Source organism: Triticum aestivum, chromosome 7D (assembly GCF_018294505.1).
Source record: "Triticum aestivum cultivar Chinese Spring chromosome 7D, IWGSC CS RefSeq v2.1, whole genome shotgun sequence".
Lineage (NCBI taxonomy): Eukaryota > Viridiplantae > Streptophyta > Magnoliopsida > Poales > Poaceae > Triticum > Triticum aestivum.
Window position 1 is genome coordinate 35,492,216 of NC_057814.1, and position 72,089 is coordinate 35,564,304.

Here is a 72,089-nt window from a genome sequence, read left to right on the forward strand (position 1 = left end):
CATTTTTCCTAAATGCTAAAAGATGCCTACTGCCCTAAACAAATCTAGGGTTCATATGAACATCAACACAGCATCAACACATATATGAATTGCCCTAGCATAGAGAGAGGAGGGTAGGGGAGAGAGGAGAGGCAGAGCCTTACGGTGACTGCGGCGAGGGAGGGGCAGGCGGCGTCGAGGCGGGGTCGGGGCTCGGGCGCGCGGCGGAGGGCGGCGTCGATGTCGGGGTCGGGGTCGGGGGCGGCGTCGAGGGTGTGCGGCGGGCGGCGGCGGTGGTGAGGTTGAGGGCGGCGGCGGGCGGCGGCGGTGAGCGGCAGGGCGACGGCGGCGATGGAGCAGTTGCGGGAGAGGGGGAAGTGGAGGGGAAGGACTTAGCGAAATTTTGAGCCCGCGCGGTCGGGGGTTAAGTCAAACTAGCAGCAGCGCGTTTTGCCGGAACGCGCTATAGCTAAGTTAGCTATAGCGTGTCAAGCGAAACGCGCTACAACTATTCCTTTCTGTTTTATAATATCAGTAGCGCTTTGCCCTGAAAAAATGCTACTGCTAAGTCTAAGCATGTAAAAACTTCAAATATATACATTGGTCATCATTGATCTTTTTGTGTAGAATCTAAATAGTCAACATAAATCCTCACAGTACATGTATAGGCACTGGTGAAGATTCATATTGCAGCCTCAAATCCTACACATATAGTTCAATGAAGACCAAGTGCTCGAGATAGTTTGAGAAGTAACATATTTAAGGTGGCAAACACCTTGTTCGCTTAGCAGTATGGGACTAAACTTAATTAGGTGCAATAGCAGTAGCGTGTTTGGAAGAAAAACGTTGCTACTAAGTACTTTACCAGTAGCGTGTCCTTGGAAGGGCGCTACTACTATATCTAGCCTGGGGGCAACGTTGTGGCAATTATAGTAGTAGCGCTTGTTTCACCTAGACCGCTACTGCTACCGTGCTATTAGTAGCGCGGTTTTCTAAAGCTCCCTACTGCTAATTAGCAGTAGCGTCCATTTTTAAAATGCACTGCTGCTAAGATTCTGTGTATAAGGTTTTCCCTAGTAGTGATATGTTGCTTTTTGCTCACTACTAAATGCCAAATCATTGTTAATTTAAATTGGCTTTGATATACCTTGGGATCCGGGTGGATCCATTACTTGAGCACTATATGCCTAGCTTAATGGCTTTAAAGAAAGTGCTGCCAGGGAGATAACCCTGAAGTTTTAGAGAGTCATTTATTTCTGTTGAGTGCTTTTATAAAGTTTAGAAACAAAAAAATAAAGAGGGGAACCCAAAACTTTTTAAAAAGGAAAGTGAAAGTGAGAGAGACAAGCATTGTTGAAGTGGGAGAGCTCCTTGAACTTTGTTCTTGCTCACGGAAACTTTGTGAATCTTAATTACGGAAACTTTTCAACAAAAATAATTATCCCCTTGTACAATTCCATTGTATTATAAAAATAATGTGCCAAGATTTGCCTTTAGGATGTTTACATTGCTTGTTGGTTTGTGCGGTGCAAGAGAAAAACTTTGGCTGTAGTGCGCGATTTTACATTTTTTACTGGAACGTCAAACGGATCTGAGACTTTTTGCACTGTATTTCTATACAATTTTTTTATTTTTCCTAATTGTTTCAGAATTTTTGGAGTACCAGAAGTACGGTGAATGTTCAGATTATTACAGACTGTCTTGTTTAAGACAGATTCTGTTTTTGATGCATTGTTTGCTTGTTTTGATGAAACTATCGATTTCTATCAGTGGATTAAGCCATGGAAAAGTTATATTACAGTAGCTAAAGTGCAAAAACAAAATATGAATTGGTTTGCAATAGTACCTAGAGTAGTGATTTGCTTTATTATACTAATGGATCTTACCGAACTTTCTGTTGAGTTTTGTGTGGATGAAGTGTTCGAAGATCGAGGAGGTCTCGATATGAGGAGAAGGAGGAGAGGCAAGAGATCAAGCTTGGGTATGCCCAAGGCACCCCAAGTAAATATTCAAGGAGACTCAAGCGTCTAAGCTTGGGGATGCCCGGAAGGCATCCCATCTTTCTTCAACAAGTATCGGTATCTTTTCGGATTCGTTTCGTTCATGCGATATGTGCAAATCCTGGAGCATCTTTTGCATTTAGTTTTCACTTTTATTTTATGCACCATGCTGGTATGAGATAGTCCATGGTTGATTTATAGAATGCTCATTGCACTTCACTTATATCTTTTGAGTATGGCTTTATAGAATGCTTCATGTTCTTCACTTATATCATTTGAAGTTTGGATTGCCTGTTTCTCCTCACATAGAAAACCGCCATTTGTAGAATGCTCTTTTGCTTCACTTATATTTGTTAGAGCGTGGGAATATCTTTTGTAGAAAGAATTAAACTCTCTTTCTTCACTTATATCTATTTAGAGAGATGACAGGAATTGGTCATTCACATGGTTAGTCATCAAATCCTACATAAAACTTGTAGATCACTGAATATGATATGTTTGATTCCTTGCAATAGTTTTGCGATATAAAGGTGGTGATATTAGAGTCGTGCTAATGAGTAATTGTGGATTAGTAGAAATACTTGTGTTGAGGTTTGTGATTCCCGTAGCATGCATGTATGGTGAACCGTTATGTAACAAAGTTGGAGCATGAGATATTTTTTGATTGCCATCCTTTGTGTGGAGGTCGGGGGCGCGCGATGGTTAACTCCTACCAACCTCCCCCCTAGGAGTATGCGTGTAGTACTTTGTTTCGATGGCTAATAAACTTTTGCAATAAGTATGTGAGTTCTTTATGACTAATGTTGAGTCCATGGATTATACGCACTCTCACCCTTCCATCATTGCTAGCCTCTTCGGTACCGTGCATTGCCCTTTCTCACCTCGAGAGTTGGTGCAAACTTCGCCGGTGCATCCAAACGCGGTGATATGATACACTCTATCACACATAAGCCTCCTTATATCTTCCTCAAAACAGCCACCATACCTACCTATTATGGCATTTCCATAGCCATTCTGAGATATATTGCCATGGACTTCCATCATCATCATATACATGACTTAAGCATTCATTGTCATATTGCTTTGCATGATCGTAAGATAGCTAGCATGATGTTTTCATGGCTTTTCTGTTTTTTGATGTCATTGCTACGCTAGATCATTGCACATCCCGGTACACCGCCGGAGGCATTCATATAGAGTCATATCTTTGTTCTAGTATCGAGTTGTAATATTGAGTTGTAAGTAAATAGAAGTGTGATGATCATCATTATTAGAGCATTGTCCCGAAAAAAAAAGAGGCCAAAGAAGCCTAAATAAAAAAAGGGGGGCCAAAGAAGCCCGCCAAAAAAAGAGAAGAAAAAAAGAATAAAAGGGACAATGTTACTATCCTTTTTCCACACTTGTGCTTCAAAGTAGCACCATGTTATTCATATAGAGAGTCTCTTGAGTTATCACTTTCATATACTAGTGGGAATTTTCATTATAGAACTTGGCTTGTATATTCCGATGATGGGCTTGCTCAAATGCCCGAGGTCTTCATGAGCAAGCAAGTTGGATGCACACCCACTTAGTTTCCTTTTGAGCTTTCATACATTTATAGCTCTAGTGCATCCGTTGCATGGCAATCCCTACTCCTTGCATTGACATCAATTGATGGGCATCTCCCTAGCCCGTTGATTAGCCGCGTCAATGTGAGACTTTCTCCTTTTTTGCCTTCTCCACACAACCTCCACCATCATATTCTATTCCACCTATAGTGCTATATCCATGGCTCACGCTCATGTATTGCGTGAAAGTTGAAAAAGTTTGAGAATACTAAAGTATGAAACAATTGCTTGGCTAAAACCGGGGTTGTGCATGATTTGAATATTTTGTGTGGTGAAGATGGAGCATAGCCAGACCATATGATTCTGTAGGGATAACTTTCTTTGGCCATGTTGTTTTGAAAAGACATGATTGCTTTATTAGTATGCTAGAAGTATTATTTTCTTAATGTCAAATGATAGACTATTGCTTTGAATCACTCGTGTCTTAGTATTCATGCCATGATTAGATGACATGATCAAGATTATGCTAGGTAGCATTCCACATCAAAAAATATCTTTTTTATCATTTACCTACTCGAGGACGAGCAGGAATTAAGCTTGGGGATGCTGATACGTCTCCGTTGTATCTATAATTTTTGATTGTTCCATGCCAATATTCTACAACTTTCATATACTTTTGGCAACTTTTTATACTATTTTTGGGACTAACATATTGATCCAGTGCCCAGTGCCAGTTCCTGTTTGTTGCATGTTTTTTGTTTCGCAGAAAACCCATATCAAACAGAGTCCAAACGGGATAAAAACTGACGGAGATTTTTCTTGGAATATATGTGATTTTTGGGAAGAAGAATCAACGCGAGACGATGCCCGAGGGGGCCACGAGGCAGGGGGTGCGCCCCTGACCCTCGTGGACACCCCGTAAGGCGGTTGGAGCCCTTCTTTCGCCGCAAGAAAGCTAATATCCGGATAGAAATCGTGTCCAAATTTCAGCCCAATCAGAGTTACGGATCTCCGGGAATATAAGAAACGGTGAAATGCCAGAATCTGGAGCACAGAAACAGAGAGATAGATCCAATCTCGGAGGGGCTCTCGCCACTCCCATGCCATGGAGGCCATGGACCAGAGGGGAAACCCTTCTCCCATCTCGGGAGAAGGTCAAGGAAGAAGAACAACAAGAAGAAGAAGGGGGGCTCTCTCCCCCTCTCTCCCGGTGGCGCCGGAACGCCGCCGGGGCCATCATCGTCACCGCAATCTACACCAACACCTCTGTCATCTTCACCAACATCTTCATCACCTTCCCCCATCTATCTATAGCGGTCCACTCTCCCGCCACCGTCTGTACCCTCTACTTGAATATGGTGCTTTATGCTTCATATTATTATCCAATGATGTGTTGCCAGCCTATGATGTCTGAGTAGATTTTCGTTGTCCTATCGGTAATTGGTGAATTGCTATGATTGGTTTAATTCTCTTGTGGTTATGTTGCTGTCCTTTGGTGCCCATCATATGAGCGCGCGCGTGGATCACACCATAGGGTTAGTTGTATGTTGATAGGACTATGTATTGGAGGTCAAGAGTGACAGAAGCTTCAACCTAGCATAGAAATTGATGCATACGGGATTGAAGGGGGACCAATATATCTTAATGCTATGGTTGGGTTTTACCTTCATGAACGTTAGTAGTTGCGGATGCTTGCTAATAGTTCCAATCATAAGTGCATAGAATTCCAAGTCAGGGATGACATGCTAGCAGTGGCCTCTCCCACATAAAACTTGCTATCGGTCTAGTAACGTAGTCAATTGCTTAGGGACAATTTCGCAACTCCTACCACCACTTTTCCACACTCGCTATACTAAATTTAGTGTGTCTTTATCTAAACAGCCCCTAGTTTTTATTTACGTGCTCTTTATATTCTTGCAAACCTATCCAACAACACCTACAAAGTACTTCTAGTTTCATACTTGTTCTAGGTAAAGCGAACGTTAAGCGTGTGTAGAGTTGTATCGGTGGTCGATAGAACTTGAGGGAATATTTTTTCTACCTTTAGCTCCTCGTTGGGTTCGACACTCTTACTTATCGAAAGAGGCTACAATTGATCCCCTATACTTGTGGGTTATCAGGAACTTGCACACGCTCGTGAAGAAGAAGCATGCCATTGGCATTGAGGGAGTCAAATTCCTCAAGGATCACCTATGTGGAGCTTGTGAAGCTGGAAAGATGACCAAGGCCAAGCATCCCTCAAAGACTATCATGACTACCACTCGTCCATTTGAATTTCTTCACATGGATCTCTTTGGCCCTACTCACTATGCCACATTCACCAGTGCTGCATCTTTATATGGCTTTTTTATTGTTGATGACTATTCTCGTTACACATGGGTGCATATCATCACTTACAAAACTGAAGTGCATGAAGTCTTCAAACGATTTTCCTCGAGGGCTTCAACAAACTTTGGAGTGAAGATCAAGCACATCCGTAGTGACAATGGGACTGAGTTCAAGAATACTGGTCTTGATGACTATCTTGATGAACTTGGTATTACTCACGAGTTATCTACTCCTTATACTCCTCAGCAAAATGGCATCGTGGAGTGCAAGAAACTCTTTTTGAGATGGCTCGCACTATGCTTGATGAATACAAGACGCCTCCTCGCTTCTGGCCTGAGGCAATCGATACTGTGTGCCACATCATCAACAGGGTATATCTTCACAAATTCTTCAAAAAGACCTCATATGAACTCCCCACTGACAAGAAACCCAATGTGAGTTATTTCAAAGTCTTCGGTGCTAAATGTTGGATTAGAGATCCTCATCACAATTCTAAATTTGCACTGAAAGCACATGAAGGTTTTATGCTTGGTTATGCAAAGAACTCACACACCTACAGAGTTTTCAACACCGTTCACCACAAGGTTGTTAAAACTATAGATGTGCGGTTCGATGAAACTAACGGCTCGCAAAGAGAGCACCTACCTCCTGTGATAGATGAACTGTCTCCTGAGGAATCCATTAAGTTCAAGGCTATTGAGGATGTCATTCCTACCGAAGAATCTGCTGAAGAAGTCAATCCAGAACGTGAAGAACATCATGCTGGTGCACCTGAGGAAAATGGCTCTCAAGAAAATGCTGAGCCCAATCAACGTCCTCAACCGGCTCATCCTCGCGTCGCAAATGAAGTGCAAATTGAGAAAATCATCGACGACATCAACGCACCAGGTCCTCTCACACGCTCAAGGGCTTCACATTTGTCTAACTTTTGTGGGCACTTTGCTTTTGTCTCTATCACAGAGCCCGCCAAAGTAGATGAGGCATTTTTGGAGCCTGAGTGGATTCAAGCAATGCAAGAGGAATTACATCAGTTCGAACTCAACAATGTCTGGGAACTTGTTAAGCGACCAGACCCACGCAAGCACAATATCATCGGCACCAAATGGATCTACCGCAAAAAGAAAGATGAAAATGGCCTTGTGGTGAGGAATAAAGCACGGCTTGTAGCTCAAGGCTACACACAGGTTGAAGGAATTGATTTCGATGAAACTTTTGCACCTGTTGCTAGACTTGAGGTTATTCACGTATTGCTTGCTTATGCTAACCATCATAATATCATCTTATATCAAATGGATGTGAAAAGTGCATTCCTCAATGGTAAGCTTGAGGAAGAAGTATATGTTGCTCAACCCCCAGGTTTTGAAGATCCAAAGCATCCTGACAAAGTCTTCAGACTCAACAAGGCCCTCTATGGCCTCAAGCAAGCCCCTCGGGCATGGTATGATACTTTGAAGGAATTCCTCATGAAGAAAGGCTTCAAACCCGGTTCACTTGACCCAACTCTTTTCAACAAAACCTATGATGATGAATTATTCGTGTGCCAAATATATGTTGATGATATTATCTTTGGTTGTACCGACCAACGTTACAGTGACGAATTTGGCTATACGATGAGTGAGGAATATCAAATGTCTATGATGGGAGAATTGAAATTCTTCTTAGGTCTTAAAATTCGTCAACAACGCAATGGCATCTTCATTTCTCAAGAGAAATACCTCAAGGATGTATTGAGGAAATTTGGCATGCAAGATTGCAAAGGCGTCAAAATCCCTATGCCCACAAATGGCCATCTATGCACTGATGAAAATGGTATTGACTTCGATCAAAAGGTATACCGCTCCATGATTGGCTCTTTATTGTATCTATGTGCATCTAGGCCAGATATTATGCTTAGTGTTTGCATGTGTGCCCGTTTTTCAAGCTACACCGAAGAAATCACACCATAAGGCTGTGAAGCATATTCTTCGATATCTAGCTCACACTCCAACACTTGGATTATGGTATCCCAAGGGCACGGTTTTTGATCTCATTGGATATTCTGACTCTAACTATACCGGTTATCGTGTGGACCGCAAGTCAACATCAGGCACATGCCATTTCCTCGGACGATCTATGGTATGTTGGTCCTCGAAGAAGCAGAACTGCGTATCACTCTCTACTGCTCAAGCTGAGTACATTGATGCTGGTTCGTGCTGTGCTCAATTGCTATGGATGGAGCAAACACTCAAGGACTACGGCATCAACGTGAAGAATGTGCCACTCTTCTGTGACAATGAGAGTGCCATCAAGATTGCTCATAACCCAGTTCAGCACTCGAAGACAAAGCACATTCAGATTCGTCATCATTTTCTTCGAGATCATGTGTTGAATGGCGACATCTCTATCGAGCACGTGAAGACTGAAGAACAGCTAGCCGATATCTTCAAAATACCTTGGATGAGAAGAGATTTAGCAAGTTGCGGTGTGAGCTAAATATGTTAGAATCTTCGAATGTTCTTTGAAAAGGACACACATCCTAACACTTATGCTAAATTGATGACTTAGATGTGCAACACACGAAGTAACGTTTTTTCTTCAATGAATGAGGACTAACCCTCTAAGTGTGAAGAAATTAACGAATAATTTGATTCTCAGAGCCCTATGACAATTGTACGGGGCATCTGAAATCATCAATCTTATACGGTGGGTCACGCCACCAACAAAAGTTGAAAATCTTCAATTTGAGTTTTTCTTCAGTTTTGAATCTCCTCAGTTGTTCAAATTCTTAATCTTTGCATTGTCTTCACTCTTTCCGACTGTGTTCTTCTTTGACTATATATATATATTTGAGTTTTCTGTCCTCTACAGCATTCACTTAATGTTAATTCTTCAAGTTGACTTCTCTGCTAAGTGAATGTGATCGAACCCTTCCCCTCTATGTTAAACTCAACCCAGTCTGTTCACAAATTCTTCATGTGCGTTCTATTTGAAACCCGTTCAAAATCTTCACTGTGTCCTTGTCAGCTGAAGAATTTGCGAATGAAGCTTTAAAAATATTCTTGTCTAAATTTTCGGCTTTTGTCGCTCAAACCGTTCTGCATCCCACGATAAGAGTATTCTATTCACCCACGATCTAACACGATCTCCACTTCACAGTACATGGGTGACACATGTCGCTAGGATGAGAAGGGTCAGGGGCACGTTCATCCATTTTCCTTGGCGAGCGGTTTTTCACCTCGGCTATAATACCCCTTAACCTCCTCAGACCGCATTTACCCCGCTCGACCTCACTCCCCTCGCTCGAGCTCTCTGACCTAGCATCGGCACTACTTTCCATCATCGCGGGTGAGGAAGAGCTTCACTGCCTCGACCTCGTCGCTGTCGTACTCATGCAGGCCGCGGAAATGTTCACTCCGCCGCCGCCGTAGCTGTTTTCCGCCGCCAAGTTAGGGCGTGGAAGATCTGAACGGTCGAACTTCTCAACTTCCACTCCCAGTTCGTCATGTTCTTTGTCAAGGGTAAATAAAATCTATTTTTACTGCCCTTGTTGATTCTGATGATTTCCACAAAATCTTCAAAAGGTGTTTATTCTTCAACTTCCACACTCTTAAACACCACAGTTGCATCTGCTCTTGATTTGTTTCTCTAAGAAACGTTGTTCTTCAAGATTCCGCAATTGTGTGGATTTTCAATCTATACAACTCTGGAACCTAAGTTAAAGACCGCTTAGTGAAATTCCTCAAGACACTCCTGGTAAAATTCCTCAAACTTGTTTCTTTTGAAAAACCTCTGAGAACGCATATGACCTCTCCAAATTCTTCACACCTATACTCTCTTCACAGGTACACATGTCCGCTGCTGAATCTCTAGGTTCTCATCAACTTAACTCATTTGCAACGTTCCTCGAAGACAAATTGCATACCTCATCAGAAAATTCGATTGTTCAAAATCCTCAGTTGAAGAAAATGACTGAAGGCAAAAGACCTCAGAAGGGAGAAAAGAGACCAGAAGCAAATACTGCGTTTGAAATTCCTGATGACCTTTATGAGGAATATTGCACTCCTGATGAAGCAAAATATGGCAAGGAAAACAAGAATCAGCGCAAGGTGCGCATACAGAGGATAGAGAGGAGATTGGCCAGAGAATGGAGAGAGTACAGATATGTGACTCCCAAGTACATGAAGAAATTCGCAGTACACCCTCCATGCCCAAGGCCTCCATTGGCACCAGGCCAATAAGCTGATCCCTCTAGCATCAGAAGAGGTGATGAATTTCCCAAGGAGTGGGCGAAGCGGCAAGCCAAGTTGGCCAAAATGGCCAAAGAAGCAGTGAAGAAATTCAATGAAGATTCTGCTGTTGCCGCTGCTGAGGCCTCTGCTAGCAAGCCCAAGAAGGCTATGCCCAAGAAGCCTGCTCACAAGCCTAGTTCCTTAGCAATGCCCTCACGGCCAAGTTCTTCAAAGCCCTCACAGCCAGTGCCTCACGCCACCTCCTCCAAAGCAACTCCAGTTCCCATTGCAAAATCCTTAGCTATTGCTGCCAAGTCCTCAGCACCTGTGCATCTCGCCTCTTGCCAAAGGACCATTGTCATATCAATTGATTCAGGAGTTTCTGCAAGTTCTTCAGCTCCTCCACAATCCTCAACGGCTCCGACCTTGCTGAAGAAAATGGCTACTGCTGACCGTGGCTCGAGGCCAAGTCCTCACAAGAAGTAGGTTGCCTTCCAAGTGCCGTCTAGTGAAGACGAAACTGGTGATGAAGAATTGGCTGAAATCATCAGAGACAGACAACAAAGGGCCGCTAGAGCCAAAGGCAGTAATGTGCCTCTTATGCTGGATCCCAAGTTGATCCTAGACTTCATAGATCTCTGGCACAAGAACCCTAACACTCCTATGCCTGATTTCAATCTCACACCTAGCCAAAGTCACATGTTGACTGCCTTCATAGGTGAAGAAAAATGGAAATTTGAAAAGGCCACGCAAGTGAAGAAAGCTCAGTACAGAAAGGAGTGTTTTTTGAAGAAAAATGTTGTGAAAATGTCTCATGAGGAACTTGTGACTATGCAAACTGAGATCAAAGCACTCAGTGATGAATTTAACGCATACCGTGCAGATTGGCTAGGAGCCAAAGTCAGATTCATCAGAATGGCGAAGGGATTTACCTCAAATGTTGCAGCTTCAACGCAACGTGAAATTCCTCAGGCTAAAGCATCTGCTCAGCCTACTGAAGAACATGCAAGCACAGTTGATGAAAATCAGGATGTTGATGATTCTGAAAGCACCAGGGCTGATGAAGAAATAACAGCCACTGAAGAAACTGCCAGGGCAACCTCTATTGTTGCGCCTGAAGAGCAAGCCAGGCCAGTTGAAGCATCTGCTATTGAGCCTGATGAAGCTGAACATGCCAGGGCAACTACATCAGTTGCGCCTGAAGAAATTGAAACAATTTCCTCTGCTCCTCCTGGCCAGACAACAAGTACTGATCTTCCTTCTGCATCAGAAGCGAAGAAGACCAAGGCTGCAGAGAGGGCAGCTGTGAAGAAAAGGAAAGCATCTGCATCCTCAGAGTCTTCGGCTCCGAAGAAAGTGAAGACTTTCACGAGCTCTTATGCAAACACAATAGATGTTGTTCCCCAATCAAGCATGCCATCAAAGGAGATTATTCCCTTTGGTGAGGAATGTGTGATTCCCAATGAATCTAATGAAGACGATCCTTCTGCTGCTACGTCTGAGCAGTTGGATGAAGAAATTGAAGTGGATGATATCCCTTCAACTCCTCTGGTATCATTTCCCATTCCTCAGTTCACAGCTGAAGAGGCAGGCGTTGAAGAAATAGATGAAGAAGATGAGGATGTGGATATTGGGTCTACAACGCCGATTCTGAATGATGACTACTGGGAAAGTCACCATTCCAATTCACCACTGACCACTCCTCTGCAACAAATTCCCCAGTCCCCTGTCCAAACTAAAGAAATTCATATGGGCTCTGAAGAACATCAAGCTTCACTTCTATCTATTCCTAAAGAAGTTCCAGCCACTAGCGCTGATACAAATGTTGCTGAAGAAATGGAGGCCAAGGCTGCTGCTTATAACACTCCTTTTGATATTCCTCAGCCTGTGGCTCCAGAGTCTGTGCTTCAAGAGGCTGTAAAGACATCAACTGCTAATCTTCAGCCCAAGCCACAGAATCCTCACTCCAAGAAGCAGAAGTTCAAAGCTGATGACTTCTTTGCTGAGCATATTTTCTTCACCGACTACAATCCTTATGATGTTGCTCGACTTCGTTGCAAGCGCTTTTGGACTGGTGGCTAGATGAACTTCTATTCCTCGCTATTGTTGATAATTAAGGACAAAGTATTTGACCATGAGCAACTTCCTCATGTGGATATGGAGTCTCTACCGTGCTTCACCCCAGTCCTCAGTGCTCTTCATGACGCTGGGCTGCTCAACCTCTACACCGACATCTGCGACTAGAATGAAGGACTCATTCTTCAGTTCTATGCCACTTTGCACATCACTGGATGTGTCGAAGATGTCAATTCATGGGTGCTGGACTGGATGACTGAAAACACTCACTATAAAGCTCCGGCCTCTGAATTGCTTCACGTCGTCCCAGTCAGTCCGCCCCCTGAAGGTGCAAGGCTCATCTATGCTGAACCTGAGCTCTCCAACCATCTGATGCAAGTGCTGATGAAGCCTTTGAAGCCAGGCCAAGCTCCAAGGACCAAATTCCTCGCCAAGGAACTGCTATATGTGCCAAGGACAGTGTACAGAATATTGACCAAAACCCTCAGCCCAATCAAGGGCCACAACTCTGATAAAGAAGAGGTTGTTGGCATCATGAAGAATCTGCTATTCAACATCATACATGGTATTCCTATCAACTACCACGATTTCTTCATGAGGACTTTGGCAAATGTAGCTCTATCGCCATTTGAATTGAAGCCTTACGCTCCCTGGATCATGAGATTCATCGGATCAAGGTCTTCAATCAACTACAAGGCATATTTTCGAAATCATCTCAGCTATTTGCCCCCAATTGAAGTCCTCAAAAGGACTATTTCCTCAGCTGATGAGAAGGGCAAGGCCGCTCTTATTGATGAAGGCACTCGTCCATTGGATGGACAGTTTCACAAAGCTGCTTCATATTCCACCAATGATGACTCTGCCACACATGACACTGCCGCAAATGCTTCAAAGCAATTTCCTCAAGCCACTGCACCACGAGCGATGACTGATCATGAGCTTCTCCTCAGTCTTCATCAGAAGGTCGATCGCAACCACAAGTGGGTCAAGCGCCAGTTCGGTTCAATTCTTCAGAACATGACGATCACGCAAAACACTGTGAAGAAGAACCATTACTACTTACATGAAGTTTTTGATCGCACTTGGGCCATATTGTCTCACCTCTACGCTGATGAAGACCTCAAGCAGATGGGCTTCCAACAGGACTTTGACTGATCTCAGCCACCTTTGAAGAAATTCAAGAAGGTCAAAGTTCCTCACTTGGTTGCCAGTTCATATTCTTCATCGCGCGAGACGGATGAAGCCGAAGACTTGAACGACACTGCGGCAGGCCCTACTTCAACGGACGACCCCAACAATGCTGGTGCTCCTCCATCGACATCGTAGTGATATTCTTCAGGGGCGTTAGTCCTCATTTTTCGTCCCTTTTGGTCATTTGATGACAAAGGGGGAGAAATTTGAGTTAGTCTTCAAACGGGTCTCTATATATGGGCGTTTTTTTGTTAAGTTACAACTCTCGTTCTTCTGAAGTATTTGTTGGATCGAGTTGTAAACATAACTCCTATGGTGGTCTGATACTTTTGCTCTGTTTTTCTGCATGCTATTTCCTCAATTATGTTAATGCACACATGCAGAATTACATCAGTCACCATATTTCTAAAGGAAATATGCCCTAGAGGCAAGAATAAAGTTATTATTTATTTCCTTATTTCATGATAAATGCTTATTATTCATGCTAGAATTGTATTAACCGAAAACATAATACTTGTGTGAATACATAGACAAACAGAGTGTCACTAGTATGCCTCTACTTGACTAGCTTGTTGATCAAAGATGGTTATGTTTCCTAGCCATAGACATGAGTTGTCATCTGATTAACGGGATCACATCATTAGGAGAATGATGTGATTGACTTGACCCATTCGGTTAGCTTAGCACTTGATCGTTCAGTATTCTGCTATTGCTTTCTTCATGACTTATACATGTTCATGTGACTATGAGATTATGCAACTCCCGTTTACCGGAGGAACACTTTGTGTGCTACCAAACGTCATAACATAACTGGGTGATTATAAAGGTGCTCTACAGGTGTCTCCGAAGGTACTTGTTGGGTTGGCGTATTTCGAGATTAGGATTTGTCACTCCGATTGTCGGAGAGGTATCTCTGGGCCCACTCAGTAATGCACATCACTATAAGCCTTGCAAGCATTGTAAATAATGAGTTAGTTGCGGGACTATGTATTACGGAACGAGTAAAGAGACTTACCGGTAACGAGATTGAACTAGGTATTGAGATCCCAACGATCGAATCTCGGGCAAGTAACATACCGATGACAAAGGGGACAACGTATGTAGTTATGCGGTTTGACCGATAAAGATCTTCGTAGAATATGTGGGAGCCAATATGAGCATCCAGGTTCCGCTATTGGTTATTGACCGGAGACGTGTCTCGGTCATGTCTACATTGTTCTCGAACCCGTAGGGTCCGCACGCTTAAAGTTCGATGACGGTTATATTATGAGTTTATGTGTTTTTATGTACCGAAGGTAGTTCGGAGTCCCGGATGAGATCGGGGACATGACGAGGAGTCTCGAAATGGTCGAGACGTAAAGATCGATATATTGGACGACTATATTCGGACATCGGAAAGGTTCCGAGTGATTCGGGTATTTTTCGGAGTACCGGAGAGTTATGGGAATTCGCCGGGGAGTATATGGGCCTTATTGGGCTTTAGGGGAAAGAGAGAGGAGAGGCTGGGCGCCCCCCCCCCCCAAGGCCTAGTACGAATTGGACTAGGGGGAGGGGCTGCGCCCCCTCCTTCCATCTCTTCTCTCTCCCCTTTCCTTGACTCCTACTCCTACTACTTGGAAGGGGGGAATCCTACTCCCGGTGGGAGTAGGACTCCTCCTAGGGCACGCCATAGAGAGGGCCGGCCCTCCCCCTCCTCCACTCCTTTATATACGGGGAGGAGGGCACCCCTTGGAGACACAACAATTGATCTCTTGATCTCTTAGCCGTGTGCGGTGCCCCCCTCCACCATAATCCGCCTCGATAATATCGTAGCGGTGCTTAGGCGAAGCCCTGCGTCGGTAGAACATCATCATCGTCACCACGCCGTCGTGCTGACGGAACTCTCCCTCAAAGCTCGGCTGGATCTGAGTTCGACGGATGTCATCGAGCTGAACGTGTGCTGAACTCGGAGGTGTCATGCGTTCGGTACTTGATCGGTCGGATCGTGAAGACGTACGACTACATCAACCACGTGTGCTAACGCTTCCGGTTTCGGTCTACGAGGGTACGTGGACAACACTCTCCCCTCTCGTTGCTATGCATCACCATGATCCTGTGTGTGCGTAGGAATTTTTTTGAAATTACTACGTTCCCCGAAAGTGGCATCCGAGCCTGGTTTTATGCGTAGATGTCATATGCACGAGTAGAACACAAGTGAGTTGTGGGCGATATAAGTCATACTACTTACCAGCATGTCATACTTTGGTTCGGCGGTATTGTTGGATGAAGCGGCCCGGACCGACATTACGCGTACGCTTACGCGAGACTGGTTCTACCGACGTGCTTTGCACACAGGTGGCTGGTGGGTGTCAGTTTCTCCAACTTTAGTTGAACCGAGTGTGGCTACGCCCGGTCCTCTAGAAGGTTAAAACAACACCAACTTGACAAACTATCGTTGTGGTTTTGATGCGTAGGTAAGAACGGTTCTTGCTAAGCCCGTAGCAGCCACGTAAAACTTGCAACAACAAAGTAGAGGACGTCTAACTTGTTTATGCAGGGCATGTTGTGATGTGATATGGTCAAGGCATGATGCTATATTTTATTGTATGAGATGATCATGTTTTGTAACCAAGTTATCGGCAACTGGCAGGAGCCATATGGTTGTCGCTTTATTGTATGCAATGCAAACGCCCTTTAATGCTTTACTTTATCACTAAGCGGTAGTGATAGTCGTAGAAGCATAAGTTCGCGAGACGACAACGATGCTACGATGGAGATCAAGGTGTCGTGCCGGTGACGATGGTGATCATGACGGTGCTTCGGAGATGGAGATCACAAGCACAAGATGATGATGGCCATATCATATCACTTATATTGATTGCATGTGATGTTTATCTTTTATGCATCTTATCTTGCTTTGATTGACGGTAGCATTATAAGATGATCTCTCACTAAATTTCAAGATAATAGTGTTCTCCCTGAGTATGCACCGTTGCCAAAGTTCGTCGTGCCCAGACACCACGTGATGATCGGGTGTGATAAACTCTACGTCCATCTACAACGGGTGCAAACCAGTTTTGCACACGCAGAATACTCAGGTTAAACTTGACGAGCCTAGCATATGCAGATATGGCCTCGGAACACTGAGACCGAAAGGTCGATCATGAATCATATAGTAGATATGATCAACATAGTGATGTTCACCATTGAAAGCTACTCCATTTCACGTGATGATCGGTTATGGTTTAGTTGATATGGATCACGTGATCACTTAGAGGATTAGAGGGATGTCTATCTAAGTGGGAATTCTTAAGTAATATGATTAATTGAACTTAAATTTATCATGAACTTAGTCCTGGTAGTATTAGCATATCTATGTTGTAGATCAATAGCTCGCGTTTAGCTCCCCTGTTTTATTTTGATATGTTCCTAGAGAAAACTAAGTTGAAAGATGTTAGTAGCAATAATGCGGATTGGATCCGTGTTCTAAGGATTATCCTCATTGCTGCACAGAAGAATTATGTCCTTGATGCACCACTAGGTGATAGACCGATTGCAGGAGCAAATGCAGACGTTATGAACGTTTGGCAAGCTCGATAGGATGACTACTTGATAGTTTAGTGTACCATGCTTTACGCCTTAGAATCGGGACTTCAAAGGCGTTTTGAACGTCATGGACCATATGAGATGTTCCAGTAGTTGAAGTTAATATTTCAAGCAAATACCCGAGTTGAAAGATATGAAGTCTCCAACAAGTTCTATAGCTAAAAGATGGAGGAGAATAAGCTCAAGCAGTGAGCATGTGCTTAGATTGTCTGGGTACTACAATCGCATGAATCAAGTGGGAGTTAATCTTCCAGATAAAATAGTGATTGACAGAGTTCTCTAGTCACCATCACCAAGTTAGTAGAACTTCGTGATGAACCATAGTATGCAAGGGATGACGAAAAAGATTCCCGAGCTTTTCATGATGATGAAATCGATGAAGGTAGAAATCAAGAAAGAGCATCAAGTGTTGATGATTAACAAGACCACTAGTTTCAAGAAAAGGGGCAAAGGGAAGAAGGGGAACTTAAAGAAGAATGGCAAGCAAGTTGCTGCTCGAGTGAAGAAGCCCAAGTCTGAACCTAAGCCTGAGACTAAGTGCATCTACTGCAAAGGGACTGGTCACTGGAAGCGGAACTACCCCAAGTATTTGGCGGATAAGAAGGATGGCAAAGTGAACAAAGGTATATTTGATATACATGTTATTGATGTGTACCTTACTAGTGTTTATAGCAACCCCTCAGTATTTGATACTAGTTCAGTTGCTAAGATTAGTAACTCGAAACGGGAGTTGCAGAATGAACAGAAACTAGTTAAGGGTGAAGTGACGATGTGTATTGGAAGTGGTTCCAAGATTGATATGATCATCATCGCACACTCCCTATACTTTCGGGATTAGTGTTGAACCTAAAAATAAATGTTATTTAGTGTTTTCGTTGAGCATGAATATGATTGGATCATGTTTATTGCAATACGGTTATTCACGTAAGCTAGAGAATAATTGTTGTTCTGTTTACATGAATAAAAACCTTCTATGGTCATACACCCAATGAAAATGGTTTGTTGGATATCGATTGTAGTGATACACATATTCATAATATTGAAGCTAAAAGATGCAAAGTTAATAATGATAGTGCAACTTATTTGTGGCACTGCCGTTTAGGTCATATTGGTGTAAAGCGCATGAAGAAACTCCATTCTGATGGGTTTTTGGAATCACTTGATTATGAATCACTTGATGCTTGCGAACCATGCCTCATGGGTAAGATGACTAAGACTCCGTTCTCTGGAACAATGGAGCGAGCAACTGACTTATTGGAAATAATACATACTGATGTATGCGGTCCGATGAGTGTTAAGACTCACGGCAAGTATCGTTATTTTCTGACCTTCACAAATGATTTGAGCATATATGGGTATATCTACTTGATGAAACATAAGTCTGAAACATTTGAAAAGTTCAAAGAATTTCAGAGTGAAGTGGAAAATCATCGTGACAAGAAAATAATGTTTCTACGATCTAATCGCGGAGACAAATATTTGAGTTACGAGTTTGGTCTTCATTTGAAACAATGCGGAATAGTTTCGCAACTCACGCCATCTGGAACACCACAGCGTAATGGTGCGTCCAAACGTCATAACCGTACTTTATTGGATATAGTGCAATCTATGATGTTTCTTACCGATTTACCACTATAGTTTTGGGGTTATGCATTAGAGACAGCTGCATTCACGTTAAATAGGGCACCATCAAAATCCGTTGAGACGACACCTTATGAACTGTGGTTTGGCAAGAAACCCAAGTTGTCGTTTCTTAAAGTTTGGGGTTGCGATGCTTATGTGAAAAAGTTTCATCCTGATAAGCTCGAACCCAAATCGGAGAAATGTGTCTTCATAGGATACCCAAAGGAGACTGTTGGGTACACCTTCTATCACAGATCCGGAGGCAAGACATTCGTTGCTAAGAATGGATCCTTTCTAGAGAAGGAGTTTCTCTCGAAAGAAGTGCGTAGGAGGAAAGTAGAACTTGATGAGGTAATTGTACCTTCTCCCGAATTGGAAAGTTGTTCATCACAGAAATCTGTTCCAGTGATGCCTACACCAATTAGTGAGGAAGTTAATGATGATGATCATTAAACTTCAGATCAAGTTACTACCGAACCTCGTAGGTCAACCAGAGTACGTTCTGCAACAGAGTGGTACGGTAATCCTGTTCTGGAGGTCATGTTACTTGACCATGACGAACCTACGAACTATGAGGGAGCGATGATGAGCCCAGATTCCGTGAAATGGTTTGAGGCCATGAAATCTGAGATGGGATCCATGTATGAGAACAAAGTATGGACTTTGATTGACTTGCCCAATGATCAGCGAGCCATTGAGATTAAATGGATCTTCAAGACGAAGACGGACGCTGATAGTAGTGTTACTATCTACAAAGCTAGAATTGTCGCAAAAGGTTTTCGACAAGTTCAAGGTGTTGACTATGATGAGAGTTCCTCACTCGTATCTATGCTTAAGTTTGTCCGAATCATGTTAGCAATTGCCGCATTTTATGAAATCTGGCAAATGGATAAACAAAACTGCATTCCTTAATGGATTTATTAAAGAAGAGTTGTATATGATGCAACCAGAAGGTTTTGTCGATCCTAAAGGTGTTAACAAAATGTGCAAACTCCAGCGATATACGCTTTGATGAGTTGATCAAAGCATATAGTTTTATACAGACTTGCGGTGAAGCCTGTATTTACAAGAAAGTGAGTGGGAGCACTACAACATTTCTGATAAGTATATGTGAATGACATATTGTTGATCAGAAATAATGTAGAATTATTCTGCAAAGCAAAAAGGAGTGTTTGAAAGGAGTTTTTCAAAGAAAGACCTCGGTGAAGCTGCTTACATATTGAGCATCAAGATCTATAGAGATAGATCAAAATGCTTGATAAGTTTTTTCAATGAGTACATACCTTGACAAGATTTTGAAGTAGTTCAAAATGGAACAGTCAAAGAAAGAGTTCTTGCCTGTGTTACAAGGTGTGAAATTGAGTAAGACTCAAAGCCCGACCACGGCAGAAGATAGAAAGAAAATGAAAGTCATTCCCTATGCCTCAGCCATAGGTTCTATAAAGTATGCCATGCTATGTACCAGATCTATTGTATACCCTACACTGATTTTGGCAAGTGAGTACAATAGTGATCTAGGAGTAGATCACTGGACAGCGGTCAAAATTATCCTTAGTGGAATAAGGATATATTTCTCGATTATGGAGGTGACAAAAGGTTCGTTGTAAAGGGTTACGTCGATACAAGTTTTGGCACTGATACAGATGACTCTAAGTCTTCATCTGGATACATATTGAAAGTGGGAGCAATTAGCTAAAGTAGCTCCGTGCAGCGCATTGTAGACATCGGAATTTGCAAAATACATACGGATCTGAATATGGCAGACCCGTTGACTAAACTTCTCTCACAAGCAAAACATGATCACACCTTAGTACTCTTTTGGTGTTAATCACATAGCGATGTGAAGTAGATTATTGACTCTAGTAAACCCTTTGGGTGTTGGTCACATGACGATGTGAACTATGGGTGTTAATCACATGGTGATGTGAACTATTGATGTTAAATCACATGGCGATGTGATCTAGATTATTGACTCTAGTGCAAGTGGGAGACTGAAGAAAATATGCCCTAGAGGCAATAATAAAGTTATTATTTATTTCCTTATTTCATGATAAATGTTTATTATTCATGCTAGAATTGTAGTGACCGGAAACATAATACTTGTGTGAATACATAGACAAACAGAGTGTCACTAGTATGCCTCTACTTGACTAGCTCGTTGATCAAAGATGGTTATGTTTCCTAGCCATAGACATGAGTTATCATTTGATTAACGGGATCACATCATTAGGAGAATGATGTGATTGAGTTGACCCATTCCGTTAGCTTAGCACTTGATCGTTTAGTATTCTGCTATTGCTTTCTTCATGACTTATACATGTTCCTGTGACTATGAGATTATGCAACTCCCGTTTACCGGAGGAACACTTTGTGTGCTACCAAACGTCACAACGTAACTGGTTGATTATAAAGGTGCTCTACAGGTGTCTCCGAAGGTACTTGTTGGGTTGGCGTATTTCGAGATTAGGATTTGTCACTCCGATTGTCGGAGAGGTATCTCTGGGCCTACTCAGTAATGCACATCATTATAAGCCTTGCAAGCATTGTAACTAATGAGTTAGTTGCGGGATGATGTATTACGGAACGAGTAAAGAGACTTGCCAGTAACGAGATTGAACTAGGTATTAAGATACCGACGATCGAATCTCGGGCAAGTAACATACCAATGACAAAGGGAACAACGCATGTTGTTATGCGGTTTGACCGATAAAGATCTTTGTAGAATATGTGGGAGCCAATATGAGCATCTAGGTTCCGCTATTGGTTATTGACCGGAGACGTGTCTCGGTCATGTCTACATTGTTCTCGAACCCGTAGGGTCCGCACGCTTAAAGTTCGATGACGGTTATATTATGAGTTTATGTGTTTTGATGTACCGAAGGTAGTTCGGAGTCCCGGATGAGATCGGGGACATGACGAGGAGTCTCGAAATGGTCGAGACGTAAAGATCGATATATTGGACGACTATATTCGGACATCGGAAAGGTTCTGAGTGATTCGGGTATTTTTCGGAGTACCGGAGAGTTACGGGAATTCGCCGGGGAGTATATGGGCCTTATTGGGCTTTAGGGGAAAGAGAGAGGAGAGGCTGGGCGCCCCCCCAAGGCCTAGTCCGAATTGGACTAGGGGGAGGGGCTGCGCCCCCTCCTTCCTTCTCTTCTCTCTCCCCTTTCCTTGACTCCTACTCCTACTACTTGGAAGGGCGGGAATCCTACTCCCGGTGGGAGTAGGACTCCTCCTGGGGCGCGCCATAGAGAGGGCCGGCCCTCCCCCTCCTCCACTCCTTTATATACAGGGAGGAGGGCACCCCTTGGAGACACAACAATTGATCTCTTGATCTCTTCGCCGTGTGCGGTGCCCCCCTCCACCATAATCCACCTCCATAATATCATAGCGGTGCTTAGGCGAAGCCCTGCGTCGGTAGAACATCATCATCGTCACCACGCCGTCGTGCTGACGGAACTCTCCCTCAAAGCTCGGTTGGATCGGATTTCGAGGGACGTCATCGAGCTGAACGTGTGCTGAACTCGGAGGTGCCGTACGTTCGGTACTTGATCGGTCGGATCGTGAAGACGTACGACTACATCAACCGCGTTGTGCTAACGCTTTCGCTTTCGGTCTACGAGGGTACGTGGACAACACTCTCCCCTCTCGTTGCTATGCATCACCATGATCATGTGTGTGCGTAGGAATTTTTTTGAAATTACTACGTTCCCCAACAATTTCATCATGCATTTCAAATTCTTCATATCATATGTTAAATGCGTGTATGAATTACAAGATATAGGGGGAGATCTCCATGATTCTACTCTACAATGTGCATTTGCTATTCAAAGCAAATTCCTCAAATATGCACAGCTTCAGAGGGAGTTCTTCTATATCTTGCATTCAAATTCCTCAATATCAGTATTTACACTTCATATGTTTATCCCCATTGAAAACTTAACCTATATTGTCATCAATCACCAAAAATGGGAGATTGTAAGTGCATCTAGTGCCCCTTAGTGATTTTGGTGTATTGAAGACTTATAGGTTAAGGGACAAATGTGTTTGTGAGTGTACACAGGTCTATAAGTCAATGAGGAGTTTGATATTTACAGAGAAAGTCGACCCCTAAAAATGAATGTCTTCAGCTAAAGACTTTGTTTTTTTCGAAGACTTTGAAAGTGAAGAAATTGGTGTGACTGTGAAGACTTGGTATTCATGCGAAGAATAGGAAGCGTGAAGACTTTTATTTTCGTTGTTTCGTTTTCTCTTTATTGAGTCATAGGAAACACCGTACTGTTAAAGGGGGTCGAGGTAAAACTAAGGAAAAGTTTCCAAGTGATGCTCGTCTCGAAATCCTACACCTACCAATCCTTTCGAGTGAGGCCATTGGAAATCTCATACAGTTCAGTCAATTTCTTCAGTGACAGAGACGAAGATCTTTTGGTCTCTGAGGAATTTTTCCGACTGAGGAGTTAGGAATTCGCCAGTGCGGATTGCCTACAAGTGAGGAACGTGATAGCCCTGAGGAATTTGATACTCAAATATCCGACCGTTGCTGTGCTATGCGCCAGCTGTCCCAAAATATCTTCCCAACTAACAGTCATATCATTGAAGGGCATTTATGTCTTATCATGTCGGGCTGCTCCCTAGGCTATAAATAGCCGCTCCCTACAACCACTAGTTGGTTGGCTGCTCCGAGAGAAACGGACACTTGTCATTGAGAGCATCCCATCCTCCGAGGACTTTGAGCGAAAATCATCAAGTGAGGAAAACCCAAACCCAAACACCTACAAACCCAAAGTGATTGAGCATCACTGAAGAGATTGTTCATGTGTGGAACCGACGCTTGTTACCTTTGAGGACTGTGCATCCTCCAGACGGTTAGGCGTCATGGTCTAGAGCATCCAAAAGGAAATCGTGGATCGCCGAGCGACCGAGTTTGTGAAGGTTTGGAAGTCACCTGAAGACTTACCACGAGTGATTGGGCGAGGTCTGTATGACCTTAGCTCAAGGAGAATATGGTGAGGACTGTGTGTCCTTAGGTTTAAATACCTAGCCGCTCCAACCAGACGTACGACTGTCACAGTAGTTGGAACTAGTCTACACTACTAGGGAAAACCCTAGTAGTAGCGCGGGTTTTGAGGCTATCAGCAGCGCGGGCAGCCGCGCTACTAGTACGGTGCTACAGCTAATTATTAGTAGTAGCGCGGTCTGTACTCGCCCTACTAATATTGACTATAACAGCAGCACTTTTCCAGAACGCGCTACTATTAGTTAGCTGTAGCGCTTTCCTAGCCCCGCGCTACTGCTATATCTCTCATCATTTCCCCCCCGCTTCCTACCCCGTTTCAGTTTCAATAAACTGCAATTTCCAGATACTAGGTACTACTAGATATCAATTTCATAAAGCATTATAGGTATTGGGTAGTATTCCCTCCGTTCCAAATTACTCGTCGTGGTTTTAGTTCAAATTTGAGCTAAAACCACGACGAGTAATTTGGAACGGAGGTAGTACTAGATAACAATTTCATATATAGTCAACATGCATCCTCAAGCAGTACAAGGTGATATCGATGACGATCATCATATGTAGTTCTAGATGATATCAACGATGATCATCATATGTAGTTCTAGATGATATCGACGACGATCATCACATGTAGTTCTAGATGATATAGCCACACACACATATGTAGTTCTAGATGATATCGACGACGATCATCATCCGCCAGCCTGGGCGTGGGTGTTCCTGATAGTAATTAGGATGGCCTGTCCAACACGAAGATTCTTGCCAATGAGGAATTTCTTCCACCCAACCGAGTTTAAGTGTGTGCGCCCGTCCGTGTCCATGTGGTAAGTACAGGTGGTGACGGAGCCCCTTGCGGTAAGGCATAGTCCAGCTGGGCCTTCTTCATCTGGTTCGATACCACAACTTACATATAGGCTCTTTAGCAATTTCTGAATAAGAAAAACATATCAATTAATAAATAGTCTCGCACATACTTTTGCAAATATATTTCTATTAAGTATAGATTTCTACACTGTCAAAAGACACAGTACTACACATTTGTACTAAGCATGAATTCTAATAATAAGTATATATGGATTATCTACACTATTAATAGTTCCTTGGATTCTACACTAATAAGCATCTGATCGGACTCTACACTAAAGCATATCATCGACTAGATTCCACACAACATATCATTGGACTCTACACTAAGCATATCATCGGTAATTTGCATTTGTAAGTATAACATACCATATCATGCCGATCGACCATGGTACTTGTCAGGCGGGTCACGAATGGCACCCCGACAAAGTCATCACGTGGCGGAATTATGTCCCATGGGTTGCACACCTCCTCCTCGCTCAGCCTCATTCTTTGAGCTACGATGGCTTCATGAAGTGGGTCCTCATCATCTTCATCGAGTGGGTCCTCATTATCTTCATCATCTTCCACCAAGTTGATATAAATGAGAGCCAGCTTGGGTCTTTCTGCTCTGAAGGAGAAGCTGATCAACTCACCACCAGTAAGACGCATGCGGGCGAGGAAACGGGCCCATCCATCTCCTCCAATCTGCGACATATTGCGTCCTTTCTCGACCTCCATAGTGTACGGCCCCCAGGAGCCTCAAATGTCACAGTGTCTCCTGTCAGCTTGTTGAATTTCAACCTCACATTGCATGGGACGATCTGTGTAAAAAAAGCAAAATGACACAATGCAGTAATGCCAACACTAAAAATAAAATAGTTGTTACATTTCATATAACTTCTTACCGCCGCATGACAAAAACTCGGCTGGAAGTAGATGTCGAACAGCTTGCCATTTGCAAGGCTGCTGGCGCACCTTGACTTGCACAGTTGACATGGTGGTGGTGGTGGTGGCGCCATTTTCCTAAAGCAATATGAGCAAAGGATTACGATCCACTTCACAGGAAAGAAAAACAGTAGCATGTGATATTTTTGGTTCTTCTTCAGTTATATTTTCATAGTGGAACCCGATCCCAAAAAGTAAACAACAATCTGTCAATTAACTTACTAACACCTTATATAATAGAACCAACAGCTAGCAGGCAAATGCCAAATCAGCCAACAAGACTCACAGCCAACAAGTTCTCAATTAGCTTACTAACACCATCTGGAATATCTCTAGATGAAGAGATTCTTCCGCGCGAAGCAATTTGATGGACAATTATAATCCTAAGATCTAGTAACATATAAGATGACAAGGGTATCACCTACGAAAGCATTTCGATGGCACCTATTGCCAAAAAAACTATTTGGCCCCTACCAAAGGTATAATCCTAAGATCTGTAATAAGTTATCTACCAAATCAAGGGACCACCTACCAAGACACATTTCATCTAATTTGGCCCATATTGCCTAAGATAACTGATTAAAAAAAAGTGGCAAATTTAATTGGGATTAACTTAGCACTTGCAAACTAAAAACTAGTATCAAAACCAATATCTAGCATATCACGGTACCACCTACCAAAGCATTTCAACTAATTGGCACCTACATTTTGCAAAAAATAACTTATTACAGAAAAACAAAAGCATCTAGTTATCCATATGAAATTCGTAAGCCCTCGCTGCATCTAGGTAGGGCAGCCCTCGGGGGGTGCTGACGAGGAGGGGGGATGGCATGGTGACCTCGGTCGGGGGTGCTAATGAGGGGAAGGCCGGTGACTTTCCTACGAGAGGGGGCGACGACAGCGGCCGGCGAGGGGATTGAGGGCGGTCGGCCAAAGGCGCCCGGCCAGAGCTCGTGGGCGACGACAGAGTGGGCGGCGAGAGGGTGGAGGAGCAGCAGAGGGGCGGCGAGAGGGGGGAGGAGCATTACCTGCGGCGGTGGCGCGCGGTGGCGGAGGAGAAACCCTAACTGCAGCTGCCGGCGTCGGGCGGAGGGGGGCGATTGAGAGATGAGCGTGCGGGGGGCCGGGCCGCGTGTTTTGTTTTGCTGTAGCAGTAGCGCGGCTACAGGGAGCGCGCTACTGCTAAGCCCAATATCAGTAGCGCTTTGTCCTGCAAAAACGCTGCTGCTAAGGCTAAGCATGTAAAAACATCAAAAATATACATTGGTCATCATTGATCTTTTTGTGTAGAATCTAAATAGTCAACATGAATCCTCACCCTATATAGGCACAGGTGAAGACTCATATTGCAGCCACAAATCCTACACATACAGTTCAATGAAGACCAAGTGCTCGAGATAGTTTGAGAAGTAACATATTTAAGGTGGTAAACACCTTGTTCGCTTAGCAGTATGGGACTAAACTTAATTAGTTGCAAGAGGGGATGATACTTAGCAGCAGCGAGTTTTGAAGAAAAACGCTGCTACTAAGTACTTTAGCAGTAGTACGTCCATGAGAAGGGCGCTACTACTATATCTAGCCTGGAGGCAACACCGTGTCAATTGTAATAGTAGCGCTCATTTCACCTAGAGCGCTACTGCTACTGGGCTATTAGTAGCGCGGTCTTCTGAAGCTCGCTACTGCTAATTAGCAGTAGCGTTTGTTTTTAAACCTCGCTGCTGCTAAGATTCTGTGTATAAGGTTTTCCCTAGTAGTGCTACCAAATCACTGTCTTCACCGAGCTACTGGTTCTATTTCCTCAACCCTTTCATTTCCTCATTACTGTGTTGAAGTACTTGATCGTTACTGTTTGAAAACTTTGACTGAAGACTTTCTCATTTTCCTCAGTCCTAATTCTTCAGTCACTTTGTCTTCAACCTGTTTATCCTGTGTTACGCTACTTGTACTATATACTTGTTTTCATTTCATCATGATGACTGTCCTACTACTCTGTTATGCTTGCATCTGAGTACTTATTCCGCTGCTAAGTAGTTCATTGCTTAAGAATTTCCTCACCCTGAAATTCCTCAGTGACGAATTTATAAAAATCACCTATTCACCCCCCTCCCCCCTCTAGTCGATATAACGCACTTTTCACTTTGGTTAATATGCACGAAGGTACCGAGTCCTTCAAGGAATCCAAATTAGATGTGCTTCAAAGTCAACTTGACAAGTTCAAAGTGAAGGATGGTGAAGGAGTCGCTGAGATGTACTAGAACATCACAACAAGCTTGCAAGCAAAATGACTAAGGAGTTAGTTACGGGATGATGTATTACGGAATGAGTAAAGAGACTTGCCAGTAATGAGATTGAACTAGGTATGAAGATACCGATGATTGAATCTCGGGTAAGTAACATACCGACAGACAAAGGAAATTACGTATATTGTCATAAGGTTCGACCGATAAAGATCTTCGTAGAATATGTAGGAACCAATATGGACATTCAGGTTCCGCTATTGCTTATTGACCGGAGAAGTGTCTCGGTCATGTCTACACCATTCACGAACCCGTAGGATCCGCACGCTTAACATTCGTTGACGATATAGTATTATATGAGTTATTTATGTTGGTGACCGAATGTTGTTCGGAGTCTCGGATGAGATCACGGACATGACGAGGAGCTTCAAAATGGGCCGGAGGTAATGATTGATATATAGGATGATATGGTTAGGCCAAGGGGTATGGCCTTAGGTCGGTGCAAAAGGATGTTTTGCAGAGGTCAGGGTCCAAACGCCGGAGACCCTGGCGTCTGGCCCTGGGACAGACGCCGAGGCCCATGCCGTCTGGGCCAGACGCCGAGGACTGTGGCGTCTGGTCCTGGAAGTCCGAGAAAGACTCTTCCTTACGGGCAAAACCGACTTTAAGGAGGCTCTTTCTCCAAGTTTCGACCCCAGGGCTCAACATATAAATAGAGGGACATGGCTAGCACTCGGGACACATCCTGATACATCAAGCCGTGTGCGGCAACCCCGTCCCTCTAGTTTATCCTCCGTCATAGTTTCCGTTGTGCTTAGCGAAGCCTTGCAGAGATTGTTCTTCACCAACACCGTCACCACGCCGTTGTGCTGCCGGAACTCATCTACTACTTCGCCCCTCTTGCTGGATCAAGAAGGCGAGGACGTCATCGAGTTGAACATGTGCTGAACGCGCGTACGTTCGGTACTACATCAAACGCGTTGATAAACGGTTCCGCTTAGCGATCTTCAAGGATATGAACATGCTCTCCCCTCTCGTAGCTATGCATCTCCATGGATAGATCTTGCGTGTGCGTATAAATTTTTTGTTTTCCATGCAACGTACCCCACAAATAAACTAATGACTGCACAAATGTCAAATCGTCCGAATTATGCTCTGACGTTTACTTCTATATACTATCAAATATCACGTAAACGACTAGAAGTCACATGAAGTAATCAATGCTCCTGGTTTTAGTCCGACCTTTACTTCTACGTACTCATAAATAGCATGTAGATGACTAACTGTCACATGAACTAATCAGCTGTTCGCTCAATATCTACACTTTAGATATGCGTCAAAATCTAATATCTGAGTATTAGTGCCAAGGGTATTCGATTGGATCTGAGATTGATGGCATGATCATCCATAACCTATTTGAACAGTTGGTGTCGAACAAAAGATATCAAATGTCACATATGCTTGGAAGGGAAGAATTTGTGGCGAGTAATTACACATGTGACTGCCAAAGGATAGGAAAGGATACCACTTGAGATTTTTTTTTTTTCAGAACCGATACCACCACTTGAGAATTGCCAATGCCAACCAAAACATCAGAGATATCTAGCCATCAATTAACTTTTTTTTTGCGCAGAGCCATCAATTAACTTAAGTAGCTGATCACAACCAATAGATCTATGAATTAATCTATTTACCTCAAACTTCAAAATAATTACCCACATATGCCCTAGATAAGTTACACAAGGTCGCAGACTCCACCTTGACAAGAAAGACAAAAAAAATTAAACTCATTAACAGTCGCACAATGTGCGCACTCTGGCAATGTCCACGTCGGCACTGGGCGCTTTTTACTGGCAACTGTTTCTCGCGGCTGGCCAATCGGCTTGGCGAGCCCCACGTCATCAAGGCGTTCAGGTCAATCGGGAGAGAGATTCGCGCTGCCCAATCGTGCTCGTCCACGCGAAGCTTCCTCCCCACCCCACCTCGCTTCGTCGCTAAGAAAGAAAGAGGGAGACAAACACCTCCTTCCTCGACACCGCCGCACATGCCGAGGCGCTCTCCTCCCGCGTCCGCCACCTCGACGCGGCGCACTCGCGCGCCGAGTCCGCCCTGGCCCGCGCTCGACCGCTCCCGCGCGCTTGACGCCGCGCACCGCGCCCTTGCCGCTGACGACCTCGCGGCCGCCGCCACTGCCGCGCACGAGTTCCTGGCCATCGACGCGCGGTTCACCACCGACGACAACCTCCGCCGCGACCTGCTCGACATCAAGCGCCGCCTCAAGGGGCTCGCGCGGCGGAGGCGGTCGATGCCCAGGACCACCCCGTCGTGATGCGCCTTGTGCGCCTCTTCCCCCTCCTCGACCTCGCGCCCGAGGGCCTCCAGGTCTATGTCGCCTACCTCAGGCTTTGTTCGGTTAGCCCCTCCCCCGCCGGGATTGGCGTCCAATCCCCGCCGAACCCTGTGGTTTCATCCCGACCGGGATTCGACCCCAACATACTTTATGAACGTGTTCGGTTAAACCCGGCTGGGCCTACACCCTCGTCCAATCCCTCTCAAACCCCGTGGAACTACCCGGGATAAAATCCTGTCCACTCTACCCGTGGAACCAATCCCTCCCGAGCGACGAAACGGTACGCCAGAAAACAATCGAGTCCCCGAGCTCTCTCTCTCTCTCCTGCGATTCAGCGGCGGCCGCGGCCGCGGCGGCGGCGCGGCCATCCGGAGGCGACGATGGCGGCATACTTCTCCACTCCTTCCTCCTCTCCCATCCGGTGAGCTTCTCCTCCTCTTTCTTCCCCTCTACTTCTCCCACAGCTTCTAGGGTTCTTGAGTTTGACCTGAGGTTGACCAGCGGCAACGATTCATAGATGTGGATTAGAAAGGGAATAACCGAACAGGTTATGCATACAGGGATTCATGTGGACGGAGAATAGAGGGGTTTGGGTGACAAGTCGGGGATCACCCAATCCCTAGGAGGTTAGAAACCACTCGTGGAATCGCCCCACTTCAACCGAACAAAGCCTCAAGAAGGTCGTTGCCCTCCGCTCCCGCGCAGACTTCGAGCACCTCACGGACCTAATCTTTGCAACCCAGCCTACCTCGGAGCGCCCTGATTTCGTTGGCTGCCTTACCCGTCTCTTCAAGGATATTGTGCTCGCCGTTGAGGAGAATGACGCGGTGCTTCGTGAGCTACGGGGTGAGGATGGTGTCGCCTACGCCATCATCGAGCTGCAGGAGGAATGCGACTCGAGGGGCACCCAGATCCTTCGTCGTTATGCTGATTACCGGAAGCTTGCAGTCTTTCGTCAAAATGGTTCAGTTCCCTAACTTTGTGGTTAACGGAGGTATGTGATTCAGTCTTGTGAGGAGTACAACAAGCTACTCGTTTATATACTGTCACATGTAGTGCTAATTTTTACTCCATTGCTAATCTGTAGCAAGGTCTTCTATCATTGTTTAACATTGCCAAATGCAACAACTAAGCTCTCAGGTTTGAGACCTTCACTATTTTCTGTCGCTCAATGTAATAATCAGATTTGTCATATTGTCATGCAGTCCTAACTTGACATGTGCAGATTTGAAATGTCAATAGATTCAAGGAACTCTGTCAGGAGTTATATGAAGAGAATGGGATGTACAAGTTCAAGGAAAACTCAATATGGTCAATGCTAATTTGTACCAAATTTCGATCACTAAAATTTTGCTGGAACCACGTTTAACCTGTACATGATTCACGCATCTATCAACACCGGTTGACTGATAACATAGTGCATCCTTTTGTCCTCCAAATCATATAGGAGGCAGTCAAGTTTCATCTTCCAATTTCTGTGATATTTGAACCTATTAGGATGCGTGCATTTACTTTCAACACAAATATGTATTCAGTTTGATTGTGCACTTCATTTGATAGGTGGATCAATATTACTAGCTGAAACTCATAAAAACCCATAAACATCTTTCTTATAAAATAGAAGATGGATTTGAATTGTCATTTATGCAGTAGCTCATGATGACTACTTCATTTGATATTCTCTCTCTGACTCATGTTTTCCCCTGAAATAGCATGATGCCTATAGTATTCAGATATTCTCCATTGCTATAGTTATTTGAATTTCAGCTCTACTTTGCTACTTCGTTAATAGGTTGAAGCTATAGGTCAGTCAACCACATTGTTGAAGCACGAGTGCTCAGTGTCATCTCCACCGGTTGAGTGGCAATGTTGAGGTGCTGCTAATATTGCCGCCGCTGAAAATGGCGGTGCTACTATGAGGTCAGGTTATTTTCCGCTTTCATCAAGATGAGGATAACGTGACTGTTTGTGTGCGTGCCTGGTTGCCGGAGACGTTAAATTAGCTAGATCTGCCATGTGTGTTTGCCGGAGATGTTAATCAGCTAGATCTGCCTTGTGAACTGGGGCAGAGGCAGCTTTAATTAGGCCTATATCCAAATCACGCATGCATGCATGTTGTATCTCCTATAAACTTTTTTTGAGAATAGAGATAAGGTCTCTGTGTTATGTTCAAGTTCTGTAAGAGTATTGGAGAGGGTTCCCGGATGGTTCGTGAACTCTTTGTGATCGCTAGGTAGACCTTATCCGTCAGTGTTGCATTCAAATTTTTACTATTTACCTGTCAGAATTCTTTTCCGGGAAACCATTTCAGTCAGATTTTGAAACGATTCCCTGTAAAAGGATCTTGCATTATATAATATATTTATACCAGAGGCTAACACATTTGGTCTGAATTTGATAGGGAGCATGCACCATCCGTTATATTTATGGATGAAATAGACTCTATTGGATCTGCTACGATGGAGTCAGGATCTGGCAACGGTGATAGTGAGGTTCAACGTACTATGCTTAAGCTTCTGAACCAACTTGATGCTTTTGAAGCATCGAACAAAATTAAGGTTCTTATGGCAACGAATAGGATAGACATATTGGACCAAGCTCTTCTGAGGCCTGGTCGTATTGATAGGAAGATCGAATTTCCAAATCCTAATGCAGATGTAAGTGGTGCAGTACTCACCATAATTAATTTAATATTGCTTGCTCATATCAGTGCTAAGTCTGAATTATCTATTCTTTCAGTCCCGTGATGATATTTTGAAGATTCATTCGAGGAAAATGAACTTGATGCCTGGCATTGATCTGAAAAAAATTGCTGAGAAGATGAACGGAGCATCAGGAGCAGAGCTAAAGGTATGTATTGTTGCCATTATAACGAGCATCTAAAATTTTAATATATTTGTCCTGATAAACTGAAAAAACATTCTGAATTGTACAGTGCTAATAAGTTACCATGTAGGCGAGCACATACTACAAAACATCTATAATCTGCTGCATAATGTCTCCTGTAGCTTCTGAAGAAATCCAGGCCCAGTTGCCATTTTTACCCATGCTAAAATGCTATAAACTCAGGCCCAGTTGCCAAAAAAAAGACCTTCTAGACGCCAACAGCAACAAGAATTTACCCATATGTCTGTTGGTTATTGTTGGTTTATTTTGTTGTTCCTACACTTTCTTTTATTGTTCCTACACTTGAACTAGCTAGCTAGGTAGCTTCCCGTGAAATGTTCACTTACTCACTCAGAGCAGGTTAGAGCATCTCCAGCCGTTCGGCCCCCCAGCACACCCGGCAATAGCGGTTTAGTCAATGCGCCGGCGGTTTTTTCGCCCTGGGGCAATGCAGTTCCCAGCCACGCCCCCAGGTTTCGGCCCCAACACGCACATAAATTTAAATTTGTCTTTTCCCGCTGCCAAAAAAATGCCAAAAGTTCTGCGATCAACGGCGATCTGCCACAAAGTTCGGCGATCACCATGCCACAGTTCGGTGATCAAACATAAACGATAGTTCGGCGCTCAAAAGGAAGGACGCGTAGACAAAGAAATGCATCAAGCGACGGGCTCCTCCAGCGTGGGACTGGCCGGCGTCGGTGTCGGCGTGGCTTCTGTGCTTGGGCTGCTCGGCGTCGGCGTGGCTTCTGTGATCGGGCTGCTCGGCGTCGGCGTGGCTTCTGTGCTGGGCGTCGGTGTTGGCGTAGGCGCGGTGGTCGAAGGCATCTGGTTCAAGATGAGGCCGTGCTCCGCCAAGTACCATGCCCTGACCTGCTCGTCCATCGTCGACATGTCCGCCCTCATCAAGAAAGCCAGGTCGGTGTTCCTCTTCTTCGCAGCGACGTTGGTCCGGAGTAGGTCGAGCTTGACGGCGCTGTTCGTCATCAACGCCGACCACCGCGCCTCGGATTTCTCCTCCCTCTTGGCAGCGTGGTTCTCGGCATCGGCGATGCACTGCTCGATCGATGATTGCAGCCGGTGCGGCGTCCTTCGTCGTCTTGGCTCTTTTGTTGCAGTCAGGGCGCCCATCCGCCGCCCCCGGGGCGGGCGCTTCCGGCTTGTACGTCTCCTTGGCCTTGGCGAGGGTGTGCCAGACATCCATCCACTTCTCGCACTTCTCGATCCGGGTGAACACGTGGAGGAACTTGAACTCTTGGTCGCTGTTGTCCTGGCGGTACATGGTGAACATCGAAACCATCTACGCAGCCGAAGAACTAATGTCGGCGACATGCACGGCGAAAAGAAGTGAGAGCCGGCGGCTGTACATACCTGACTCTCGACGTTGGCGCCGCTTTCCGGGCGAGCCACGATCTCCTCGACGATCCCATGCCATTTGTTGCAGGCCGTCTGGATGATCGCCCAATGGTTCGACATGGCCTTTGAGCCGCGCTGCATGTGGATGGTGGCGAAGTAGGGGTCGACAAACTTGCGCTCATTGAACGTCCACTTGATGCGCATCCAGTACATGTCGGTGTTCTGGTTCGCGCCGGTGACCGGGTTCATGCTGACGGTCTTCCATGCTTCGGCGAGGCACTCGTCTTCTTTGGACGTCCACTTGACGCGCGGCTCGCCCATCTTGGGCCCCCCGCTTCTTCTGTTTCCCTTTCCTCGCCGGCGCCGGCTCCATCTCCTCCTCCTCCTCGCCGTCGTCGAGCTCGTCATCCATGTCTCCGGTGGTGTCCATTGTGTCGTCTTGCACGTGGAACCCGCCCGTGATGATCTCGTCCATGTCGGCTTCCGTCGCGTCGTGGTTGCCGAAATGTGACGACGAGGCTTGCGAGAAGGGCAGGGCGCCACGGCGTAGAGGCGGCGTCGGGGAGGCTGTGTACGCCGGCGGCGAGTAGTTGTATGGGGCGTACTAGAGGCCGGCGAACGCGGGCGACGGAGTGCGCTGGTCGGGGTTCAGACCGGAGGGTGAGGTTCGCTGGCCATGTGGAAAGGTGATGTTGGGGCTGAATCCACCATGCGCGTCGCCGTCGGCGTAGCCAGGCGAGGGTGCATACCCCCAGGCTGGTGGCGGCGGCGAGAAGATGGCCGGCGACGCGACGCTCTGCTGGCTCCACGCAACTTGCGGGCTGTGGCCGCCGGGCGGATTCATCATCCCCGCGCGAGACGCCTCTGCCTGCTCCGCCGCCGACGCCGCCGCGTCCCGGGCCTTCTTGGCATTGAGCCTGTTCCGCCGGTTGGTGGTGACAGCCTCCTGGCACTGAACCTCCGCCCTCCACTCGGTGTTCGACATGCCGGGTGGCTTTGCCACCGGCGCCCTCGGCTTCCTCTGCTTCGGCTAGGTGCAATCGGCAGCGGCAGCGACGCGAGGGGCCGAATACTTTTTCGGCGGCAAGGCGGGATGGCGGCCGGATGGGGGGAGCAGGAGGAGAATGGCGGGGGAAGAGGGGCGGAAGGGAGGGAAGCAATGGGAAAACAGAGGGAAAAGTGGGGAACGGCGGGAAAAGGCATGTCTGTCGCCGACAGAGCGGACCCATGCGCCTTTTGGCTTCGGCCGCCGCCCCCAGGCGCCCCCCGGAGGCCTGGGTTCGCCGGTTGTTATTTTGGCCCAAACCGGCAAAAAACAAGGACCTGGGGCGCGATTGGGCCGATTTTTCGGCGCCGGCGCTAAAAAAAAGCCTTGTGGGGCATGTTGGGGGGGGGGGGGGGGGGCGAGTGGAGATGCTCTTAGGCTCTGCTAGTGCGGGCACCGTTAAAACTGAATTTTCGGGCATGATGATCACTCGCTCTCCCCCTGATTAGTGGAGGCTGTGCACACTTCTTCTAGAGCGTAGAGCGTAATTATATGTTAACTTTATTTACCTCTCTAACTAATGAACTTCTCTACGTACGGGGTAATCATGCATGGGAATACCGCTGCCACTAACTAACTGATCGGTCGATGGACGTAGCAACGACAAGATCACCTAGTAAAGCTGGCCGAGGATGGATGTGGATACGCACGCACGTAGTAGTGGTGTACTGATTTGGTGGGGAGAAAAATATTAGGATAATCGAGCATGTGGAGCTACGTGCATGGTGTCAGCGCGTGTGGGGATTGGGGGCCATGCAAGCATGATGACCGAATCAGCTGGGAGTTAGTCGTCGGCCAGTGCGAGTGAGTGGGTGGGCCGGCTCGGCCATCGTCGATCGCCATGGCTTTCGGACGCCAGCTACCACCACCGGACGGCGACCGAATTTAGTCGCTCCACGGGACAATTAGCTAACTGCAATCTGGTGAGCAGAGAGAAACTCTGTTAACTAGTTGACCACTTACAGTATTCCGTAGGGCACTTCATATATATTTTAAAACTGGAATGGGGCTGGAGCTTTGCCTTTTCATTGATTAAAGAGAAGGAAATAGGCCGAGACCCAAAATAAGAAAAAACCTCACGTCACAAAAGGATCCTAAGGCATAATTTGCGCAAAATGATTTGCTTCCCAATGACCTACCTCTGTGATTTTTTCAGCAACACTGAGGGCATGGATAATTTTTACTTGAAGACCCTAGCATACCTTTCTTTTCAAATTTTCCAACTCATGAGAATCACAGCTAATGGGTGATTGGCCTTTTGCAGGGACGCCTGAATGGCGTGCAAAAACCATCCCAATATTCTACCACATAGCCATCTGATCCATGCCTAGTAAATAGGCAACCATGGTGGCCCATATCCTGTTGGAATATCGACATTCAAAGAGCATATGAGAAGCAATCTAGGAAGCGGCTTTGCAGAGCTAGCATAAAGGTTGGCGAGGCTATTCTCTTATCACAAGTTGACCCGACATCCAAAACCATTCCAAAGGGCACACCGTGCAAACATACTACATTTAGGAGGCGCCCAATCCTCTGGGTCTACCTGAGATGATGTGTACTTTACACATATATCGAGCATGTAAATAGAAGTTTCTAGCCTCTAAAACAGTGGAATAGCTTCACTTGTGGCATATTCTTGTCCGATCTTAGTATGATGGTTACATACTACATTATGACGGGCTTTGGGCCCAAATCAGAGAGGCAATCGATCGTTGCTATCACATGGCGTACGTGAATTGGCCGTAATTGGTCGTACGTACAACAGCTCTCCTAAACGTTTCATTCAATGTGTTGATTTCCATCAACAATATATAGTGGGACTTATTAGCTAACTGAAAGTTGATGAGCACACAAGACACAACTCTGATTGTTGACCTCTTAAAGTACATATTCATTGGGCAAGGCACTTCAATTTTTTCTAAATTGAAACAAAGGGAAGGAGCTCTGCCTTTTCATTGATTAAGGAGAAGGAAACAACTTGGCAGAGACCCCAAGTAAAAAGAGGTCAAATCAGAAAAAGGACAGGTTCAACGTAATCTCCGCAAAATGAGCCAATCTCGGCCTTCATCCTTGATGTTTTTACTCGCACAGAGGGCACTGGTGATTTGTAGATGAAGATCTCAGTATTCCTTTCTTTCGAGATTTTCCAACACACGAGAATCGCAAAGGCCAGGGAGTGGCCTTTTGCGCTGACGCCTCGATGGCACCAAAAACTGCCTGATCCATACATGCAAATAGGTTAGCATCGCAACCTGATCGATCCATACCTGCAAATAGGTTAGCACCGCTACCTGATCCATATACTTGCCTATATCCTCTTGAAATATCTGAAATTCGAAGAACATGTGAGAGGCAATCTCGGGTGCATATTTTTAGGGCTGGAATAAAAGATTGGTGAGGCCATCCTCTTGTCACAAGTCAGTCCGCCGTCCAAAGACGATTCTAGAGGACAAAGCCATGTGAATATCCTTGAGGAGGCGCTGTACTTCATTCGAGTAGCATGACTTGAGATGATCATTGCTACTTTACAGCTATATTGGACATGAACTATAGCATGACAAAGAGAGATGTTCGGCCCCTCAAATATAGTTCCATTGCATGTGATGATCTCCATCCTTGATATGATTTATTTGCTTGTCGTACTTTCCATTTTACTCCCATTTCTCGCTCAAACGAAAAGGGTTAAATCATGGATGCACTTTGTCTAGCCAAATATTCAGTTTACTCATGAATATATACAACAGCAGCAGCAGCAACATCAACGGGCCAAGAAAACAGATACGCATGCATAATGGAGTTCGGTTTAAACTATCAAGTCTAGTTTAATTAGATCGTTTGATGTAGTTATGACAAAGTTTTGGCATCAGGATGGCATCATGCATATGCATACAAGGAATGGACCTGCCGAACCAGGTGTGGCCTACGAGGCATCATCATGCATGCGCTAACGGACCGAAAGCAAACTTGGGGAAGCTTTGTGTGAATACAAACACCATGCAGGGGTCTGCTTGGCCCACTGTCAGTTGGATCACATGTCTTCACGGTCCATGTTCTTTGCCTTTTTGGTCGGTCTGGCCCATCCTAGCTGTCTAAATTTGATGCTTATTTGATGCACAGAGTTGGATGACCAGCTCCTGTTTCTGTGTCCACGGACATGTCCCGGACGCGTCCGTGAGCGGATAGTGAGTCAGATATGACATATGAGAGACGCCGTTGGAGTTTGCCCTGACTCGTGCTTGGCACAGATAAAAGGCCGAGGCCAAGGATTCTCCCTCCACCATGATCCCCCTGGCCTTCAGTAGCTTTGTTGCGTGATCTCCTTCATGTGGTCAGCTCTTAATCATCACGTCGGCCAGCACCAGGCGCCTTTCCAATAGTACTACTGCTCCCGCATGTACCGTCGGCCGCCACTACATTGCCGTCGGGGATCGGGCGTCTAATGATTTGCATTAGCAGCACCTAACACCCCACCACACTCGTATATGGACAGAAGAATAGTACTAGGAATCCTAGGTAGCAGCTACTAGTGGGTGAATGATTGAGCTATGCTTGAGCTGTGTTGATAATAAGAGTCTTCTTCAGCACTGGCACAGATCAAATCTGCACTAGTTTTCTTTTCTTTGACAAAATCTGCACAGTTAAAGAAGGACAAATTGTAAGAAAAAATTTCAGGTTGGTTTTAATGGTTTGCTTGTGTATACTATTATTACATGTGTTGCACAGGCCACCAGGTTACATGCAGGATACTCTACATGATTTGGTAGGCTGCCTCTGCGCCTTGTGTCCTGAACAGAGGAAGAAATTCAGGCAAAAATTGAAAATCAGAAATGAAAATTAATGCAAAGAACAGCTGTTTGAAGCGTCAATTCTCTGGTCCTGCCAGGCTATTTCGGAGGACCATTCTATAATTCTGGACTCACCCGCACCAAACGACCAGCAGTACCACCACACCAAATCAGAGCAGAAACCCATCAGAAACAAAATGTATGATCAGGAAGATTGCGAGCGATATGGCGACGGTCTCCATCTGATGATTACAGGACATATAGGTGGTCGCCCCTGATCTAGGAAACATTCTTCCTAGCCTAGAGGAGGCTTCAGCTGGAGACTTGTCTGGAGTGTCCCCTTCTGGGTGTAGGTCAGGTGTAGCTTCAGTTCAACTGTATGGTGATCCAGAATGGCCTGAAGCTTCTGGCGCGGAGGCAACCAGACAAGAGACTAGTGCATTTGACAAAGGAAAGCTAACTAACTATTAGAAAATATATTATTTATGTTTAATGATGTGCTACCTGATGTGGTTTGTAGAAAACCTCTCTGCTGGTGGTCGAAAGTCGGCACGGAGATCATCAGCTCTGCAATTAGCATCTGGTTTCAGAAACAAGCGAAGATAGGGCTCATGAGTAAGATAATTACTCCCTATGTAAATAAATATAAAACGCTCTTATATATCTTTACGAGGATGTACAATTTAATATGACAGAACTCTCATGCATTCTGACCGCCAAATTAATACAACAGGAAAAAGCTTATAAGCCGGGTGTGCATTCCACTCGGCGATGAGTAATTTCACCTTGGCAACAACTCGCCGAATGTGACACACGGTGATGCGCACCCTGCGTATACCCAGACAGTGCATGAACATCGCGGGTGGTGTTTGTTATGGATACGGCAACGAGTTACACCGAGTAAAAAGTAGTAGCCCACGCCAAAAAAGAAAAAAGGCAACTGACGGCTTGGCCACGTTAACGGCGGTGTCTAAGCCGAGTGCCAGGGCCCGGCTTATGTCTGTGTCAAGGGTCATCCGGCGGGCACCACGTAGCCATAAAATTAGCCGAGTGCCCATCGGATGCACATGGCATACATACAAGCCGAGTACCTCAGCTCGGTTTTTATCTGAAGAAAAGTCTAAAATAAACCTTAATTTCGTATTCTTAGTCTGAATCAAACCCTAACCTTGCAATCCTTAAAATTGGCACCTTGTCCTTTCTAATCCTGGTAAATCCTAGCCGTTTTTCACTCATACCTTGTTTGGACACCGGGATTGATTACGTGGCACGGGATCGAGGAGAAAGTGGCTCCGACCCGACGAGTACGTGCGACGACGGCTGTGCATATGTGTATGTGTATGCGACGACGACGGTGTCTGGTTTGTTGTGTCTTTCTCTAGTAACACGCGGACACGCTGGAGCCGGTCAGTTGTTGTTGTGTACGTACGTCTCAACTTTGTCAGAGTAAGGGTCCGGCTCGGTGGATGCATCACCCTTGTGCCGCCACCTGATCTCCATCGCCATGGCTGACACGTTGAGGCACGCCACGGCCTCCTTGTTCTGCCGGAACAACAGGTAGTCCAGCGGGATGACGCTGTTGGAGTGCACGCAGTTGTAGTACAAGTACACATTTAGCATGATCAATGAGCTGGGATAATAAGTCGATCTATGTTATCCCCGCAAAAAAAAAAAAAGTCGATCTATGTTACGTGTTTACGTGCGTGCAGTACTGAGTACGTGTGTACCTCAATCCTCAAAGCAATCGGCTACCTCACGTACTAGCACATCAAGACTGAATCAACCGACCTGCTTAGGTAGCCAGCTTCGTAACATGTACGTGCATGTGTTCGCGGCGGCGCCGCTTTGATTCTGGTGAGGACAAAGATGGAGATGGCTAGTCACAAGACAAGTGAGTAATCCCGGCCGGGATTGTGCTTTTCCCGGCGTGACAAACATGTTTAGGGCGAAGTTTGATCGGGATTGATAAATACAAGGTGGTGATTTCAGGGATTAAAAGATTAAGGTTCGATTCAGACTTCGAGTACGAATTCAAGGTTTATTTCAGACTTTTTCCTTTTATCTGGGCCCCAGAGCCACGCATAGGCATGAATATATATAAGTACCTAAATATGAATTTTGTTTGAAATTATGGCCCACTTTTTATGTACATGCAGTTCAAAATTGAATATTCCCCCGTAAATAAATATAACTGCAATTAGTGTCTTAAAAAATAGAAAATGGTTACTGAGAAGCACCAAATTTTGGTGTTACCATCGTAATGTAATTTGCTCCATATGGGAAAAATTGGGGATGTTATAAATAAAAAAAATCTATTCCTATTTTTAAGGCATTTAACGGTATAATTCAAATTTGAACAGCAAGCGCATGAAAAAGTTGGAAAATATAAGTTGATTTTTCTTTCTTGAGTCTATTTTTAGGCCTTAGCTAAGAAAAGAAATGGAATTCCAAACATCAGGGTGGCAAAACTCGACCACTAAAAACTTAGCATATTGGTTTTTAATTCTAAAAAATGCAAACAAAGAAAAAAACATGAAACCTAGCATTGTGCCATAATATAACCATTATAAATATGTGAAAAGCATTTGTGAAAGTTTGCAAAAGTAGTGATGCATACTTCTTAGAAATCGGACCATTTCCAAGGAAAAGTCGTGATTTCGAGAGGGAATGGGATGAGTTTTTAGGCAAAGTGTCCATTACATATTGCATGTGATTTTTGACATTTTTTATGGTTAGTTCGCTATATTTGTGTCATCCAGTAATTTTTCAGGCATTTACCAGATATTTCGGTCACACTCGAGGTGTCGCTAGTTTCGAGTGGCTTTATTAGTATGGTACCTACAAAACTTGAGATGTGGTGAAGAAATAGAGTTGTTGTAAAGGAGAATAAAGAAATGTGCGTAACATCAACAGTAACTGTGTTTGCGGAAGCGGAGAGCTTAGGCGCGGAGAGGTTTAGTTCATGATAGATAGTGGAAGTGACTCATTGATTGCTTCCTGGCATCTCTCGCTAATAATCTAGTACCAACAAAAGAATAATTGTTGGGCCCTAAATATTAAGGGTTTGTAGTATCGAAAGAATCCTCTCTCGGCACTGACACCACAGATATCAACCCGCGGTATTCTCCATCAACTTTGAATAGGACCTCCTCCATCTTAGGTTACTTATACTCTCTTTTTTGTATGACAACATTTCTTTGGACATATTCACTCTGCATCTCGTTATGTATAATCTGGACACTCCTGTAGTGCGTGCGATTGAATAAGAGTTGTATATACAAAAAATGTCCTCATAAAAAATAAGCAAGTTTGGGCTAGGACAGTGTCAGCACCCGACGGCGTTAAAACAGGTCATCGTCAAGTCCGCGTGTAGCGATGACACCGACCGCGCCAGGCTCCACAGGTCGCCGTCGCCGCCCCCGGTGAGGGAGGAACTGTGTGCCGTGCCACCGCTGGTGTAGGCCGTGGTGGCGCCGCCGAGCTCGTCCACGATGTAGGACATGCCGTTGGTCGTCTTGGCCGTCGCGGCGTCAGAGAGACCGTTGAGCTCGTACGCCGCCAGCCGGTCAAGAGCGTCCCAGTCGCCGCCGTACTCGAGCGGCGGGAGCTTCATGAACTTTTCGTACAGGGTGCTGCTGCCGCTGTGGCACGCGCTGTTGATCAGCTGGTCCAGCGGTGACGATGATGGGTTGGTGGGCTTGGTCTCCTGCTTGCACGATGCCGCGGATGAGCGGTCCATGTACCTGAGGATGTTGTCGAGCCCGTCGTCGCTGCCGGCGCAGTGCATCATCTGCGCCTTGGCGGGGTCGCTGGCTGCGGTCACCGTCGACGAGCAGTTGCTCTGGCTGCGCTCCACGGCACCGGCGCCAACCAGCTTGTTGGACGCTGCGCCGCCGCCCCTGCCGCCGCTCTGGCCAGCTTGGTGCTGCGCAACGATGTTCTTCTTGAACACCCTACAGATGACCCACCCGTCCTCCTGTGCCAACGGCGACTGGTCCCCGGCCACGCCGCGAACCTGCGCATATCATACGGATAACACCGTCAATTCATTTACCGCCAGATCGATCGGTCGCTACCAAGAGCGAAAGTCAGTCGACTAGGCAAGTGTGTCGTGACGTGCTTAATTACATGCGATTATATTTTATCGTAATTATGCATGGTGTTGAATTTCCTACTACCGAAGCCAGCTCAAAAGGTTTAATTGTCGATGGATCTCAAATAGTATATCCATGCATCTGCATGCATGTACCTAGGGTTTGACCATAGAAAAGGCTGGCTCGGTAATGGAGGTTTGTTAGCAGTTTCTCATATGCCGGTGTCTCCGCGTGCAAAGGTCCACTACTCGACCAGTATAGCAAACTAAATTGTGAAGTAGCATCCGGAAAGCCCTCCCCTAAAGCTAAAGCATGCACTTTAAATGCTAAACAGAAAATAACGCTAATAGCTCACTAATTCCAGTCATGGCGTTAAATTTGAAGTCATTTAGTTAGCGACACTAAGCCTCTGCAACAAGAGGAAGGATGCAAGCTAGTTCTACAAATTCATCCATCTACATTATTCTACCTTCTTGTTTTTGATATATATGGTCTATAGCTTGGTTAATGAGTTAGGATACTTTATATCAGTGCTCCATATTTTTATGTCGGAAAAAATTGTGTATGTCAAGTATATCTGATATTCATATATGATATCTGATTGTGTTCTTATTTTCAAAAATTTCATGATTAAAAGGAAGATTAAATCGGACTTACCTCAATAATTTTCCATAACTTCCCACTGCTATTTAAATTTTAATTTAACAAATATCGATTATGTCTGCTCGCAAGTGCTGAACCTACTACCCAGTACCCACTACTTCGATCCACCCTTTCCGTGACGCCGACCCATCGAAAGGAAATCACAGCTCCCAGTCGCAAATTAACCCATTGCATCATGTCATGTGTGTTCCCATTCCCAACCACCACCCGGACATAATCTTCACTAGACCTTGTGGATCGTCTACAGTCGCATATGTGCCGCTTGTACATACACTGAAAGTACATGCACCACTCGCGAACTATTTCCATCCCTGTCGGCCACCGTGCAAGCAGTCGCAACATACTACAGTAGTATAGCGTGAACTGGAATCACGTGGTACAGTACACGTACCGGGGATGAGATGCCGGAGTAGTAGGAACTTGCGTCGCCGGCAGCAAAGACGGTGTTGGTCGCAGGGGCGACGGCGTCGTCAAGGCGGTACTCGTGCATGATCCAGTCGGACTTGTGGCCGTGTGGGGCACGGCCCTTGTAGAAGACGAGCGTCTTGCGCATGCCGATGCGGCCGGCGGCGGAGTAGATGGGCTTGTCCCGGCCGGTGGCCTTCCAGAACCCGGCTGCGGTGGCGCGGTTGGTGCGCGTCCCAGTGGGGTACTTCTTGTCCTTGTGGCTGAACAGGTACCAGTCGTTCTGCGGGCCAGTTCCGATCCGGCACCGCGCTGCATGCGTTTTTCCATGGCAAATTAGTTCACCATCCTTGAGTACTGAGCGCTACTCCGATCACATGCGTGCATTATGCACTACTAGTCTACTACTCGCAAGGGGAAAGGGAAGGAACTCACGAACCTTGGATGTCCCATGGCTCGAGCTTGTTGAGATCGACGTCGGGGATGACGTCGAGGTCGATGCGCTGCGAGGCCACCTTCTTGGCGAGGTAGTAAGTGAGCAGCTCCTCCTCCGTCGGGTGGAACCGGAACCCCGGCGGCACCACCGACTGCCCGTTCACGGAGATGCTCATGGTCGATGGGTGAATCTCACACACACAACGATCACAATAGGATCGATAAAGAAGACACTACTGTAGTTGGAGTGAAATGATGCACCAAGCTATAGCCTACAACCAGCAACAATTGATGGGAGGGGGTAGGAGGGGAGGGGTGTCGAGTCGAGGGGAATGAAGTTGTTGCCGGTGATGGGGTGCAAGGAAACAATGGCAACGGATGGGGGTGGTTATATATAGCTACTGCCAAGCTAGCTAGCCTTGTAATGGGATTAGTTACGTTCGTTCTGGAGAGGAGAAGTGCCACCAACCTTGAGAGGGAGACGCCAAGACCACGGTGACGGTGGCCCCCGCCGGCAAGGGGAGAGAGAGAGAGAGAGAGAGAGGAGCTCCCGAGAAAGGACACGTGACCTTAAAAATCTCCACGAAAACCACTCCCCAAGCCGAACTGATCCCGGGTAAAATCATCAGGCACCACAGCATGGCCAGCATAACCACCATGGCAACAGAACAGCAACAACAGCACCGTCGATCAGCAAGACAGCAACAGGAACGGTCGATCAATGTGTGTGCGCCAGCCGTTTCTCTCTTTTCGTTCATGTTCACGGTTGACGCTGTCATAAATTATAAGAGGAAATACTTTCAAAAAATTATAAGAGGAAATTAAGCTGCAGAAGCGTTTCTCTCTTTTCTTTCATGTTCATGCGTGACGTTGTCATAAATTATAAGAGGAAATGTAAATGTTGCATTGCTCAATTTTATTTGGAGGATAGGAGCAGTACTAGCTCGCTAACTTTCCCAGCCGAAGATCCATCGAGGTTAGCTATTGGAGGGAGCCCAGAGCAATCAATGGGGCAGCTTTCTTGACTTCTCTGGTAAACCGATAAAGAAACGTGTGCATATGGGTGGATATTGATTCTGCAGCTCAGTTGTAGGGTTCGGCCCGGGCCCCGCTGTGCATATATGTCTCCTGCTTTTCCCCCTACAGGAGCCAAAAGCCAGGATAGAGACTAGATATTGATAGAAATAATTGCCTTTGAAAATTATTGATAGCATAAGTTGTCACAGGAGAACAACGGCGCTGTTGACTTTGATATTTCAAGCTATACTATATCAGCGCCAGCAGTACCTAATTAATTAACCAAAGTTGCAGATGGAATTGTAGTTGATTTACTGTTAATTTGAAGATATGCATGCTCTCATGTGCATTTTTTTTGTTAGTTGTTTCTTTTTTTTCGCAAATACGCAAAGTTTGTGTATCATTTCATTGATAGAAGAAGTTAAGAGTGAATATAAGTGGTGATACAACACACGACCACTGTTTTGGTTACCGGTCGAAATTTCAAGATTTCCCATGGTTACCGCGTATTTCCGTGCCCCTCGGTAAATCGCCATACCGAAGAAAAAATACCATCTTTTAAAAAAAATTGAATTTAAACACTCGATTTGCTGTAAAGTACGTATGATCTAATTAATGCCATAAGAGTTGGTTCTGGCGTGTTGGTAGCAACCTAATTCCTGTTTTGAGAGGTCTCTGGTTCGAATATTCGTTCATTCACTTATTTGAATTCAAAATTCAACTACAAAATTCGCTCGAAATATTCTCAATATTTCTCGGTAACCGTGGTAACCACATTTACCAGTCCCCGTCGGTAAAATTGCCTCATCGGTAACCAAAACCTTGCACACGACACGAATGCAGTAGGTGTGAACATGATGTCTGGAGCAGAGAGACATGGGATGCTCGGCCCAGAAAGAGAAAACAACACAACGAAATCTCGCCGTCTTGGGAAGCAAACCAAACCAAACTAACATGACGACCAATCTCCAAAACTACTACCGAGGACACCGCGAGCAAACAAGACAGCGCCTTCACAAAGGAGAACGACGCCGAGATGCCGTGGCCACCCGATCTGTATAGTCGGACCTAGGGTTTCCCCTGTTGCTCGAAGAGGGGCACAGATGTCGACTGTGGTAGCGCCTTGAAGAAGGGGACGGCACCCACGTGTGTCGCCGCTGCCAGCATCAAAACGTCGACCAAGGATTTTGCCTGGCTAGAGTCTGAGCAATCCCAAGCCGTCGGAGTAAGATTCGACGAAGATGAAGCCAACTCGTCGATTAGAACCGCCACCGCGGGAAAGGGAGCTACGGGCGCCGCCAAAGGAGGCCCCGAATGCCGCCGGATGTGAGAGCTTCGGGACAGGCGGAAAGACGGGACAAGGTTGGGGCCAAGAGCGAGGAGGTCTCGGCCAAATAAGGTACTCGGCATAAGGCATGGGCCCCACTGTCAAACAAACATTGACGTGGCAGCCTCCTATTCGTTCGTGTCTGTCGAGGCATGTGTAAGTAAGACTAGGAAAAGATGTGCCATGTGGCAACCGCCATCTCTGTTCGAATTGTGAAGTCACTTTATTTTGCCGAGAGGTCCCCTTTGGTTCTTGGCAATATTTTTGTCGAGTCCCTGATAGAAGGCTCACGACAAAGTTCTGTTTGCTTGAGGGTTATACTCCGTATGCCTATTGCCGAGAACAGTTCTCAGCTAAGTCGTTGCCGAGTTTTTTTTCCAGTTTCGCCGAGTTTCTCGGGCACTCGACAAAGTAGTCGATTCCAGTAGTGAAATGAGATTTCTATCCGGATAGAGAAGATGGGCGGGACTTTGGTCGATCATAGACTTCATTCAGTCGAGAGTACACCTATGAAATGGTAAATTGACGATATGTTTCCATATCCTTATAGTATCGACATAATTGCACGGTAATGTTTTGGCGATTCATGAAACGAGTGGTCGTCAGATCTTACGAATGTATGAGAAAGTGGTGCTCCATGCCTCCATGGGTGCTTTCCTCATAGCATCTCCGGCAGTTTTCATATTTTCAAAACAAAAAATCACATACAGGGGAAATTAGCACAAAAAACATGTTCCAACAGCTCTCATAAACTCAATTTTCTTTTGTAATTATTAAAAAACATCCCATTTTTTCCCATATAAAGTGAAAGATGCATATTCCCATATAATCCAATTGATGGTGGTGGGTGCCAACCGCGCGAACCTCACGCCTCCGCGTGCCCCTGCCATCCACCGGCAGATGCCTACCTCGGCACCACCTTACCACACCACCGGGGTCAGCCGCCTTTGCCCGACAACCTACGCTGCCGTCCACTATTGGACCACCATGCCACCTGCCGCTAGCGACCACCGGGCTGCCGGACCCCCATCCGGCCACACACCTCCCTAGCTCCTCGTTCGCCCGTCGCCGCTCCGCCGCTCCGCCGCGCCTCCCGACCGCCCGATGCTGCCCGTTACACCTCCTCCGCAATCGACGTTGTCTCCTCCGTCGCTTGCCACCGCGTCGGCCCGTGCTTTGTTGGCTCCCTATTCAGCACCGCCGGGAGAGAGATGCAGGCGAGAGAAAGAGGAAAAGGAAAAAAAACTTATATTTATATTTTTGCAATGATGTGAAGCACGTTTTGTACCCCATATTCCACTTTTTGAAAGGAACACTCAGCATTCCATTATAAAACAGTGCTGGCAGAATCTCCAGCTACACAATCTGATACAAAGGATCGAAATTTGTCAAGCCAGATTTACCCCCATATTCCACCTGGAACCACATTTGACCAATTGATGAGGTGTTACTAAGCGTGTTAAGTATCTGCGAACGCCGACCAGGGCCAGGCCCACCTCTCTCCTAGGTGGTCTCAACCTGCCCTGTCGCTCCGCCACAAAGTACAGTCGGGGGCCGTCAGGAACCCAGGCCCACCTCTACCGGGATGGAGCCACCTGTCCTTTCAGCCCCCTCATCAGAATCACTTGCGGGTACTCAACGAGCCGACCCGACTTTAGTCACCACATGTGTCATGTATATAATGTATATAGTATATACCCGTGATCACCTCCCGAAGTGATCACGGCCCAGTAGTATAGCATGGCAGACGGACAAGAGTGTAGGGCCACTGATGGAACACTAGCATCCTATACTAAGCATGTAGGATAGCAGGTAAGGGTAACAACTGTAGCAACAATGTCAGGCTATGCATCAGGATAGAATTAACGGAAAGCAGTAACATGCTACACTACTCTAATGCAAGCAGTATAGAGAAGACTAGGCGATATCTGGTGATCAAGGGGGGGGGGGGCTTGCCTGGTTGCTCAGACAAGAAGGAGGGGTCATCGGTGACGTAGTCGACCACAGGGGCATCAGCATCGTCACGGGGTCTACCAAAGAGAAGAGGGGGGAGAAACAGTAAATACATAGCAAGCAAGTGCATAACAGGACAACAGGCAGAGCTAGACGTGTTCTAACACGGTATGAGGTGATACCGGTGAAGGGGGGAAACATCCGGGAAAATATCCCCGGTGTTTCGCGTTTTCGTGCAGATGAATCGGAGGGGAAAAGTTACGTGTTCGTTATGCTAGGGATGCGTGGCGGACGAGCGGGCTGCGTAACCGGATTCGTCCCGTCGTTCTGAGCAACTTTCATGTACAAAGTTTTTTCATCCGAGCTACGGATTATTTTATATTAATTTATAAAGATTTAAATTATTTTTAGAATTAATAGAATTAATTCAATTAGAAAATTAATTATGACGTCAGCGTGAGGTCAGCATGATGTCATCAGTCAACCATCTGTTGACTGGGTCAACAGACGTGTGGGTCCCGTTCGTCATAGTCTCAGGTTAACTAAACAGTAGTTAGTTTTTATTAATTGAATAATTAGTTTAAGTTATTTAATTAAATGGATTAATTAAGTTAATTAACTAAATTTTATTATTATTATTATTTATTTATTTTTATTAATTATTTTTATTAATTATTTATTTATTTAATTCCTTTTCCTTTAAAAAAACGTTTTAGGGGCGGGGCCCATGTGTCATAGGCCCTAGGGGGCCATAGTGGTTTTGGGCGCGGGTGCGGGCACGCAGGCCCGTGGCCACCAGAGGGGCACCGGCGAGAGGAGGGCACGGCGAGGCCGGTCGCCGGAGGCGACAGCGGTGAGGCCACGGCGGTGCGGCGCCAGGGCGCGGCGGAGAGGCCTCAGCGGGGTGAGGCGCTGGGCGCGGTCGGGCGGCCGTGTACGGCGAGGCGACGACGGGGAACGGCTCGGGCACGATGGCCATCCAGAGGAGGCGCGACGAGCGCGGGGAGGCCGCGAGCGAGCACGGCCTCGGGCGCGCGGTGACGGGGGAAGAGGGGAGAGGAGGAGGGCGCTCACGGTGGGGCTGTAGGGAGGTGTGGCGCGCGCGGGCGCGCGGTGGTGGCCGGAGCAAGTCCAGCGGCGGGGCAAGGGGGCGCGAGCGCGGTGGGACGCAACTGCAGCAGAGAGCGCGGGGGGGAAGAAGGAGAGGCCGGGGCCTCACCGGCGGTCGTAGGGCAACAGCAGTGGGCTCGGGGAGGTCCGGCGAGGCCGCACAGGCGACGGGGACGGGGAGCGCCGGCGACGGAGAGGAGGGCGGCGATGGCGTGTTGGAGCCGGCGAGGGAGAGGCGGGGAGGCATCGACGAGGCCGGGCGACGGCGTGGAGCGGGGCGATGGCGACTACAATGGCGTCGGGGCGGTGCAGTGTCCTCGGTGCGGCGTCCTGCGAAGCCAGGGCGGCTACGATGCTCGAGGGGGGGTCCGTCGGTGGAGGGGTCGGCGAGGTGAGGCGGTCGACGGCGACGGGCGCGTGGGAAGGGCGCCGGCGATGTGGGGCGAGGGGCTCGGGGTCAGTTGCCCGATCCAGATGGGGAGGAGAAGGGGATCGGGGAGAGAGTGGTGAGGCCTAGGGTTTCGGGGGGAGGGGTAAGTAGGCCGGGGGAGTGGGGTGGGCCGTGTGGGCAGGCCTGGCCGGCCGGCTGAATGGCCAGCTGGGCCACGAGGCCCACGAGGGCAGGGGGTTTCTCCCCTTTTTATTTTTATTCTTTTCCAGTTTCTTTTATTTACTTTTCTTTTCTGTTTTATTTTATTACTAGTAGATTTTAGTTTTATAAAAATAAGAGACCAACACTTAAATTAGTGTTTTAAATTACCCCTCTGCCACAAGAAGTTTCACACTTTAATAAAATAGGTTTATATTTGTTTGCTATTTAAAAGCATTTAAGTAATTTTTTAGCCCCTGTTTTAATTAATTTCTTGCATCTAAACATTTTATCAAAATGTGGTTTCTCCACCACAATCACCCATGATTCATTTTCTAAATTTTGAACAATTTAGTTTTCAGTTTTTTTGTTTAGTTTTCATTATTTGAAAACTTTTATTGTTGGCCTATATTTTAAATTTTAACTCGAATCGTTTTTGAACTAACTCGAGTTTATCAACAGTAACCGAGGTGACGTGGCACCATTAGCAAAGGTTTACTGTAGCTTGATTATCCGGGCGTCACAATTCTCCTCCACTACAAGAAATCTCGTCCCGAGATTTAAGAGGGAAGTAAAGGGGGAAGGTTCGGGTTACGAAATTCTAGGGAGTGTTCTTGGTCTTGGTTGTTCTTCTCGAAGAGGTTGATCCATTACATTGATGACTTCATTCTTCTATTTCAGGTCATCATGATAAAGTTGACGTCCTTTCTTCGGGAACTCCATCGTACTTACGACAGAGTAAGGGGGTATTCTGGAAGAACGGACTTCTGTAAGGTTGACTATCTGGTCGATAACATCGGCGAAGGTGGCGGAAAGTAACTCTCGAATTGCAACTTAAGAAATTATCGAGAGCAAAGTAAGAAGGTACAAAAATAGAAGTTTTCAAGCGCATAGGCAATCGTTCGTTGCCTGAACAAAGTGTTGAAGGGGTTTAGAGCAATGTGAATAAGCATTGCATCTAATACGAGTATAGATCACTAGGCAGGTGGCCCGTGAATTACATACAAAGTCAAGAGCGAGGAATAACTCTGACAACACGGTGTACAGGAGAGTCAGTTTTCGATCCTGTGGAACTGTGGGTTATGGGCCCACCATGTGGGGTTTTTTTTATAGGAGCAGTGACATGTTGCACGGTCATGATAGCAAGGCATGTCAGAGAGTACCCTGTCAGTTATGTCGGCAACACGTTGGTACCAAGGGGAGGGACGAAGAGAACCATTTTCCTGCTCATTGAAACGAGGCGGACCATAAGGCAAAGTTCTCGTCCATCGGTGGCTACCGGGATGTCATCAACAATAGTAACAGGGTCTTGCTGACAGAATTGTACACCGAGGTGTTTACATAAGCAGGAGAATATTACTGCTTAGATCATATAGACCACCAGAAAGGTTAAACCAAACAATGGAAAGGAAAATATGGTTATCAGATTAAACAGAAGAATGGAAAGGAAAATGTGTTTAAACACATATTTCAAGGGTGTATCCTTCCCAAGGACAAGCAGAGCATGATATCCAGGACAGGATATAATGTAGAAAACTCTTTAGGTAAGGTGAGAGAAATTTCATGACATCACCCATACAACGGTGTTTGGATAATGGACAAAGAAAATTTTGCATTGTTCTTCAAATGCTCTTATTGAAAATCGGAGTACCACACACATGCTTCGAGATAACATTGGCATGGTCTTCAAGCAAAGGTCAGACTTTGGATACAAAGGATCCATCGGAAACAACTTATAGAATAAGTCTTACCACTTTCTCATGGAAGAATAGCTAACCTTGCTAAAAGGGAAAAATTATTACAATAGGTCCTCCCGCCAGGTGTGCTGGGTATCATCACCTTACCGGGTCATAAATAGGCCAATGTTATAACTCTTGGAAATATGTTCCAACCATCATATCTGACCGAGATTCAGATCTGATTGGTGTCAGGATACCTCAGACTCAGGATGTCTGAGAAGAAAAGTGCAACACAAATTGATGGGATGACATTGTAAGATTCTCGGGAAATGAACTATGAAAGCAAGTTCCGAAACCAGAGTTCTTCATTAAACCAAAGAGAGGAATAGGAGGTGGCTGATGGACTCGGCGACATTCCATTGAGAGTTCCCAAAGATGGATTTCCACAACTATGTGAACAAGGAGAGAACATTAGCTAGATCGAATGACTTAATGATGTATGCTCGAGGAAAACATACACAGTTAAACATTGGTTGAAATGTGCACCCGAAATGTGGGCTAGGTAGCACGATCAATGTTCAAATGATGATTCATTAAGCCATAGACGTAGAATGAAACTATAGACCAATAACTTCAAAGCAATAGGGTTGCTAGAAGTTTAGAATTTACACGTCACAGACCATTTGTCGGTATTTCGTTTAGAAACAACACGGGGACCAAGAAAGAATGGTGATGGTGAGAAGTATCACTGTACCAAGAATTCTTAAGAGGTGGAGTAATGCTCACGACATTCTTGACATCGAAGATGGTAATACTCCACGGTAGAACATAACATAGGTTGGATAGCAGGGAAATCAAGATACAACACAAAATACGAACAAGTTTGTGTTGAATGGAAGGCAATAAAATGGTCGATGATAAAACAAATCATCGAGGGCAAGGATGGTATTTCTCATCCAGAATTCGATAGATATCTTCGAAGAGCTCAGAATGTTGATGATGTTCACGACACATTTGTAGCGAGAATTTATGAAGAGGTAATCGATCGGCGATGACATCAAGTCAAGGGAACGATGAAGCGAAAAGTTATTGGAACCAGGGGTACGACACAAACTCGAAATCAAGCTTGCTGTTCAAGGCGAAATGATATTACGAGGAAAATCGACGTAAGCTTAGCTCATCGTCGAAAGTGGTGCTCCGGGAATAAAGACCAGGTAGCACAGTTAAAATCGGCACGATAATGATGTAGCCAATCAGGCTAGGAATGACGTGATCGGGTACAAACTCATACTTAAAGAAGATTACTAAGAGTTGTTGAACCGTAGTGCGGACTCGGTTCAGTTATCGGTGTCTTTGCATGATTAATAACTCAGGGCCCGTGGAAAATTGGAATCAGTGAGAATGTAGCACTTGATGAAGAACTCATAAGAAGTTATGCAGTTCCATGTTAATCTCGAGATATCAGGGGGTAATACTCGACGACAAATCAAGGTAGAGGCTGGACTAGGGTATTGCTCTGCAGAAGACAAGTGCTCAACTTGTACGAGAAATGGTATTTAAAAGAGAACATGGTCGGAACCACGATTGCAAAAGGCCAGATCCCAGATATAAGATGAACTTATACCAAGGAAATAATTAATTTAAGAAAAGCTTTAATGATAAGATCTACATCGTGTCCATGGGCATGAACGCAAAGTTCAAGGTCGACTCTCACTTCTTAAATGTGTAACCTTTCATTCACTTCTCGCGTTTGATGAAGTTGCAGTGTTGAAAAATTTTATCTGGCAAAATACCAGAAGAGTATGACTCATGAAAACTTTCGAGTTCACACATATTATGAAAGGCATAGGTTCAACCCATCAAGGCATCTTAGGATCATATACCAGAAACTTCGGACTAAATATTACAAGCTCGAAAGAAGAGCATTGTTCAAAAACAGATGATACAATTTACCAAAGGCATTATATACCCATGGAAAGGCTCACAAGGTTATTCAATATGAAGGACACTGTCGGATAAAATCCAACAAAGGAACCGATGGTCAACTAGGGATCTGATGTGAGCATCGGTACTCAACCAGAGGAAGAAGAATGCAAGGAGATCTGATTAAAGAAACAACTGACTAACTCAAAGTTCAAATGCAAAAGAATTATGATTTCCAAATCATGGGGTCAGAAGCAACGCTCTGATCAAGGATGGGTAAGTTGAGTAGGCTTAGGGGTACAATCGATGGCAATTTGATAGGTCGAGATCCAGCTCACGTTTAAAATGACGTCTGAGCCGGAAGAATGAATTCTAGGATATGATTAAGGATTGCGAGCAGTCGCAACAAATTGAATCAACGGACTCAAAATGATAATGACAAGAGATGCCAATAAGATTACGAGACTTATGGGATTAACCATAATGCAAGCAAACAAGAATTTCGAGAGCAATAGGCTCCTGAGGATTTTCGGAAGATCGAATAGTATTTTGAAGACTATTGTGGAATACTTGAATCAACTGGGGATGACCGGATACTCGGTAAGTGCGAGAATTATCCGTAGGGGTATTCAGGTGACAAAGAACAGCAAGGCAGTAAGCTCAAAGGATTCTCGGAACAACAGAGAGAATTTCGGGGTATCTTGTAATAACAAGATCAACTGGGAAACAATGTATGAATGGCGAGTATACGTGGTTATCCATAGGAGTTTATCGATGAAAGAGAATTGCAAAAGCAATGAACACAAGTTCTCGGGTTATCAGCGGAGAGTATCTTCAGGGTCTTCACGTGCAGCAGACGATCATCAGTAATAAGGGGCTCTCCGGGTGAAAGTGATAACGAGATCCTAATGTTAGATTTAGTAAAATTCACTTAACCCGAATAGAAGAGAGATCAGAGTCCCAGAGTATAGACAAGGATTAAAAGATCCTAATACCACCCAATGGCGACGTGGGCCCGTAAGACACACAGCCATGTTAGTAAAAGTTTTTGCAATGTCTAGACTCGACTTGGCCAAGGAGTTGGAAAGGGGGATTCCTACAGGCAGTCGGCTCTGATACCAACTTGTGACGCCCCCGATTTGACCGTACACTAATCATGCACGCAAATGTGTACGATCAAGATCAGGGACTCACGGGAAGATATCACAACACAACTCTAATGCATAATTAAGTCATACAAGCATCATAATACAAGCTAGGGGCCTCGAGGGCTCGAATACAAGTGCTCGATCACAGACGAGTCAGCGGAAGCAACAATATCTGAGTACAGACATAAGTTAAATAAGTTTGCCTTAAGAAGGCTAGCACAAAAGTAGCAACGATCGAAAAGGCAAGGCCTCCTACCTGGGACCTCCAAACTACTCCTCGAAGCCGAACTCCATGTAGAATCATCCTCGGGATCTCTAGCTCCTGGACTCCAGCATCTGGTTGCGACAATCAGGTACAGAAAGGGGAAAAGAGGGAGAAAGGCAACCGTGAGTACTCATCCAAAGTACTCGCAAGCAAGGAGCTACACTACATATCCACGGGTATATGTGTAAAGGGCCATATCAGTGGACTGAACTGCAGAATGCCAGAATAAGAGGGGGATAGCTAATCCTGTCGAAGACTACGCTTCTGGCAGCCTCCATCTTGCAGCATGTAGAAGAGAGTAGATTGAAGTCCTCCAAGTAGCATCGCATAGCATAATCCTACCCGGCGATCCCCTCCTCGTCGCCCTGTTAGAGAGCGATCACCGGGTTGTATCTGGCACTTGGAAGGGTGTATTTTATTCAGTATCCGGTTCTAGTTGTCATAAGGTCAAGGTACAACTCCGGGTCGTCCTTTTACCGAGGGACACGGCTATTCGAATAGATAAACTTCCCTGCAGGGGTGCACCACATAACCCAACACGCTTGATCCCATTTGGCCGGACACACTTTTCTGGGTCATGCCCGGCCTCGGAAGATCAACACGTCGCAGCCCCACCTAAGCACAACAGAGAGGTCAGCACGCCGGTCTAACCCTATGCGCGCAGGGGTCTGGGCCCATCGCCCTATGCACACCTGCACGTTGCGTACGCGGCCGGAAGCAGACCTAGCCCCCTTAATACAAGCGCGAGCTTACGGTCCAATGCGGCGCGCGCCACTCAGTCGCTGACGTCACGAAGGCTTCGGCTGATACCACGACGCCGGGATACCCATAACTACTCCCGCGTAGATGGTTAGTGCGTATAGACCAAATGGCCAGACTCAGATCAAATACCCAGAACTCGTTAAGCGTGTTAAGTATCTGCGAACGCCGACCAGGGCCAGGCCCACCTCTCTCCTAGGTGGTCTCAACCTGCCCTGTCGCTCCGCCACAAAGTACAGTCGGGGGCCGTCAGGAACCCAGGCCCACCTCTACCGGGATGGAGCCACCTGTCCTTTCAGCCCCCTCATCAGAATCACTTGCGGGTACTCAACGAGCCGACCCGACTTTAGTCACCACATGTGTCATGTATATAATGTATATAGTATATACCCGTGATCACCTCCCGAAGTGATCACGGCCCAGTAGTATAGCATGGCAGACGGACAAGAGTGTAGGGCCACTGATGGAACACTAGCATCCTATACTAAGCATGTAGGATAGCAGGTAAGGGTAACAACTGTAGCAACAATGTCAGGCTATGCATCAGGATAGGATTAACGGAAAGCAGTAACATGCTACACTACTCTAATGCAAGCAGTATAGAGAAGACTAGGCGATATCTGGTGATCAAGGGGGGGGCTTGCCTGGTTGCTCAGACAAGAAGGAGGGGTCATCGGTGACGTAGTCGACCACAGGGGCATCAACATCGTCACGGGGTCTACCGAAGAGAAGAGGGGGGAGAAACAGTAAATACATAGCAAGCAAGTGCATAACAGGACAACAGGCAGACCTAGACGTGTTCTAACACGGTATGAGGTGATACCGGTGAAGGGGGGAAACATCCGGGAAAATATCCCCGGTGTTTCGCGTTTTCGGGCAGATGAATCGGAGGGGAAAAGTTGCGTGTTCGTTATGCTAGGGATGCGTGGCGGACGAGCGGGCTGCGTAACCGGATTCGTCTCGTCGTTCTGAGCAACTTTCATGTACAAAGTTTTTTCATCCGAGCTACGGATTATTTTATATTAATTTATAAAGATTTAAATTATTTCTAGAATTAATAGAATTAATTCAATTAGAAAATTAATTATGACGTCAGCGTGAGGTCAGCATGATGTCATCAGTCAACCATCTGTTGACTGGGTCAACAGACGTGTGGGTCTCGTTCGTCATAGTCTCAGGTTAACTAAACAGTAGTTAGTTTTTATTAATTGAATAATTAGTTTTAGTTATTTAATTAAACAGATTAATTAAGTTAATTAACTAAATTTTATTATTATTATTTATTTATTTTTATGAATTATTATTATTATTTATTTATTTATTTTTATTATTTATTTTCATTAATTATTTATTTATTTAATTCCTTTTCCTTTTAAAAAAACATTTTAGGGGCGGGGCCCATGTGTCATAGGCCCCAGGGGCCATAGTGGTTTTGGGCGCGGGTGTGGGCACGCAGGCCCGTGGCCACCAGAGGGGCACCGGCGACAGGAGGGCACGGCGAGGCCGGTCGCCGGAGGCAACAGCGGTGAGGCCACAGCGGTGCGGCGCCAGGGCGCGGCGGAGAGGCCTCAGCGGGGTGAGGCGCTGGGCGCGGTCGTGCGGCCGTGTACGGCGAGGCGACGACGGGCAACGGCTCGGGCGCGATGGCCATCCAGAGGAGGCGCGACGAGCGCGGGGAGGCCGCGAGCGAGCACGACCTCGGGCGCGCGGTGACAGGGGAAGAGGGGAGAGGAGGAGGGCGCTCACGGTGGGGCTATAGGGAGGTGTGGCGCGCGCGGGCGCGCGGTGGCGGCCGGAGCAAGTCCAGTGGCGGGGCAAGGGGGGCGCGAGCGCGGTGGGACGCAACTGCAGGAGAGAGCGCGGGGGGAAGAAGGAGAGGCCGGGGCCTCACCGGCGGTCGTAGGGCAACGGCAGTGGGCTCGGTGAGGTCCGGCGAGGCCGCACAGGCGACGGGGACGGGGAGCGCCGGCGACGGAGAGGAGGGCGGCGATGGCGTGTTGGAGCCGGCGAGGGAGAGGCGGGGAGGCATCGACGAGGCCGGGCGACGGCGTGGAGCGGGGCGATGGCGACTACAATGGCGTCGGGGCGGTGCAGTGCCCTCGGTGCGGCGTCCTGCGAAGCCAGGGCGGCTACGATGCTCGAGGGGGGGGTCCGTCGGTGGAGGGGTCGGCGAGGTGAGGCGGTCGACGGCGACGGGCGCGTGGGAAGGGCGCCAGCGATGTGGGGCGAGGGGCTCGGGGTCAGTTGCCCGATCCAGATGGGGAGGAGAAGGGGATCGGGGAGAGAGTGGTGAGGCCTAGGGTTTCGGGGGGAGGGGTAAGTAGGCCGGGGGAGTGGGGTGGGCCGTGTGGGCAGGCCTGGCCGGCCGGCTGAATGGCCAGCTGGGCCACGAGGCCCACGAGGGCAGGGGTTTCTCCCCTTTTTATTTTTATTCTTTTCCAGTTTCTTTTATTTACTTTTCTTTTCTGTTTTATTTTATTACTAGTAGATTTTAGTTTTATAAAAATAAGAGACCAACACTTAAATTAGTGTTTTAAATAACCCTCTGCCACAAGAAGTTTCACACTTTAATAAAATAGGTTTATATTTGTTTGCTATTTAAAAGCATTTAAGTAATTGTTCAGCCCCTGTTTTAATTAATTTCTTGCATCTAAACATTTTATCAAAATGTGGTTTCTCCACCACAATCACCCATGATTCATTTTCTAAATTTTGAACAATTTAGTTTTCAGTTTTTTTGTTTAGTTTTCATTATTTGAAAACTTTTATTGTTGGCCTATATTTTAAATTTTAACTCGAATCGTTTTTGAACTAACTCAAGTTTATCAACAGTAACCGAGGTGACGTGGCACCATTAGCAAAGGTTTACTGTAGCTTGATTATCCGGGCGCCACAAAATGGAGATCAAAGGCACAAGATGATGATGGCCATATCATATCACTTATATTGATTGTATGTGATGTTTATCCTTTATGCATCTTATTTTGCTTAGTTCGGCGGTAGCATTATAAGATGATCTCTCACTAAAATTTCAAGGTATAAGTGTTCTCTCTGATTATGCACCGTTGCGACAGTTCGTCGTGCCGAGACACCACGTGATGATCGGTGTGATAAGCTCTACGTTCACATACAACGGGTGCAAGCCAGTTTTTGCACACGCAGAATACTCGGGTTAAACTTGACGAGCCTGACATATGCAGATATGGCCTTGGAACACTGAGACCGAAAGGTCGAGCGTGAATCGTATAGTAGATATGATCAACATAGTGATGTTCACCATTGAAAACTACTCCATCTCACGTGATGATCGGACATGGTTTAGTTGATTTGAATCTCGTGATCACTTAGATGATTAGAGGGATGTCTATCTAAGTGGGAGTTCTTAAGTAATATGATTAATTGAACTTTAATTTATCATGAACTTAGTACCTGATAGTATTTTGCATGTCTATATTGTTGTAGATCAATGGCCCGTGCTACTGTTACTTTGAATTTTAATGCGGTCCTAAAGAAAGCTAAGTTAAAAAATGATGGTAGCAACTACACGGACTGGGTCCGTAACTTGAGAATTATCCTTATTGCTGCACAGAAGAATTACGTTCTGAAAGCATCGTTCGAGAGGAGAAGTGCACCAACCTTGAGAGGGAAACGCCGAGGCAACCGGCAGGTAGGGGGGGGGGGGGGGGGGGGAGGAGCTCCGAGAAAGCCCGATCCGCCCCGCTTCCAAGTCAAAATATGTGAGCTTAGTTATAATTTCTCCGGGCAGATTTAGCTTGGTTTGAACTAATCACTTGTTTATGCAGGCTTACGCGGGATGCCCGCCTGCACCCCTAGAGAAAGGACACGTGACCCTAAAAATCTCCACAAAAATCATGCCCCAAACCGAACCGATCCCCTCTGCGTCACCGCCATCGCCGGGTAAATCATCATGCACCACAGCATGCATGGCCAGCATAACCACCACGGCAACAGAACAGCACCAACAGTACCGTCGATCAACAGGAACGGTCGATCAATGTGTCTGTGCCAGCCGTTTCTATCTTTTCGTTCATGTTCACGGTTGACGTCGTCATAAACTATAAGAGGAAATTAAGCAGCAGAAAGTAAAAGATGTGCGTGTACCAGCCGTTTCTCTGTTTTATTTCATGTTCATGCGTGACGTTGTCATAAATTACAAGAGGAAATCAAGTTCCACAAGGTAGTAAAAGTTGCATTGCTCAATTTTAGTTGGAGGATAGGAGCAGTACTAGCTCGCGAACTTTCCCAGCCGAAGATCCATCGAGGTTAGCTATTGGAGGGAAGAAAGCCCAGAGCAATTAATGGAACAGCTTTCTTGACTTCTCTGGTAAACCGATAAAGAAAGGTGTGCATGCGGATGATTCTGCAGCTCAGTTGTAGGGTTCGGCCCTGCTGTGCATATCTGTTTCCTGCTTTTCCCCCTACAGGAGCCAAAAGCCAGGATGGAGACTAGAAATTGATAGAAATAATTGCCTTTGAAAATTATTGATAGCATAAGTCGACACAGGAGAACAATGGATGTCGACACAAATACAGTAGGCGTGAACATGATGTCCGGAGCAGAGAGGAATGCAATGCTCGGCCCAGAAAGAGAAAACAACACAGCGAAAACTCGCCGTCTTGGGAAGAAAACCAAACCAAACTAACATGACGACCAAACTCCAAAACAACTACCGAGGACACCGCGAGCAAACAAGAAAGTGCGTTCACGAAGGAGAACGACGCTGAGATGCCGTGGCAGCCCGATCCGGGATAGCTGGACCTAGGGTTTCCCCTGTTGTTCGAAGAGGGGCAAGATGTCGACCGTGGTAGCGCCTTGAAGAAGGGGACGGCACCCACGTGTGTCGCCGGTGCCAGCATCAAAACGTCGACCAAGGATTTTGCCTGGCTAGAGTCTGAGCAATCCCAAGCCGTCGGAGCAAGATTCGACGAAGATGAAGCCAACTCGTCGATTAGAACCGCCACCGCAGGAAAGGGAGCTACGGCCGCTGCCAAAGGAGGCACCGAATGCCGCCGGACGTGAGAGCTTCGGGATAGGCGGAAAGACGGGAGAAGGTTGGGGCCAAGAGCGAGGAGGTCTCGGCCAAATAAGGTACTCGGCATAAGGCGTGGGCCCCACTGTCAAACAAACATTGACGTGGCAGCCTCCTATTCGTTCGTGTCTGTCGAGGCATGTGTAAGTAAGACTAGGAAAAGATGTGCCATGTGGCAACCGCCATCTCTGTTCGAATTGTGAAGTCACTTTATTTTGCCGAGAGGTCCCCTTTGGTTCTTGGCAATATTTTTGTCGAGTCCCTGATAGAAGGCTCACGACAAAGTTCTGTTTGCTTGAGGGTTATACTCCGTATGCCTATTGCCGAGAACAGTTCTCAGCTAAGTCGTTGCCGAGTTTTTTTTCCAGTTTCGCCGAGTTTCTCGGGCACTCGACAAAGTAGTCGATTCCAGTAGTGAAATGAGATTTCTATCCGGATAGAGAAGATGGGCGGGACTTTGGTCGATCATAGACTTCATTCAGTCGAGAGTACACCTATGAAATGGTAAATTGACGATATGTTTCCATATCCTTATAGTATCGACATAATTGCACGGTAATTTTTTCGACGATTCATGAAACGAGTGGTCGTCGGATCTTACGAATGTATGAGAAAGTGGTGCTCCATGCCTCCATGGGTGGTTTCCTCATAACATCTCCAGCAGCTTTCATATTTTCAAAAGAAAAAATCACATGGAGGGGAAATTAGCACAAAAAACACATTCCAGCACCTTTCATGTACTCAATTTTTCTTTTGTAATTATTAAAAAAACATCCCATTTTCCCCCATATAAAGTGAAAGATGCATGTTCCCATATAATTCAATTGACCGTGGCGGGAGCCAACCGCCCGAACCTCATGCCTCCGCGTGCCCCTGCCATCCACCGGTAGACGCCTACCTCGGCATCACCCTGCCTTACTGTCGGGTCAGCCGCCTTGGCCTGACAACCTACGCCGTCGTCCACTATTGGACCACCATGCCACCTACCGCTAGCGACCACCGGGCTGCCGTTGCGGACGCCCATCCGGCCACACACGCCTCCCCAGCTCCCCGTTCTCCCGTGGCATCTCCGCCGCGCCTCCCCACCGCTCGATCCTGCCCGTTGCACCTCCTCCGCGGTCGATGTTGCCTCCTTCGTCGCTCGCCACCGCATCGGCCCGTGCTTCGTTGGGTCCCTATTCAGCACCGTCGGGGGAGAGATGCAAGAGAGAGAGAGAGATGTCCCTAACAAAATTGGTAGCACAACTTGTCCAGGACACGACGGTTTGAACAGATGTGCAGGTGGAGGATATGGTACTCCTATACTTTTATATTCCTGCGCTTTTTATATATACACGTGTACCAAATAGCTAGGCTAGCTGTGCGCGCGGTGATTAACCCGTTGCACGTACACACGGAGTGCACATAACAGTGTAGCACGGCAGTACACGCTTCACTCCTTTCCGACGTCCTGATGGGCAGTGCACGCTTCACGCACATAACACTGTACGTCCACGTATGCACTGACGGGCGCACGTTGTTTTCGCGGCCGCATACCCGGCCAGCCCCAGGGAAAAGTCGTCGCCCCGGCGCGTCGTCGAGGCCGGCCTATCTTCTCCGTGCTGCGAGCCCCGCGGTAACTTACTTTACTGAAGGCAAAAGGCCAATATATATACATGTGTGATAAAGTGCAGGAAACCTCTTATACAATGGGGATAAACCAGAAAAAGACTATACACATCTAACACCCCCCTCAAACTCATAGTGGATCAACAACACTGAGTTTGGAGAGGAAAAAGGCATGCTCTGCCCGAGTCTGTGCCTTCGTGAAGAAGTCAGCCAACTGTAACTCAAAGGGCACATAGTGAAGAGTGAGAGTCTGATCCTGCACAGCAGCACGCACGAAGTGGGCATCCACACCGATGTGCTTAGTGAGCTCATGCTTCACCAGGTCACGCGCAATACTGATAGCACCATTACTGTCTGACAGTAAGGGAGTCGAGGTAGCAGCAGACACACCAAAATCCTCAAGTAACCACCGTAACCAGATCACCTCAGCCGTTAGCATAGCGATGGCTCGCAACTCAGCCTCTGTACTCGAGCGAGAAATTGCAGTCTGTTTGTCTTCCAAGCAATAAGAGAGCCACCAAGAATAAGTGAGCGTCGATCAGAGGGATCACTAGCCCAGGTAGCATCAGAGTAAGCCTAGAGCTCAAGAGAACTGGAGCGGGGAAAGAAAAGACGCTGAGAGATCGTGCCACGAAGATATTGTAGAACACGGAGGAGGTGACTATAGTGGACAGAGGTGGGGGCTGAAACAAACTGACTCAGGATGTGAACAGGATAGGAGATGTCAGGACGCGTAACAGCAAGATAGACAAGGCTACCAACGAGGTGACGATAGCGAGTGGGATTAGGAAGAGGGTCACCATCAGAGGCACGAAGCTGAACATTGAGCTCCATAGGAGTCACAACGGTGCGGTCATCACTGAGAGCAGCTCGAGCGAGAAGATCCTGAATATATTTCCCTTGAGAGATGTAGAAGCCATCAGAGGTCGAGGAGATCTCAATCCCAAGAAAATAGCGAAGAGGACCAAGATCAGTCATGAGGAACTGGTCGTGAAGGCGGGCCTTAACAAAGGCAATGTAGTCAGAGTCGTCACCAATGATGATCATATCATCAACATAAAGAAGGAGAAGAGTCCGACCACGAGGAGATGTGTGAACAAACAACGCGGGATCGTGATCACTGGGCAAGAAACCAGCGGCAGTCACCACAGAGGCAAAGCGCTCAAACCAGGCGCGAGGGGCCTGTTTAAGACCATAGAGGGAGCGGCGAAGTCGACAGACCATACCGTCAGGAGCATAGTACCCCGTGGTGGCTGCATGTAAACCTCGTCACGCAACTCGCCATTAAGAAAAGCGTTCTGGACATCAAGTTGAGAGATAGACCAATGACAAACAGAAGCAACAGCAAGAAGAGTGCGAACAGTGGTCATATGGGCCACAGGAGCGAATGTCTCATCATAATCGCGTCCCTGCTCCTGCTGAAAACCACGGGCCACAAGGCGCGCTTTGTAGCGCTCAAGAGAACCATCAGAGCGAGTCTTAATCTTGTAGACCCACTTGCAGGTGATGGGACGGACATCGGAAGGGAGGGAAACCAGATCCCATGTGCCAGAGCGCTCAAGGGCAGCAAGCTCTTCGGCCATCGCAAGCTGCCATTCAGGCTGAGTCATGGCAGTCCGATAGGAAGTGGGCTCAGCAATAACAGAGAGACCGTACCGATCAGGAGAGTAGCGATCAGGCGGGGGGCGAGGCCGAGCACGGAGGTTATGAACCGGGGGAGGCGTGTAAGGAGGTGTACCAGAGGTGGAAGGCGCATCAGGGGAAACATCCTCAGAACGAGGGCGACGAGTATAGTGAAGAGGAAATGGTGAGAGAGGACGACGGACTGGAGATGATGGTGGAGAGTTGGAGGAGGAGGATGGGGAAGATGGTGTCGGTGGTGAAGGAGAAGGAAGAAGAGGTGCAGGCGGAGGAGGAAAAACATGAGGAGGCACATAGCAGGGTGTATCAGGGAGAAGAAGAAAATAAAGATCGTCCATAGAGAAGCTCGAGGTAGAAGAACGTGGGTAGTAAGAGCGAGACTCTTCAAAGGTCACATCACGCGAGATGCACAAACGACGACCAACAGGATCCCAGCAGCGATAGCCCTTGTGCTCATCGCTGTAGCCAAGAAAAACACACTCAACCGACTAAGCAGTCAGTTTGGTGCGTTCTCGCGGGGCAAGAAGAACATAGCACACACATCCAAACATACGAAGAGCTGAGTAGTCAGGAGAGCGACCAGTGAGACACTCCATAGGAATACCACCCTGCAGAGCAGTCGATGGTTGTATGTTGATGAGATAGGTGGATGCAGAAACAGCCTCAGCCCAAAAATGGGGTGGGAGAGAGGCGGCAATCATCAGAGCACGAGCCGTCTCAAGTAGATGACGATGCTTATGTTCGGCAACGCCATTCTGAGCATGTGCACCAGGACATGAGAACTGGGCAAGAGTACCCTGTTCCGCAAGAAAACCACGCAACAGCTGGGAGATAAACTCACCAGCGGAGTCAGCACGAAAAGTACGAATGGGCGTGGAAAACTGGGTGTGAACCATGGCAGCAAAACGTTTGTATATAGAGAGAACCTCGCTACGAGATTTCATAATGTAGAGCCAAGTGTAGCGAGAGAAATCATCAATAAACAAGATATAGTAGCGGTGACCACCTTTCGAATCAAAGGGAGCAGGACCCCATACATCAGAATGAACTAAGTCAAAAGGATGCTGATTTATACCGACTCACTGGTAGAATAAGGTAACTGGGTCTGTTTGTCAAGTCTGCAGCCAGTACAAGGTAAAGAAACATCTCCAGATACAGACCCTAAGAAGCACTGACGAACTAAAGAAGACAAGCGAGAGCCACATAGGTGACCAAGGCGATGATGCCACTGCTGGAAGGACGCAGACGAAGAGGCAGCAAGAGCATGGGAGCTGGCTGAAGTGGTGGCAGCGGAAGGAACACAAAGCCAGTCAACCTCCCAAAGGCCCTCTGACTCACGGCGCCGGGGGCCAGCACCAATCAAAGCCTTGGTGCGACGATCCTGAATGGAGCAAGAGTCGGTATCAAGAATGACACGACAACCAGAATCAGTAAGTTGGGCAGCGGAAAAAAGATTCATGATGAGGCGAGGAACATGTGAAACATTAGGAACAGAAAAAGATGGAGTGGAAAGAAGACCACGGCTAGCAACAGGAAGAGGTGTGCCATCAGCGGTAAGAACATTAACAGGCGAATCAAGAGGTCGGAGAGAAGACAACACAGAAGAATCAGAAGACATATGAAAAGAGGCGCCAGAATCCAGAACCCACGAAGATGTACCTGACTGTGTAGATGCCTGCGGTGGGGGAGCAGTGGCTGCAGTCACAGCAGCAGCGGAACCGGTCGACGAAGAGCCTGAGGAAGCTAAGAGACACTTGAGCCTCATAATGTCCTGGTCAATGAGTGACGGGGTCGAGGAGGATCCAGGAGTCCCACTGGAAGAGGAGCGCCTCTGGTCTCGCTTCTTCTCACGGCAATCAGACTCTGGGTGACCTGGCCGAGAGCAGTAGCCACAGAAGGTGTCACGGCGCGACCGGCCCCTCTCAGCATAAGAAGGACGACCCACCCCCCTGAAGGAGTAGGCAGGAGCGGTGGAGCAGTGAGGCGAGTAGGTGGCAGAGGAGCTCGGGTGACCAACACTGATGGAACCACAAGTAACCCAGCAGAGCGTAGGCGGGTCTCTTCAGCACGAAGCTCCGCAAGTACCTCCGAGATAGGAACACAACCACGAGCGAGCAGGTGAGCACGGCAAGGCTCGAACTCAGAGCGAAGACGAAATAAGAACTCGTGAACCCACTGAAACTCCAAATCGGACCGTGTAGTCTGACAACAACGGCAAGTTCCACAAACGACGGTCTGAAGAGAGTCAAGCTGACGCCAGATGGCAGAGCACTGTGAATAGAACTCATCAACAGAGGAATCACCTTGCTGGAGTGTATGCTCCTGACGCACCACAGATAGGTAGAGAGCATCACCAGAGGGCTGATAGCGCTGACAGAGATAAGACCACATCGTTGCAACTGTGCCAAGTCCCATGAACTCCGAGGCAAACTGAGGAAGGACACTCGCAGTAAGAACAGCAGCAGCACGAGCATCATCATTGCACCACTGAGTGTAAGCAGACAGATCATCACGATAGGAAGAAAGGGCATCCGAATAGGCTGACATCTGCTGATCATAGGCATCAACTGCAGTATCATCGAGAGCCTTGGCGGCATCGCGATCAGCCTGAGAAGCATCAACAGCAAGAACCGCCGGTGCTGGCGGGGTAGGAGCCACTGAAGCAACAGGGCAAGGCGGACAGGGGACCTCGCCAGAGAGAACACCCCACAGAAGGAGACCGCGCATGTGGATACGCATAAACCCCGCAAACTCGGCATAGTTGGTGCCATCGAAGATCACCGAGCACCGAGGAACGGCGACATAGCCCGAAGAAGACATGAGGAGCTCTTTTTTTTTGTCAACTGCTACAGGAGGCCCCGATCCAGATCGGGATCGGGCTCGCGCTGGCTCAATCCAGCCCCGATGAAGGAAGCGGGGGGGGGGGGGGGGGGGGGGGGAGGGCGAGCGTGGGAGTGGCCGGCCCTGGGCAGCACCGGCTGCAGCAGGAGGCGGCCAGGGGCGGCAGGGCGCGGGGAGGTCGCGGTCGGGCGCGGGGCGGCGCGGGGAGGTGGCTGCCGGGCGCGGGGAGGTGGCTGCTGGCCGCGGCCGAGCACGGGAAGGCGCGGGGCGGCGCGAGGCGGCAACGGCAGGCCGCGGCCGCGCTCGGGGCGGCGCGGGACAGCGACGGCAGGCCGCGGCCGAGCTCGGGGCAGCGCGGGCCGGGGCAAGACGGCGTGGCGGCGGGGAAGGAGAGAGCCGGGGCGAGGGAGGAGGTGGCCGGCGCCGGCGACGAGGTAGAGGGAGGTCGGCGACGGGGGAGCTAGGCACGAAGCTGCGAGCGTGCGGGAGCGGGAGAGAAACCTAAGCATCTGATACATGTTAGGAATGGCCAATATATATACATGTGTGGTAAAGTGCAGGAAATCTCTTTATACAACGGGGATAAACCAGAAAAAGACTATACACATCCAACGGCGCCAAGTCGATCGTACACACATATGGTCGCCCCCCGCGTCGTGGCGACCGGCCGGCCGTGCTATGCCTGCCCCCGCGCTCCAGCGCGCGAGCGTCGGCACGCACGCACGTACGATCCGTGCACGCGGAGACTGCCGGGCGCGCGCGCGGCCACGGTGGCGAACGCGCACTGAACTGCCTTGCCGGCACGGCGCCAGCCGGCCGCGCTCGCGCGGTGGGTGGCTCACGCGGCAAGCTCGTCGTACGTGTACGGGAAGACTATAGCTTGCTTGGAGGTGTGGTACGCGTACGTGGCGCGTCAATTCGCGCGCGACTCCTGTGTCTCCCCGCTAGTCACCTTTGCCGATCGATCACGTACGCGCATCCCGAAAAGAGAACTATGACGTGGTTCCCCTAAGACAACACGTACGGTTATTACAGTCGCAGAGAGACCACCTGTTTTGTGTGATCAACTACCCCGTTGCATTCGCTGGCGCGCGAGCCTGTCTCTCTCCCTTACACGTACTGCAGCGATTCGGCATCATGGCTTCTGGCTTCCTGGAGAGGCCTTTCCTGCACGTCCATGCACGTACGCATCACACCTCTCTCTTAGCTAGTAGGAGTAGCTGCTAGTTAATGTGCATGATTATGTATGCACCAAACTAATTAATCACGCTGTCATGGACTGATGGCTGTACGGCCGATGATAATCGCGAGCTGTGTGTCGAGCCGTTAGACTAGCCACAATGGGTACTAACATAGACTAGTAATATGCATATGTTACCAATCTATATTACTATGCAACATTTTATTTATTAGGCTATAGGCTCATCTTGCTTTGATATGTGTGACTTTAGTACGATCGGCCCGTGCATGCATCAGTGTTGCTGCTGCAGGAGTCACCGTGTGTACCAAACGATGATTTAAAGTAATCAAGAATGGAAGCGAGTAGTGGTCAACGACGGCAGACAGACCGATGGATGGATGGATATGTGGATTCGACGGACGACGTGCAGCTGGATATCTAATCTAAACTAATCCGACCGAACCCGAACGTGTCGACTTGCAACACGTTCGATCGGCCCCATGAATGAACTACATGATGGGCGTTGCGTATGGACGTGATGATGAGTTTTACCGGCAATGATCGACCGATTTGAGTGACGGGAACTTCCTCATCTTTTTTACCAGAAAAGTGCATCGGCGGGCCGGTGCATTTCTGCTCGTCTATCGTGGCGACGTGGAAAGACAAGAATTTTCGACACGGATGGGATGGGATGGGATGGGTGGGTGGACGATCATCGGCTCTACTGTAGTCGACATGCCTCAGTGCATGGCTGGAAACTAATGGATGCTCAGTGTCAGTGGCCTATTTGAAGGCACGGTTTTTATTTTCGCTCCATGCATGCACCTAGTATATATCAAATCACTCCGTTTGTGTTGCTTATAAAGGTTATATATACGTAGCATCGAAGGACTTTGTACTGTTTGTGTTACTCCCTCCGTTTTTATTTACTTCACGTATTAGTTTTGATCAAAGTCAACTTTTGTAAACTTTGACAATGTTTAGAGACAAAAATATTAACATATGTAATAACAAATCAATATCATTAAATTCATTATTGAATGATCATATAAATTTGTTATGGTAAATATTTATATTATTTTTATAAACTTGGTCAAACTTTGCAAAGTTTGATTTCAGTCAACTTTAATATGCGAACTAAATAAAAACAGAGGGAGTACTTATTTGTCCCCTCATTCACGGAAAGTGAAAAAAAGGCGAAGACAGAGAGGAAATGATGTCAAAATTAGCATAGCAGAGGTGAGTCCAGCGAGGCCGAGGACACGTTCCGGTTTACCGACGGTAGCACCGGACGGGGAGGCGTACGACGCATGCTATGCTAGCTGGAACCAAAAGAAACACAGTCCATCATCCGATAGACAGATTCCGCAGTACTAGCTGCTCGGTCGGTCACTGCAGCAGCGCCAGCGACGCTGCTAGCGACTAAACGCGCGCTTTATCTCGATCGTCGGACGCCGGCCGGCGATGTTTGTCAGCACCCCTACCGACCCACGGCGCATGGGGAGGAGATGGAATATTTGTTCGTCCCTTTTTCTCCCTTGGCAACATCAACGACATGCGCGGGATTTCGCTTTGTCTCCTCCGTCGCCGTCGTGGCCGTGGTGCGTGTCCAAGTGTCCATGGGCACACGTACACTTGGACCTTCTAGATGCCAGTGGCAACAACAATCTACCCATTTTTCTTTCCCAAAATCTAAAAAATGGCCGCGCGCTAAACAGACAGAACGAGCGGCTGAACGAGAGCCGCTCGATCTCGTCCCGATCGACGGCGCGCCGTGTCCAGGTGTCCCCTGGTCGGGTGGTGGGGCCGCGCCGCTCAGACCCGCGCGTGGACCGGTCGCCTGGTCCGATTGCGCCGCGCCGCGCGAGATAAACCGCCCGTGGGACCCACATGTCATTGAGGATTAGGCAGTTCTCCAGCGTTTTAGCCGTCGTGCGTAGTGGGCAGCGGTTTCGAATTTTGTGCCATTACCCCGTCCACCCCCCACCTCTCGCCGCCCATTCCTCCTCTTTCCCCCTTTGCTTTCGCCGTTGGTTGGTGCTCGGAGGCGGTTCCAAATCCGCCGGGTTGTGGTCGACGGTGGGGCGCGCCACGAGGGTCGTCGTCCGCGGCGGCACAGGTACTGCTCCTACGCGCGCTCCTCGTCTTCGTCCTGCTTGTTTCTCCACTCGCCCGCCCTCCTTTTTTCTGGTGAGGTCACTCGTTTTCCGGTGAGGTCACGGTCGTTGTCAGGGAGGTCGAGGTAGAGGTCGAAGTCGAGGTCGCGGTCGGGGTTAGGGAGGTCGAACTCATTTTCCGGCGAGGTTGTGGTCACCCCCGCGGACTACTTCGTTTGGGAAACCGCCGGATTGGCAGGGGTGGGTTAGGGTTGTGCTCATCCCGTCGTTTTTGCGTTGCAGTAGGGGGTGAGCTCGTGCATATACGTACGGTATGAGTGGTTCAGGGAGGATGAGTGGTTCGCGGCGATAGAGCCTCGTCTGTGGATTGAAGCCTCGCGGTGGATCTGGTGTTTTTGATGAGTGTTTTTCCCCCGCGGTGTGCAACTCTGTTGCCCCTTGCGTGCAAATTAGGAGCAGTAGTAGACAATTTTTGAGATAATATAGCCAATCTGCCAGCCTTGTGGTGGTTCTCCTGGGTCATGTGTTTTCTCCTCTTGTTTGCAATTAGGGACCATTACCTGTGCAAATTAGTACCTATGCTTGCCAATTTCCCAATATTCTCTATCCAAGCTGTCAGCCTTTGTGATTGATCTGGTGGTCTGTGTGTTTTCGCGCTGCTATGTGCAACAAGAAACCCTTGTTTGTGCAGTTTAGAACCAATGCTTGCCAATTTTTTGCATTATAGTGTACCCAATCTGCCAGCCTTGTGGTGGATGTGGTGGTCCACGTGTTTTTATTCGGCTGTGTGGAAATAGAGATCATCACTTGTGCAAATTAGTACCAATGGTTGACAATTGTCCAATATAGTCTACTGATTTTTCTACCAGCCTTTGTGCTGGATCTGGTTGTTCGTGTGTTTTTCCCTTGCTGTGTGCAACTGGGGCCTCTTGATTGTGCAAATTAGTATCAATGCTTACCAATTTTTCAATATGGTCTACCCGAATCTGCAGTCTTTGTTGTGGATGTGGTTGTTCATGTGTTTTCACCTGATGTGTGCAAATAGGGACCCTTATTTGTGCAAATCAGTACCAATGCTTGCCAATTTCCAATATATTATACTCAATTGTTTTGCTGAATATATTTTCCTGTTGGCTATGCATTTTTTGTTTGTCCCTGTTGCACAAGTTATCATAATGAGCTTGTTGCCTTTAGTTAACTATTTTCTACCTAGTTATTACTTTCCACAGTTAAACTTAGTTGGCTTATATGATGTCCAGTTTGCACAAGGTTGACTGCCTAGT

General features: G+C 47.0%; 2 protein-coding genes across 4 annotated transcripts; one reads left to right on the plus strand and one right to left on the minus strand.

Moving 5' to 3' along the window:
• Positions 1-29,603: 29,603 nt before the first annotated feature.
• LOC123163651 (26S proteasome regulatory subunit 8 homolog B) lies at positions 29,604-36,973 on the plus strand. 3 transcript variants are annotated; one of them, XM_044581007.1, is made up of 7 exons: positions 29,604-30,353; positions 30,493-30,926; positions 31,020-31,072; positions 31,158-31,852; positions 32,334-32,589; positions 32,672-32,782; positions 36,481-36,972. In XM_044581007.1, exons 4-7 carry the CDS (start codon positions 31,848-31,850, stop codon positions 36,526-36,528), a joined length of 420 nt encoding a protein of 139 aa, XP_044436942.1. In that variant the 5' UTR covers positions 29,604-30,353; positions 30,493-30,926; positions 31,020-31,072; positions 31,158-31,847; the 3' UTR covers positions 36,529-36,972. The 3 variants fall into 3 exon arrangements, with proteins under 3 accessions (XP_044436942.1, XP_044436943.1, XP_044436941.1); XM_044581008.1 differs by having other exon boundaries at positions 29,604-30,926; positions 31,725-31,852; positions 36,481-36,973; XM_044581006.1 differs by having other exon boundaries at positions 29,604-30,926.
• Positions 36,974-41,970: 4,997 nt separating this feature from the next.
• LOC123167260 (NAC domain-containing protein 66) lies at positions 41,971-44,961 on the minus strand. The gene is made up of 3 exons (XM_044585085.1): positions 44,603-44,961; positions 44,150-44,475; positions 41,971-43,016 (listed from the first exon to the last, which is right to left on the minus strand). Exons 1-3 carry the CDS (start codon positions 44,772-44,774, stop codon positions 42,327-42,329), a joined length of 1,188 nt encoding a protein of 395 aa, XP_044441020.1. The 5' UTR covers positions 44,775-44,961; the 3' UTR covers positions 41,971-42,326.
• Between the last annotated feature and the right edge of the window lie 27,128 nt (positions 44,962-72,089).

What these genes read in the sequence shown, in the direction of transcription:
- LOC123163651 (XM_044581008.1), top strand. An exon ending in TTCCAAATCCTAATGCAGAT is followed by an intron (nt 32,590 to 32,671) that starts GTAAGTGGTGCA and finishes CTATTCTTTCAG; the next exon opens with TCCCGTGATGATATTTTGAA. An exon ending in CATCAGGAGCAGAGCTAAAG is followed by an intron (nt 32,783 to 36,480) that starts GTATGTATTGTT and finishes GGCCTTTTGCAG; the next exon opens with GGACGCCTGAATGGCGTGCA.
- LOC123167260 (XM_044585085.1), bottom strand. Translation starts at nt 44,774, where the DNA reads ATGAGCATCTCCGTGAACGGGCAGTCGGTGGTGCCGCCGGGGTTCCGG. An exon ending in CGAGCCATGGGACATCCAAG is followed by an intron (nt 44,476 to 44,602) that starts GTTCGTGAGTTC and finishes AAACGCATGCAG; the next exon opens with CGCGGTGCCGGATCGGAACT. An exon ending in ACTCCGGCATCTCATCCCCG is followed by an intron (nt 43,017 to 44,149) that starts GTACGTGTACTG and finishes TGATATGCGCAG; the next exon opens with GTTCGCGGCGTGGCCGGGGA.